At 42.3% G+C, this 71,892-nt stretch overlaps 2 protein-coding genes and 1 pseudogene across 16 annotated transcripts in view; all 3 read left to right on the plus strand.

The window, feature by feature from the left end:
* Nxpe4 (neurexophilin and PC-esterase domain family member 4) overlaps positions 1-6,172 on the plus strand; it is a 244,425-nt gene extending 238,253 nt beyond the window's left edge. For all 8 annotated transcript variants that reach the window (XM_048416825.3, XM_085688700.2, XM_048416826.3 and 5 more), the window contains 4 exons: positions 1-149; positions 574-635; positions 2,394-2,600; positions 4,545-6,172. The exon at positions 1-149 is cut by the window's left edge and continues 585 nt beyond it. In XM_048416825.3, the coding sequence (XP_048272782.3) occupies positions 1-149; positions 574-635; positions 2,394-2,600; positions 4,545-5,080 (954 nt within the window). In that variant the 3' untranslated portion in view covers positions 5,081-6,172. The remainder of the gene's footprint in view (positions 150-573; positions 636-2,393; positions 2,601-4,544) is intronic.
* Positions 6,173-14,106: 7,934 nt separating this feature from the next.
* On the plus strand, positions 14,107-51,977 carry LOC125389154 (NXPE family member 1-like). Of its 8 annotated transcripts, XM_048417604.3 has the most exons (9): positions 14,107-14,257; positions 14,559-14,657; positions 14,814-15,052; positions 40,059-40,157; positions 40,577-40,685; positions 41,832-42,622; positions 44,702-44,763; positions 50,538-50,753; positions 50,980-51,977. In XM_048417604.3, exons 5-9 carry the CDS (start codon positions 40,587-40,589, stop codon positions 51,513-51,515), a joined length of 1,704 nt encoding a protein of 567 aa, XP_048273561.3. In that variant the 5' UTR covers positions 14,107-14,257; positions 14,559-14,657; positions 14,814-15,052; positions 40,059-40,157; positions 40,577-40,586; the 3' UTR covers positions 51,516-51,977. The 8 variants fall into 8 exon arrangements, with proteins under 8 accessions (XP_048273561.3, XP_048273562.3, XP_085544828.2 ...); XM_048417605.3 differs by lacking the exon at positions 14,814-15,052; XM_085688702.2 differs by lacking the exons at positions 14,107-14,257; positions 14,559-14,657 and having other exon boundaries at positions 14,669-15,052.
* Positions 51,978-70,348: 18,371 nt separating this feature from the next.
* Positions 70,349-71,892, plus strand: part of LOC146894480 (uncharacterized) — a 1,605-nt pseudogene continuing 61 nt past the window's right edge.

Genomic DNA, 71,892 nt, shown 5'->3' on the forward strand with positions numbered 1-71,892 from the left:
GAGTTGTGCCAATATCTGGACGCCCAGGACCAAGAAGCTTTCTACTGTGTGAAGCCTCCGAATGTTCCCTGTGCTGCCCTCACCCACATGCAATCAAAGAACAAGAAAGTTTCCTATCTTAGGCAGCAAGAGAGGAGCCTCTTTGAACGGTAAATAATTATTGTTTCACATGTCTGGGGGAAGGTTGGTAATCTAGCCTACAGGATGTATTCTAAGCACACTAACTTATGGGCTACAAGAAGAGTCCTTTGAGAAGGGACCTGTGAATTCTTTTGAGGATAGTGTTCATTGTCCAGGAGTCCTCAAACTTCTAAAATAAGTAATCCTTAACAATGAACCCCCCAAATCTGTGTATTTTGTGTATTCTAATACATTTTTTTCCTGGGTCTCAATACACATACCTTCTCAGTTCCTGTCTCCCATGAACTAAGAAACAAATAGATAGAAAATAAATTCTAACCAGGGAAATTAGATTCTCCATGAGAACTAACAGAAGGACTGGTCAATCTGAGTTCTGGGACTTTGCTTAAGTCGAGACCACTGCAGATTAATTTCTGTATCTGTCTCTTTAAGGTCAAATATAGGTGTGGAGATTATGGGAAAACCCAAAGTGATTAGTGTCTCCAAATGCAACAGTAAGTGGTTCTGTGTTTGGTGGGAGGTGCTTAACCCTGAACCCATTGAAAGGTCCTGCTCTGTTTGCTGGACTTGGCTGCTGTCTCGGATTTTTAAGGCGGGCCAAGGCACAAAGTCCATGAGTGAATGAATGGTTGTATTCACTGGGATCTTACACGCGTGCTCTGGCGACCACACATCTCACTAATCTACTTATCAGGTAGAAGATCTCCTGCCCATCTCATACAATAACCTACAAAGGTCAGAACTTTCTCCCGCATCTCTACCTAGCTCTCCTCCCATCCTCACAGCCTCCCTAGAATTCTCACTTATACATCTGCACTGTGCCATCTAGAAGTCAATTTACTACGATTCTTCTCTCTTGGTTTTTGAAACCATTTTTTTTTAACAAAGAACTTCCGCATACACATTCACTAGGGTTTTTTTTCCTGATTTTCTTTTTTTTATTGATTTTATTGAGCTATATATTTTTCTCTGCTCCCCTCCTTTCCTCTCCCTTCCCCTTCAACCTTCTCCCATGGTCCCCATGTTCCCAATTTACTCAGGAGATCTTGTCTTTTTCTACTTCCCACATGGATTAGACTCATGTATGTCTCTCTTAGGGTTCTCATTGTTCTCTAGGTTCTCTGGGATTGGCGTTCACTAATTTTTCTCTCTTTCTTTCTTCCCTTAAAAAAAAAAAAAAAAGCTCTGAACAGCTAGCTCACAAATACCACCTAAAATGGTTTAAGGCAACAGTGTCTTTGCCTCTCTAGAAGCACCATGAAAAGCTTGCTAATTGCTAAGACAGTTTTCATAGAAGGAAAAACACATTTCTGATTGCAGAAGTGATATGTAGTGTTTCTCCAGCAGTCACAGAGCCCTAGGCTTGACCCCCAGCACCACGTAAACACACATCCATGATTTCCAAACACTATGAATAGAGGCAGGAAGATGAGGAGTTGAAGGCCATCCTCAGCTACACAGCCAGTGGAAGGCAAGCCTAGGCTACCTTAGACACTGTCTCAAAGACAGAGACAGACTTAGAGCAGAAGAGGGAGAGAAATGGTATTTCTTTGGCCCCATGTATATCAACCAGCACCCTCATAGTAACTGTTAAAATATTAATTTACCCTTTTGGGGTGGTGAGTAACTGTGACCCCAAACCTGTGGCCTTAGCACCTCAGCTTTCCTCCAGGTCTCCTCATCACCCAGAGACTAAGGTTGAATATCTGGCCCATCTTGGACCTCCAGGCCTCTCTCAATGCAAACTGGCCAGTTTCTAAGCCAAGTTCACCCTGCCTTTATCTCAAATAGTTCATACTTTAATGGTGACATTGAAGACACCGTGAGAGCATGTGACAAGTGGCTTAAACAGTCAGATGAAAGAGCTCTTGCCCTTTCTAAGAACTGATGAGATTGGTCTCATGGCAAGGCTAGCAAATAGTCACATTGTACTTGAAGGCCTTTTTTATTTTTAAAAATAAAAATATTATTTTAAAAATATTTTATATATTTAAAAATATTATTTTTTAAAAAAATCTGAGTGGAAAAACCCGACGTATTTTCATAATAACCACTAGTAGGTATCACTTAGGAAACTCACAGCAGAGTAAAGTTTTACTGAAAACAAGTGTCCCATTATAAAGATACTTTAATAAGTGCCTTTTTATTGTCACCCCACCTACACACCTGTCTAGAGGGTTCTTTGGGAACGATGGAAGGCTCTTAAACACGGGTCAGTAGAATGCTGTTGTATCTCGCTGATTTCTTGGCAGAAGAAGCTGTTCCAGCAAAACAGAGGTGCAAGCTCGGGATGGTCCCTGCAATCCCCAGTGGGTATGTCTGGAAAAACTCATGGAATCCAGCTTCCTGTAGTTTGGCTCCAATCAAAATGAAAGACTGCCTGAGAGGAAAACTCATCCATCTGATGGGTGATTCCACACTCCGCCAGTGGATGGAATACTTCAAAAGCAAAATCAACAGTATGTCTCAGTATACGCTAGTCCTGTCTCTTTCAGAAACTATGTTTTCATTTCAAGGAGGAAGAGTACAGGAAATTCCTTCCTCCTCTACCATAGTTCTATAGTTCTTCATTCCAAACCACCAGCGTTATTCACAAAATGTCCCTAGAACTGTGGTTCTCAACCTGTGGGTCATGCATGACCCCTTTGAGATTGGAAGACCTTGCCACGGGGGCCACCTATTTGCATTATGATTCATAACAGTAGCAAAATTACTTTTATGAAGTAGCAATGAAAATAACCTTATGATTGGGGGCCATCACAACATGAGGAACTGTACTAAGGGGTCACAGCATTAGAAAGAAACGTTGAGAACCACATGACTTAGAACAATGTTCATTATCCCTAGCATTTGTTTTGAATGAAATAAAGTGATAACAAGTATTTATCACACTGCAAGGCACACTGACACACAGGAAGTACACAGAAAGCAACGACAATGGGAACTATTATCACCAGCTAGTATCAGAGTTGGGGCTAGAATCTATCTGTAAGAAGCTTAGTTCATCGCTATATTTACTAAGTCAAGAACACATCAGTACTATGTCAGATTCTCGTATTCCATCTGAGATAAACCACATTCTAAACCATCACTTCCTACTCTTCTATGCCCTTGGGCCCTGGCTCTTGTCACTGAAGACAAATTTGAGGCTATGACTCCATACTGGTCTTGATATGAGACCAATCTCACGGTCTCTGATTTTAAAGCAACTGATCCTCTCAATGAAGAGGCTGAAATTGGTAAGGCCTGGGCTCGAAGTTATAACAAAGTCAATAGAGAGGGCACGTTAGATCCTGACTTCTAGTAAACAATCGGTCCCTTGTAATGTTGTCCCTCTCAGCTTCAAAGTCAAGATTCTAGGGACAACTTTAGCATCACATAGTTGGACATTGCAGTTTTCTTAGGTCATGCAGCATCCTAAGGTTTTGAGTGACCCTTCCCCCCTCAGCGTGTAATTATAGTGGGGTGACTATTTTATGCAAGGTTAAATTCCGGAGCCAGAATGTGCTTTGGAAAAGAGAACTGGAGTGAGTTGGAAGCAAGGGAGACCCTCGCCCCCAGAGCATCCCCAGCATCTCTTTCGCAGCCTCACTCGCTGGCTTAAGACTTCTAAATCAGCCCTTCTCTGCCAAGACATCCACAAGGTATCATGTTTTCTCAGAAGCTGTAGCCATAAAACAACTCACCTTGATATTTTGATAAGAATCTCATTGGCTCAGTGAGACACGGTGGACTGAGGTGTCTAGATATAAGAGAATATCTTTCTTAAAAGTTGGAGGGGATTTTAAGTGTTCTTTTGGTCACAAACTGTAATCTTTGGGTATTTGACATCCTGTTTTGACTTTCTTTTCTACAGCATGATAAATGGGGAGGGGTGGCTATCACTGAGGCGACTGGCTGCATCTGTCTTGATGAATGCTCTGTAAAGGGTTCACAAATGAGCAATCATATTACTGTCACTCATGTAGACGAGACACTTGGTGCCATTCCACCCATAGGGAAAGAAGAACATAGAATAAGAATACCGTTTTAGATTCCTGGAGTCATTCCCGAGATATGCTTGGTTTCTTTTTACACGTAAGCCTCCCCTGTCTATTCTCATAGAAGGTCAGGGTATAGTTAACATGTCCTGTGAGAATGACACGTACACACTAATCATATCATCTTCCAGTAAGGCTGAGTTCAAAGCCAAAGCCATGCCCTGCACAACTCAATCTGAATGATTCTAGAAGAAGGTAAAGTTGCTTTACCATAAAGCATTTTCAACTGTTTGAGTAGTTTTCAAAACTCCTATATAACAAGTTTATAGGTCTGAACACCGGGTGTTTTCTCCTATGTGTGTGGCTGGTCGATCTCTGTAACCGTATTCTCCTTTTGTTTTGGGATTGCCTGTTTGCTGTCAGCTCTGAGGTCTGTGGATCTGCACGAGACTGGAAAACTGCAACACCAACTCGCCGTGGACTTGGATGAAAAAATCAACATCCAGTGGCAAAAACATGGTTACCCCCTTATTGGCTCATTGGTCTACTCTGTCAAAGAGATAGAGAACATGGCACGGATAATTGACAGAACTGGAGGAGAGAAAAATACGGTCATTGTCATTTCTCTGGGTCAGCATTTCAGACCTTTCCCTATTGACGTTTTTATCCGCAGGGCCCTCAGCGTCCATAGAGCTCTTCAGCGTCTTCTCCTGAGAAGCCCAGACACTATGGTTGTCCTCAAAACAGAAAACACCAGGGAGATGACCAGCGACGTGGAAAGATTTAGTGACTTCCATGGTTACACCCAGTATCTCGCCTTAAAGGATATTTTCCAGGGTCTCAATGTGGGTGTCATTGATGCCTGGGATATGACAATTGCATATGGCACAAATGACGTCCATCCACCACAGCATGTGGTTGGAAGTCAAATTAACATATTCTTAGACTATATTTGCTAGGAAGCACATAACTCTGAAAGTCACTCATTGAAGCTCGAAGATACGGTGAATCCTGCTGGCATGCCAGCGACCAGGATGTCCCAGTTAGTCCAAGGAGGTAGTCTGGGGCCCATGCAGTCCACTGAGTTTAGCCTAACAAGGCCCTAGACCGGGCTTCTGCTTCAAGCTGAAGCTAAAAAGAATCAATAAAAGGTCCTATCTTTTTTGACAAGAGCCACACATATTTTCATCAGTTGGAAGTTAAGATTCCTGTGGATGAGACTTTCTCCCTGCTCCTACAAGTTCAGAAAAACGAAGCAATTTTGTATAAAATTTTTAAAAAGGTCTTTGATTCCATCTGTATATATTTTTGTGAAGAATTTTTACTTCTATGTTCAACAAGGAAATTGATATGTGCTTTTTTCTGGGTCATGTCTCAGAGTCTGACATCAGGGCGACACACACTTCAAAGAACGACTTCAGTAGCATTCCTTCCGTCTGTGATTTGTGGAAGGTCTAAGAAGTGTTGGTTAGGTTTCGTTAATAGTTTTATAGTATTCAGTAGTGACTATGTCCAGGCCTGGACTTTTCTTTGGAGACTTTTAATTACTGCTTCAATTCCATTGCTTTTTATGGATCTGTTTGAACTGTTTCTATTTTCTAGACTTAAATTTTGATAGGCCATATACATTTAGAAATTTGTCTCTCTTCTAGTCTTTACAGTTTTTTGGAATATAAGATTTTGGATCAACCAAAACAAAATACGCACGGAAACACTACCATGAAACCTAATATTTTATATGCTGATTTTAGAATAAATGAAAAATGAATAAAATTTTAAAATGAAGAACATATTAAAGTAGGAATGAATAATAGAAAATATTTTAGTGATTTTTTATTCTTATATATTAAATACAAAATTATAACTTGCTTTTTCACAAATACATTATAAACTATATATTTTTGTTTGTCTTTTGGTTTCTTTGAGACAGGGTTTCTCTGTGTAGCCTTGACTATCTGGAACTCAATCTATTGGCCCAGGCTGGCCTTGAACTCAGAAATCTGCCTGTCTTTGCCTCATGAGTGTTGGAATTAAAGGAGTATGCCACCACTGCCCAGCTTTATCTTTTCAATTTCTGTATTATTTTTATCTATTTGTAGGGGGCTATATGCCACAGTGCACATATGGGAGTCTGAGAACTGTTTAGGCTTCAATTCTCTCCTTCCACCCTGTGGGTCCCAATGATTGAACTCAGGTTACCAGACTTGGTAGCAAGTGCCTTTACCCATCCAACCACCTCACTGATGCTAAATTATAGCTTTTAAAAAGAATAAAGGTGGTTAAAGAGATGCCTCAGAGGTTCTGAGCACTTACTGCTCTCCCAAGGGACTCAAGTTTGATTCCCAACACACACATGGCAAGTCACATTTCCGGGAGACTTGGCACTCTCTTCTGGCTTCCACAGGCACCAAGCATGCAGGTGGTACACAGACATATATGCAGGCAAAACACCAATACACATTTTTTAAAAAAAAAATATTGTATTTTCTTTTTTATTATTAATTAGATTTATTCGTCTATTTTACATCTCGACTGTAGTTTCCCCTCCCTCTTCTCCTCCCATCCCCTCCTGCCACCTCCCCCACATCCATTCCTCCTCTATTTCTGTTCAGAAAGGGACAGGCCTCCCATGGGTGTCAACAAAGCATGGCATATCAAGTTACAATAGGACTAAGCTCCTCCCCTTGCATTAAGGCTGGGCAAGGCAACCCAGTTTGAGGAATAGGTTCCTGGAAGCCAGACAGAGCTTTAGAGAGAGACCCTGCTCCCACCACTAGAGTCCCACAAGTAGATCAAGCTACCCAACTATCACACAAGCAGAGGGCCTCGGTCAGTCCTGTGTAGATTCCCTAGGTGTTAATCCAGAGCCTCTGAGCTCCTATGAGCCCGGATTAGTTGTATCTGTGGGTTCCCTTGTGATGACCTTGACCTTCCTGGCTTGTAAATCTTTCCTCCCCTCTGTTCAGTAGGATTCCCCAAGCTTGGCCCAGTGCTTGGCTGTGGATCTCTGCATCTGTTTCCATCAGTCACTGCATGAAGGCTCTCTAATGACAATTTGGGGTAGTTACCCATCTGATTGCAGGAGAAGGCCAGTTCAGGCACCCTCTCCACTATTGCTAGGAGTCTTAGCTGGGTCATTCTTGTAGATTCATGGGAGTTTCTCTTGCACCAGGTTTTCACCTGACCCCAAAATACCTTCCCCACCAAGCTATCTCTTTCATTACTCTCTTCCTCCATCCACTCCCGCAATCCAATCCCTCATGTTCCCATCCCTGCATGGCCCCCAATCTACCCTGAAAATCTTTTCTATTTCCCCTTCCTAAGGAAATCCCTAAGTCCCCATCACCGATTTGGGCCCTCCTGGTTACCTAGCCTCTCTGGGTCTGTTGATTGTAGCATGGTTTTTTTTTTTTTTAAAAAAAAATTCAACTATTTTGCTTGCACTCAGCAGTTCCAGCAAGATGTCATACCTTGGTGCGGTACTTGCGAAACAACTCTTCGAATAAAGAGTCTCATTTCCTTTTCTATCACCAACTACCACTCCAGGTGATTTTTACATGATAGGCTCTCCCGACCCCTCCACCCCCACTCCCACCCCGCACAGTCATAGCAGAACACCAAGTAAGGCTCCAAGATCTCAAAAGTCCTTCGACTGTACTCTCCCGTAGGACCCCTCTCTGTGGAACTTCAACTGAACCTATAGCCTCATCATTCAGGAGCAGGAGGTAACAGAGTGTGACACAGTGGGCGGGAGCGCAAAGACTTTGGTCCTGTTACAAGCCATAATTTTAAGACTGCTTAAGTCAGGTCACCTTCTTAGACTGTGGTTTTCCAAATGAAGGGATGAGTCTAAGATTCCCAAGCACAAAACGATGTTCTATGTAGCTGTGGGTGGTCCTGGGGACACTGTTTAGAGACACACGAGAGAGGGGAGGTGTCTGGGAGGCTGAGAACAGGCTCCACCGTGCCCTCCTCAACCAAAGTATCAGCCACTTTTACCTGAGTGTATCAGTCTTCTGGGTGAGCCTTGGTTGGAAAGGGTCGTTCTCTAACTTGATACGTTTTGAGAACTATTTTGATTGCTTGATTAACATCCCCTACATGTATGCATTCACATTTCAACAGTTCATTTGAGTAGCTGAATAAGACCATGAAATTTTCATCAAAAAATTTCTTCAAAAAAAAAACCTAAAAATATTTTCCTTCAGTACAATATTCTTCTTTAACTCTGCACTATTCACTGAACCTCACGAACCGTCGGACCCCAACCTACTGCACCTGGAAGAAAACAAGCGCAGCGGAACACTGTAAATCTGTAGCCTGGGTCCTTAGGTCAGGAGATGATCCATTCTCTGTACATCTGCCAGCAGCTCATTGTTCACAGTCCAACGCCCCAATGTGCATTCAGGGGGTCAGAAACACTTAGTAGGACACTGCCATGTTCCAGACTCTGTTCTGAACTTTAGAGCTAGTGTGAGGGCTGGAGATAGCTCAGCAGTTAACAGTGCCAGCTGCCCCTTGCAGGAGACCTGGTTCAGCTCCCAATGCCCACATTGGGTCCCTCAAAACTGCCTGAAACTCAAGTTCTGGGTGATCTGACACCCTTTTCTAAGGACACCCACATACCCATGGTGCACACAAACTGGTAGACACACACATCTACACATAAATAAAATGTTTTTACTTATTAGGGGGAAAAAAAACCACTTGAAATATCTCCCAACAAGTCTTTACCAGTTAAGGTAGGGTCAGGGTGATTATATATATATATATATATATATATATATATATATATATATATGTGTGTGTGTGTGTGTGTGTGTGTGTGTGTGTGTGTGTGTGTGTATACATATATATATAAAACATTATGTAATGATTAAAAACAAAGATCTATGTCATGCTCCAGTGTTTGACGCTACACTGTTGATATCTGACTAGCATAAATTGGACTCAGTGAGTTTAAAAAAAAAAGCATGAAGCTGAGGAGAGATCAGTGGATTGGTGAGGAGCTGGGGCTGAATATGATCAGAACACATGTATTCATGTATGAATTAATAAAAATAGTACCTTGTCAAAGTATATTGTGGACTAGTGTGATAGAGTGTTTTGTGGCATTGACTAATGAATTAGAGCAATATCTCAGAAAAGATTTCAAGTAGTCTGGAGAAGAGGCAGCCATTAGAGAAATGGTAAAGAGAGACCCGAGGGAAGGAAGCCCCCACGAAACCTAACTTTTGTAGAAACTGCACAGGCTCCTGGGGGAAATTTGTCACCAGTAGTTCTACTTGACTGAAGACTCTCTCTGCCACACTCTCAGCCTGCCAGATAAGAACTGTCCTCTGGGGCAATCGTGGCATGACTCTTATGGGCACCACAAACAACTCACCCAGACCTGCTCCCCAGGAGGGACTTCTGATGCAGGGAGCCAGGGCAAAGACCTGTGGCTAGGGCGAGCGGAACAAAGAGGCTCTGTGGCGTCTTCTCAATTTACTTCATCTTCAGGGTCCTAACTGGAGGTTTAAGTTTAGACAGAGGGCAGAAATCGAAGCAGTCCCAGTCAAGGTAAGGTCCCACCCATCATTATATGGCTTCAGTGTCTTTTACAAGTGGCCTGATCAGTTGTCAGAACTGAGTGATATATTTTTCTAGAAGAGTCCGTCTTCCTCTGGATGGTACCACCTTTCCTTATCCCAGCATGAGGTTTCTGGAAAACTCCAATTTCATGGGAACTTCTGTTCCAATAGTCTGAGAGCTAAAAGGAGAGGCACAAGAATCTCTTTAAGATGCCTGCATTCCTGCCAGGATCCTATCAAAGTCAACTTCTAAAGTGCTGTTCATGCCTGTAGATTGCTAGTGCCATTAGCCTGCAGCAGCAGCAGAGAGAAACCTCACCTCTGGAGAGGGTGCTGGTTACTGCAGACACCCAATCACACCGGTTATGACTGGTGACTGTTAGTGTGGCCCACCACTCAGTCGTAAATAGAAGAAAATAGTCAGAAATCTATGTTACCACCTCCAAGACTTCAGAAACATTGCAGGAGAGGAATGGACTAGAGTCACTGGAGCCGGAGGTCCTTCTGCCAACCACTTGTAGCAGAACAAACGGGAAGACAGAGGTCGATGGGGGCGGGGGGGGGAGGGTGGTTTCATTCAAGTTCAACTGAGCCAACAAGGTAGAAAATATTTACCTTCCAGAACAGATTTAAGACTGCTGCCTGAGATGATCAAGCCTCACAGGATACTCCAGTCACGACTTAATCATAATTTAAATTTTCTTTAGGTCCCCATAAGGTTATTAGTGCCCCAAATCATTAGGAAGTAGCCTGGAAAACTACACCCATATTCCAAAAAAATGAATTATGGATATTTGCCTTTGTTTAGACTGTTGACTACAAGTTGTTATGGACAATGGTCAGGAGAAAAGTTAAACAAAGGAAAGTTGATTCAGAGTTCTTGTTTAAAAATAAAAGGGGAGGAAGTGTTATGAGACAAAGGTCTGTGTCCTGTCAATTATATTTTAATAAAATGCTGATTGACCAGTAGCCAGGCAGGGCAACAAGAATTCTGGGAAGAGGGACGTTTGAGTCTGCAGTCATGACCCAGTCGCAGAGGAATCAAGTTGTGACTCCCTCTCCGAAAAAGGTACCAAGCCACATGGCTAACACGGACAAGAATTATGGGCTAATATAAGTTATAATTAGTTAATAAGAAGCCTGCACTAATGGGCCAGTTTATAATTAATGTTAAAAAAAGAAGTTATTTGCCTTGCAGAAAAGTGTTTCCTGTTTTCAAAAAGGGACATCATCTCAGGAGGATTAAAAGGATGGTGGGAGGGAGAGTCCTGCACTCGGAGAAGTTGAGTCCTTGCTTTGAGAAGTTCTTTTTTTCTTTAATTTTTAAGATTATACTTGCATTGTTTCTCCCTTCCTTTCCTCCCTTTTTCAAATCCAAGGCTTTACTTTCCATTAAGTGCTATTATATTCCTAAACACAACCTGCTTAGTTTGTACAGTATTACATATTGTATATTTCAAAACAGTCTATACAATGTTGCATGGGTGCTGCAGAAGTATCTTCCACTGCTTCAGCCAATAGTCACTGAAGCACGAGCCCACAGTGCTGTGGGAGTGCCTTCCTCTCCGTCAGCACCTTCCTCTCCGTCAGCACCTTCCGCTTGGTCAGCGCCTTCCGCTCCGTCAGCGCCTTCCGCTCCGTCAGCACCTTCCGCTCCGTCAGCCAATAGCCGCTGAAATACCAGCCCACTGGGGCGTGGTATATTTCTCTTTAAAAGAAGAGCGGCAAGCCTCGGCTCTGGGCTCTTGGTTCCGGTGCTTGGTTCCGGCTCCTGGTTCCGTCTCCTGCTCCAGCGACTAGGCTCCCTTCCTGACGATTTATGGTGTATGTAAGTTTTACACCCCCAAATAAATACCCCTTTAAAACATAACTGATATGGGATTGATTCGCCATTAGTGGTGCGGGAGAATTGTCCATATTCTGTCAATCATGTTTTAAATAAACACTGATTGGCCAGGCAGGAAGTGTAGGTGGGAAAACCAGACAGGAAGTGAAAATGACATAAGGAGAGCAGGCGAATTCTGGGGAGGAGGAAGTCGATTCCTCCCACTCCTGCCCAGGCCACCGAAGCAGCAGGATGTGAGCTGCCCCACTGAAAAAGGTACTGAGCCACATGGCTAAAATAGATCAGAAAAATGGGTTAATCAAGATATGAGAGTTAGCTAGTAAGAAACCTGACCTAATGGGCCAATCAGCATTATAACTTACAGAGATTTCAGTGTGATTTTTCTCTGGGACTAAACAGCTGGGGGGCCGGGCAGGACAGAAAAACACAAACAAGCAGGCCCGGCCCCCTCATGGTACATATGTGCATGTTTTCAGGACTGACCATTTGGTTTTGGATAAACAATTGTTTGATCTTCCCTGAGGACAACCATTTTTTCCACTCCCAGCATTTTTTAGTGGCTTAGGTTTTTTCTGTAGGGTTGAGGCCTCATGGACTCAACATGCCATCCACTGTCAGGTCCATTGGTGTCCTTCCTTGCTCAGGTCATATTTGGACAGCTATGTTGATAAGATTTTACGAGTGTAACTTTTGACATTACTAGGAGACACGATCTCAGAGTGGACTCCCTGATCCTCTGGCTGTTACGATCTTTCTAAATATTTCCCCTCTTCTAGAATGTTCACTGAGCCTTCGTTAGGGGGAGCTGTGTTGTAGATGTATCCCCTGGGACTGGGCTCCACAACTCTGTGTTTTGATTGGTTGTGGTTTTCTGTAATGGTCTCCACCTGTTGCACAGAGAAGTTTCCTTGATGAGAAGTGAAGACTACTCTTAGCCTGCATAGGTAAGGACAAGCATTTACAGATTGTTGTTAGGGATGATGCTGGTTAGTAATGTAGTGGCTGTAGGTTCTCCTCCGAGAGCCGTGACTTCACCAGCACTGAGTAATTGGCTAGGTTTCCAGGACCAGCAATGGCTTCCTTCTTGGTGAGTGGGGTCTTCCATCCAGTTAGAGTTGTTGGTTGCTGCCAAGGTATGTGAGCCACTACTGTACCCATAGGGCTAGACTGGTTGCTGTGGTGGTTCATGGACATCAATGGGGCAGGACCATAGGTTGTTTCCATCCTTTGGAAGCTGGCGAAACTTCTTCTGGGACTAGAAAAGCTAGTCCTCTAGGAGGTCAGGCCCAGCTCAGGGGCCTCTGGGCCTGTTTCTGAAATGCATGGTGTCTTCAGCAGTGGGGATTTATCTTTTTCCTCTGGGGAGTAACCAAGCGCAACAGCAGTAGAGTGTGTGTTTTGGGAGTCTCTTCAACAGTCCTGGCCAACAACTCCAAAGAGAGCTCCTCATGTCTGGTGTTGGGGTTTTAGTTAGGTGGTCTTTGGCTCCTGGAGGGAGCATTGTCAGTCGAAATGAGAAAAATTAATTTCAACTATGTATGTATATTTATATACAAAATTACATGTATTATAGGATTTTTTTAAGATAGACAGTTAATAGTGTGGTTTGTTATGACTTGCTCAGATCTCTTTATTGTTACTTCACTTCCCCCTCCTTCTTTTGTACTTACTTGTTGGAGTCCAGATGTTTACTGTGCAAGCAGTTCATTACTCAAGCACAAATTCTGACCTAGCTATGGCACGGTGACTGAAAAAAAAAGCAAACAAAAAACAAAGGACAGAGGTAAAGTTCAGAGGAATGCCCTTGGGACGAAACCAAGATACAAAGCCAGCAAAGTGCAGAAGGGAGAACTCAAGAAAGGGAGTTAAAAGTACAGCTCGCTCAAGCTCTGCTGGTAGTGCCCTCCTAGTAGCTGCCAGAGCGATAGATCAGCAGCAATGGAAAAATCAAAAGCTGTTCAGCCTTCAAGCGAACTCGGGATCTTGTGTCTCTGTCTACTATCGCCTTCCTTTCTAGGTGCCTGTGGTGCTCAAGGCTGCACTGGCCAGGAAATTTTCCCCTCCACCCCTTCCCTAAAGTCCTCCCCACCCCATTTTCCATTTCCTGGTTCAGATTCTTCCAGAAGTCCTTTGAATGATATATAGGACAGGAATTTTTGTTGAAATTCTCCTTCAAGCCAGACCTTCTTTGTGCCCCTGTGGGGACAGGGAGTAGGTTAGACCCTCACCAGGCTGTCAAGATGGAGACAGAGAACTCTACAGGCTTCACTGCTAAGGTGACAGCTTGCTGCTTGGTGACAAGGGCTGCCGCTTAGCATGTGACTTCTTTTTGTCCATAGACTGAAGAACTAAAAAGTTCACAGCAAGCAAAAGTTAACTTCATTACAAGCATTACAGACACCACCCCAACCCCAAGGGAGAGGAAGGACCGCAGAGCTAGAAGATTCTCCGGAGGCGGGGCTGAGTTTTTATGTATATTTAGAACCCCCCCCCCCAGTTTGGTAGCCCTTCCTACTGCCATTCATACTGAACTTAAAGGCATTCAAGGTTCCCTTTTGGTGTAGCTATTAGGTTTCTTGCTTCTGTCCACAAACATTGCTAGCATCTGTCACTAAATCAAGGTGGATCTCTAGCTTCCTCTCCCATTTTGAGTATTGTAATGACTTGAAAAAAAGAACCTTAAAGAAAAACGAACTTAATACAGAGAAAGGGAAATGGTGAGTCATCTCCTTCCTGTTCTTCTTTCCCTCTGCTCTTATGTGCCTGGTCTTGCTCTGCTTGCTCCCTTGTCTGTGCTCTCGTACTCTCTCCCCTTCCCTCTCCCACTCCCTCTTTCCCTCTCTCTCTCCCCCTTCTCTCTCTCTCTCTCTCTCTCTCTCTCTCTCTCTCTCTCTCTCTCTCCCCCTCTCCCCTCCTTTTTCTTCCCCCTCCCTTGCTCTTCTTTCCCCTTTGTTTAGTAAGCTTTTGCCACATTGCATAAATACAAAGCTCTCATTGCCAACTACATTAATTTTGAAGTTCAAATAGGACAAAGAAGAGGGGAGTACCACACATCTCCGCCACCAATCACTAAGTGGGAAAGGAAACAGCTGTTACAGATAGGTGCAAAGAAGGAAGGTGAGTTGGACAGAGCTTCGTTCCTACTGCGTATCCAAAGAATGGCTGCTTCCTCCACATGCTTTATTTTCACTTTTTTTTCCCTACAATATTTGGGTTGTTCTGCTACAAAGTGCCGTGCAGCTACTTCCTTCACATTAAAACCTTCCTTCGTAGAAGGGAGTTCCTTGGACTCGGGACCAGAATCTTAAAATGTTCTAGAAACTCAGAAAAGCTGCAAGACTGCAAGGCTCCTCCCAAAAGTTATAAAAAGCAATAAACAACTGATGGCCCAGTGGAACGGCCTGCAGGTTGGGCCAGAGAGCTCCTGGGACACATTTTAAGTGAGTCATCACGCATGCTGCGGTGGGCTTCCCGGTGATGCGGCTGTCTTTGAGCCACCCATGCTCTTTCCTGTAAGTAACCCACTTAGGATACGGGTTCACTTAGAGTTGGGAGGGGCTGTGTCTTTGACTGCTCTCTGTGCAGTATCTGGCATGAGCAGATGTTTATCACATCTACCCAGGGAAAAGTCCCACGTTAAATATCAGTACTATTTCTCTGCATTTGGTCATACGGCTTAGTTCGGTTTTTTTCGAGTAGTATCGTCCTAATGGGGTATATGTGAGTACGCCTTGGGACCTTGGGATGTGAGAAAGCTCAGTGCGGTCTCGGATCATTCTGAAAAACTTTCTAAATGGAGGGAGTCGTCCTGCTGGACCAGAAGGTTGTCTTCTTGAGTCAGAAAAGCAGTGGAGTATCTTTTTAAAGGTTGTCTTTGGATGTTTTGCTTTGTGAGTGTGTTTAATGCACACGAAGAATTGTGGGGAAGATTTACCATGCTGCTACTTCCTCCACTAGAGCCTCCTGCCTTGGTCGAGAGCCTGCTGTGGAGGGAGTGATCTGATTGCTAGATAAATTATTTTTTAACTAGTAATACATATTAATGTCCATGTTATTCAGATACAGAATTACATTGTCAACTGAAACAAAATTTTGTCCGGGATTTTGTTTTTATGGAATTAAGTGAGAGATTTTTTGTTATCTACACACGATGAATTACCTGGACCTAGGGTTCAAGCAGATACAGTTTAAAACAGAGCAGACAACAAGACAGAGAGACATGTGCTTCCAAAAATGACTGCATTAAAATATATTCTCACTAACAATAGGGTGGGTCATCCTGAAATTGTGACTTCTGCTATGGCTTGGTTGAATGTCAGACAGCAGTGGTAATATGATTTGACTTTAGAAAATAAATTAGTGTAATCCATCACACCTGAAAATGCATTTTAAAAGATTATATAAATACCCCTATGAATCAGAAAGGACTTTTCAAGGTAGCTCAACTTCTAGCAGCGTTAAAAACAGAAAACTGTTTCTTTTAGAGCACCTCCTTCATCAAATAAAACATATGGAAAGAGCAAATATTAGACACCAGGTGTTCATGCACATCTAATGAAGGTGAGGCAGATATGATATTCAATAAGTCACACATATTATATCTGCTCTCTGAAGGCTGCCGCTGGGAAATCCTACAAAAATAAACCACAGGGTTTCTATATATCAGCCACAAGGATTTATTTTAAAATTGTGTGTGTGTGTGTGTGTGTGTGTGTGTGTGTGTGTGTGTGTGTGGAGAGAGAGAGAGAGAGAGAGAGAGAGAGAGAGAGAGAGAGAGAGAGCCAATCATTATCAATTGGCAACAGGGAGGTGCCACTAGCCCACACTACTAGCTGGCGAGCTGCTGGGAGAAGGAGATATTGTTTACTCCAAGGGTGTGATTCTGCGTAGGTCTAAGAATCTCTGAGATAGTCCCACACCCATGAGTTTGTGGGTGGTATTGCACTCAGAGGGTCACAAAAAAAATTAAAATTGAAAACAGGACGTGAAGTTGGAAGAGGAATCAGGGTGGATCTGAAAGGAGTGTGGTGTCGTAATGTGAGAGTGACTAAGATGTTATATGCACAATGAAATTCTCAGCAAATTAAGAGATGCATAGATTTTTAATTAGTTGAGAATTATATATTATTATATTATATGTAAATATAATGTATAATCTATATTTTGTATATATATTATCAGAGAAGTGGCTCACTGATTAAGAACACTTGTCCCAGGGTTCAATTCCCAGCATCCACATGGTGGCTCACCAACATCTGCAATTCCAGTTCTAAGCAATCTGATATCTCTTTAGGCACCATGCATACAAGTGGTATACAAACATACATGCAGGAAAAACTTATACACATAAAACTAAAAATTAAATATATATACTGAATGAACATATATACACAAATAAACATACATACACATGTGTATATAGTATATACTTACACATGTAGGATTTGTGTTTCCAAAACTCTTAAAACTTTCTCATAAAAACAAAAAAAAAACTGAATAAATTTCTTTTCAATCGGATTGAAGCATCAGAGAACAACCAAGATAGTGGGGACCAGAGACATCTAGATTCTATAAAAAAAAAAAAAAAGAACAAGAACATAGTAATTAGGGATTTAAAAGGGAAATGAAGTAATACCTTTAAAGAATCAATACACTTTAAATATGTCAAACACTTGACAATACAGAATCACAATCAGGAAAAATAACACTCAATATAAAAATAAAATGGTAAGACTATGTCACCAAAAGTTTTAAAATTAAATTTAAATTTTAAAATGTTGTAGGTAGATGTTAAGTAGGAGAAAAAATATCCCTAAATGATGAAACAGAATTGTAAGAAAGAGTGAAAAATGAGAAGCTGAATGAGTAAGTATTGTGGTGATATTTGTGTGTGTGTGTGTGTGTGTGTGTGTGTGTGTGTGTGTGTGTGTGTGATCTAATAAATAAAGCTCACCTGAAGATCAGAGTGCAGAGCTAAGGCACTTGTTAGCCAAAAAGGCCAGCCAGTGGTGGCACACACCTTTAATCCCAGGACTCAGGAGACAGAGGCAGATGGACATCTGTGAGTTCAAGGCCACCCTGGGCTACATTCTAAAAAAGAAACAGAGCTCACACCTTTGATCCCAGCACTTGGAATCACATACCTTTAATCCCAGCACTACAGGGGCAGAGAAAGGAGTGATACGGCTGGGCAGAGAGAGGAATATAAGGCAGGAGGACACAGGAGCTCAGATGCAGTCTGAAGATTCAGTCTGAGACGCAGTCTGAGGTTTCATGGAGACAGCAGCAGTCTGAGGATTTCAGAGCCAGGATCGCCCATTCAGTCGGAGCACTGGCAAAAGAAAGAACTCTCTAGTGGCTGGCTGCTCTGCTTTTCTGATCTTCATCATTAACCCTTATATCTGACTCTAGGTTTTTATCACTAAGGCCAATTAGAATTCATCCCACAAAGCATTCTACAAAACTAACAATGTATAGTATATAAATAATAACAACTTTAAGATTCAAATACCTGGCAATGCTAACAACAACAAACGTGGGAGATAATTCAATGCCAATGGAGTATATTTTTATAGGCTCCTTCACTTCCTGGGAAGTATTTAAGTGTGAATTTATTTTTGAAACTAAGTACTAGAGAGATAGCTCAGGAGGTAAAGGCATTTGCTTCTGAGCCCGATGCCCTGAGTTCTGTTCCTGGAACCAACATTAAAGGGAAAGAACTGACTCTCCTGCAAATTGTCTTCTGGGAGGCTAAGAGGTGGCTCAGTGGTTAAGATCACTGGTTGTTCTTCCAGGAGTCTGGGTTCAATCTCCAGCACCCACATGACAGCTCACAGCTGTCTGTAGCTCCAGTTCCAGGGGTTCTGACTCCCTCACACAGACATTCATGCAGGCAAAACACCCAAGCACATAAAGTAACAGTAAATTATTTCTTAAAAAAAACAAAAATATCTTCTGTCCTCTACATGCACAGTGACATGAGAGCTCCCATATGTGCACACATGAAACCATACACAGAGATGTGGAGAGGAGAGAGAGAGAGAGAGAGAGAGAGAGAGAGAGAGAGAGAGAAACTAAAAAAGTGAAGTCTAAGGAGCATGTTGTAATCTCTCAAATAAACTAGAAATTACTTAAGCATTCTGGCAATCCAAATCATTTGGGAAAATAGAATAATTTTAAACCCTGAGTAACAGAGAAAAGTCAAAAAGGGAGAAAGAGGAATATAGACAGAGAGGACAAATAAATCCAGATAGGAAGACAAAGGGTGCAGGTGGGTTGATAAAACGAGTGAAACTCAGATGAGAAAGTTCCTGGTGGGAAAAACAACAAGTTGTTTGTGTGGGACTAATGTGTCCCGTAGAAAACTTTTGAAAACATAGATAAAATTTTTAAGTTGCTTTGAATACATTTAAAGATGGTAAAAAAAAATAAATTAAAATTAAAAATTGGCAGACCCTGGAGGAAGCTGGGTCCCTGAAGAAGAAATTCATGCTGGTGGGAGCTACATGATTTTTCCCCCTACCAACTAACCTGTGTCCATCAGTCATGGTCCCTTGAATTCATTCACAACTGTAGAAACGTGTGACCATGAAGGTAACACATGGTAAGAATTAAAGGCAGTTGGAGGGGTAGGAAAGTAGGTTTGGGGGTTATCTCAGAAAAAAAAAATGAAGAAGGAAGAGCCAGGAGATCTGCAGAGAAGGTGATTGGACTTATCTCCTGACTGGGGGCTCAGTTGTTTGTGCTCAGGGACACCCCAGGGCCTCACAGGGGAATTAGTCTACGTGACAGGCCAGGGATGTCATCTGTGGACTACTGCAAGGACCCATTTTGCAGTTTATAGTCAAAGAAAACTGAGACTCGGATAGCCAGACTGGCACCAGTGTCACCCACTGCTCTCATTTCATCCCCTTCAAGTAAGTACCTGTGGCCAAGGAAGATTCGTGTTCAAAAAAAGAACACCCATACTAAACCGTCAGGTGCATAGACTCAAGTCTACCCAGGTTCAGACAAGGCAGAGGACTTCATGTTTGCTACTAGAGACATTGTTACAGATGAACAGCAATAAAGTCTAGCAGGCTTTTTGCAGGTGTCTCAAAAGTAAAATATCCAACCACTCCAGTATTTATGAAAACCTTTGTCTGTGTAGAGAACTGTGTCTGCATATCCATAGAAGCTTCCCCATACTTGAAATAATTCATATGTTCACAAAATGATGACAGGTTGAAATGGAGAGTGTGGGGCTGCAGAAATGGCTCAGTTGTTAAAGTGCTCACTATACAAGTAGCAGGAGATGAATATGCATCCCATGTAAAAATCCCAGCGTGGTAGAAACACCTTAAAGCCAAGTCCTGGGAAGGATGAGACAAGAGGATCCCTGATTCTTCCTGGCCAGTCAGTCTAGCCAAGGAGGCAAGCTCCAGGGTCAATGAGAGACCTTGTCCAAAATCTGAAACAGAGTTCGGAGAAAGACACCAAATATTGACCTCTGGTGTCCACATGCACAAACAGATGCACATGAACACACACAGAGAGAGAATGAGAGAGAGACATTATTTGTAGGATATATTCAGAAAACGAAGTCCTGTTCAATAATGAAAAGGAACAAAGAACTGGCAAATGTCGCAATGATGACGGGTCCTCAAAAGCAGTTCACTAAAGAGTATTTTACAGGCTGAGTGTTTGGGCACACTCTTAATTTTATTCCTTGGATGGCAAAGGCAGATGGATCTCTGTGGGTCTGAGGTCAGCCTGGTCTACATAGCAAGTTCGATGCTAACCAGTACTATATAGTGAGACCGTTTGTCTCAAATCACAAACAAAAGGGGACTGGAGAGATGGCTCAGTAGTTAAGAGCACTGACTGATCTACCAGAGAACCCAGGTTTGTATCTCAGAACCCAGGAAGTATCTATCTGTAACTCCAGTTCCAGAGGATCCAACACATTGCTCTGGGCTCTATGAGTACTGCGTACACATGGTACCCAGACTACCAGGAACACACACACACACAAGTGTATCATGTGCATCGTATGTATACATCTAATTCAATTATATGAAACCCAAGAAAAGTCAATCCATTTAAGAATCAAAACTCAGATCTGTGTTTTTCAGGGACCAGACACACCGCAGGCAGAAGGGAGGGCCATAGCTGAGTGGGAAATAGCAAAAGGGAAGTTTGGGGATAATAACATGCTAGTGTTGAGTGCAGTAGCTACACAGATGAAAACGTTTCTCAGCATTCTTAGAACTGTGTATTTGATATGTGTATGTTTATTATATGTCAATTACACCCTACTAAAATGTTACAGCTTTTTCAACCAGGGCGGTGTGTAAGCAGTAGGTTGGAAATACCGCTTTACACAAGGGCAGTGTGTAAGCAGTAAGCTGGAAATACCGCTTTACACAAGGGCAGTGTGTAAGCAGTAAGCTGGAAATACCGCTTTACACAAGGGCAGTGGGTAAGCAGTAAGCTGGAAATACCACTTTACACAAGGGCAGTGGGTAAGCAGTGAGCTGGAAATACCGCTTTACCAGGCAGCAATAGTAACGGCAGGAAAGATAACATGAATAAAAAAAGACACTGACCTCCAGATACAGACAAACAGCCTTCACCACTAGGTGTAGCACCAGGAAGTGGGTAGCCAAACAGCAACAATTGCAACAAGAAAATGCAAAGGTACTCTCATTTCTCCTCTTGTAACTATCCACTTAGATTCTCCCCCTTGAGAGCATGTGGACCCTCCCCTGAAATGAGCCAACAGAGTGAATCTCTCTTTTCACTAAGCCTCTTAAGTGAGGTCCAGCTATGTCTCCAATTATGAATTACCTACAAAAATCAGAGAAGACAACTAGAACATTCGTTTAAGACAATAAAACATCTTTATTAACTAGTTGGCTACTACACTGGGTGTTTGGGATCCCAGTGCAACCCCAAGACTTTCTCAGGGTGAGCTTTTAACACAAAAGCATATCCAGGATTGACATAATCGATCAATCAGAACAGCTATTTAAATACCCATGTAATATCAAAGTATAGTTAGAGACTTTCCTACAACTATAGACTTCGATAAATTAAGTCTTTGTTTAGTTTTGTCGGGTGATGCTGTCTACTTGCTGAGTTTGGTGGCCAGAAAGGTACTTCTGTTGTGGGGTATTCACCAGAGAAGACTGTTCAGACACGGGTTTCAACCAATAGAAAGTGTTTACTAACTGGCTGGCAACTACATTGGGTGTTCAGGATCCCAGTGTAGCACTGAGCCTTTCTCAGGGTGAGGTTTTAAACACACACACACAAATGTCCTGGGTTGACATTGTTCAGTTAACAAGAACAGTTAGCCAGAAGCAGAGCTACAGAAGCTAAAAAGCAAGGTTAGAACATTTTGGCATTTTTCCAAACTATATAGATTTTGATGGATTAGGTCTTTGTTTTCATTTTGGCTGGTAGTACTTTCTACATGCTGAGTTTTATAGCCTGAATGGCACTTCCATCATGGAGTCAGTTGGGCTAAGGTCTGGGGCCCTGTTACATTCCTTCCCCACTGGTCTTTGCGAATGAGTCAAACCATGAATTCATTCTCTTGTAGTTTAATATGCAGGGCTTGCTGTTAATCAAATTAGAATGAGAATTAGAGCCCTGGTCAGTGCTGACAGCAGAGCAGTTAGCCAGGGCAACCAAGAGAACAGGTTGGTTCTAATTTGATGACTTACGTCTTTGTCTCTTTCTCTTCTTGAGTGTCTTTTGCTAACCATGGCAGGTAGTGATATCTCATTTGTATTTAAATAAATAAAGCTTGCCTGAAGATCAGAGAGTAAAACAGCCACCCTGGTCAGCATTACAGACCAGGCAGTGGTAGCACACACTTTTAACCCCAGTAGCCACACTAGTTTGCCATAGGAACAGGGTAGTAGTGGTGTTCACCTTTAATCCCAGCACTAGAGAGAAATAAAAGATAGGAGGAGACAGTTCTCACTTACAATCTCATACTGAGGCCCGATAAAACCTAATTTCAATGGGCTTAGTTGTCGTTCCCCCACCTCCTCCTCTTGTGCTGGTATATGGAGGCCTTTGCTAGTTCCACAAACTCTGGCTTTCTGAGACAATGCTATCCAGCTGCACTTAGAAACTGAACCTGTCTCTTAGCCTTTGGAGTTGAGATCTGAGGGATGGCAGCAATCCTACTCTGGGGCAACCTCTTTTTTGCCTCCTGCAGCTGGGTGCCAAGATAGGCAGCCTCTGATGTACAAAGCTGGGCTTTCTTAGTTGACATTCAGTAGCCCAAGGTCTCCAGCTCTGGCAGCACTCCCTCAGTGGTCTTTTTATAATCTCTTTTCCCAGAAAATCTCCGACAGAAGGGCCAGAAGTCTTCATTTAGTGTATTTAAATCCTGAGGCAACCTGATCCAGGAATATCGCTCACTGTAACCTCCCTCTGGGTCTGTCTATTTAAAAGCAAAGATGGGTTGACTCACTTCTGTCAATGGGAGACTGGAGAGAGCATTTGTCAGGTCCAAGACAGTGTACACCCGTTTCTCTGGAAGAATCAGACTTACAGGAATCAGAGGTCCCAAGTTTCTTCACAGGCCAGAGGGGTAAATTCCAGGGTGACTGGAATTCTCCAAGTCAGGGAATATGGACTGCAATTTCCCTTTTTATTTCCAGGGTCATTGGGTATTGTTTAATCTGGATGGGGGTAATTGAACTGGTTAGTTGAACAATCATAGGTGCTTGGTATTGGGCCAGTCCTAGAAGGTTGTTTTCTACCCAAACCCCCTGCTAATCTTTGCTGTCAATCTGAGAGATAGTCCAAGTGTATCTTTTGGTTGGAGGCAGAGCTTTCAGCTAGGAGATATCCTCTGACAGAGTGCAAGACCCCAGAATTCATCTGTAAGTCTGACTTTGTCTCATCATCAGAGAAGGTGATGGTAGCTTTCCATTTATGCAAAAGGTCTTGTCCCAACACCCTTTGAGCTACTTCCAGCAACTGGAATTTAAATTTTTTAATTTTTAAAACTTTTTCTAATATCTGGGACTGATTGGGTGACAAAAGAAATCTTTTTAGCAGCTGTCTTTACTCTTTCTTTAAAAGTAAATAGTTTAAAGTCTCCTTGGTCAGTGTGGCACAGAAGGGAAAATCCATTCTGTCCAGGTTGTGTTGCCTGGAAGCAATCCCCCTTTTTTTCCATCATCTTTTGCCCATCATCTTCTCTGAAGCAGATTGGTGCTGCCAGAAGTAGGCATATCTCATTGTTATTTTTTAAAAAAAAGAACCTATGTTATGAAAACATCTTAAATGCCATATTCTGTATATCTCTAAAGAATTTGAAGGTGACCTGTCTATCTAAACTATATCTGTGGTTTTACGTTGAAAACATACTTAATATAGTTATAAGTTCGATTGTAATAGGTGACTAATTACTAATCTGCATTATCTTACTATCCTAAATAGTTGAAATAATAACTTTCAAGGACTAGAAGTTTGTCTAATGGCATTGTTAACTGTTCAATGAACTGTATAGGTGCAATACCTTGAACAAAATTAGAAATGTATGTACAGTATGTTCTAACAAACCTTAAATTTGTATCAATATACAAAATCCATATCAATATAAAATATTTAAAACTAATAGTTGCTTTTGGGGGTTAAAAGTAGATTCAATAATCTACCTTTTATCAGTAGGCAAATTTATTCTTTTTCTTGGGGTATTTTTTCTGGATGATTTGTCCTTTTTCTTAAGATGTCTCATTTGTCCAGTGGTCTTCAGACTCCCTAGCTGGATGCCTTTATTCTCTTGAAAACACAGAAACAAAACCCTTCCCCAACCCTAATTTTGGGGAGATTCCCTTTTTGGTAAGCTATCTGATCAAATGAAAAACATTTGTTAGTTGTGTAGGCTAATTTAGATTGAACAACCATGCTCATTTCTTCTAATTAAGAGGTCTCTATTGTTCAAATCAATTCTTTATCAGTTTTGATTTATAGTTTTTCTGAAATTTTTGCTTTCTTTTCTAAAACTGCTTTATCATCTGGAACAGTGTGGCTTTTTTGTTTTGCTTTGTTTACAATAGTCATTAAGTTCTTTAATTGCTCTGGGAAGGAGTTTTCTCTGTGACAGGAAACAACTGAACTGAATTTGTCAAGGTGTTTCCCAACGGCAAAGGGTTACCTTGACTGACCCTTGTTGATCTACACTCATTAGTCCATTGCCTGCTCTTGTCACACCTTGTGCATAATCCAGAAGGGAGGGGCATTCTGTTTGGATTATGCCTAGAACAAACATTGTTACTTGGAATGCCCTGTTTACAATTCCTTTTTAGGTGACCTTGTTTACCAAAATTGAAACATTAGATATTGTGATTTTTCTTCAAACCTCTGGAAATCACCTCTCCTATCCAAGCATTAGCATGATCATTAGATTTAATATTGATTGTGTCTTGTATCCATTCCTCCAAGGGTGCTAATCTTGCATTTAACAGCCTAATTACTCTTTTTCATTGTTCATTAGCATTTCCAAAAGCCCGAGATTCCGTTATTATTTGTCTAGTTTCTGAATTTGGCATCATCATTCTATTCATTGCTGAAGTCAGTCTTTGTAAGACACCAGTGAAGGTTCTTTTTGTCTCTGTATCATTTTAGAAAATGACTCAATTTTCTTTCCTACTTCTTCAACCCTGTCTCAAGCATCCAAAGCTATTGCATGACATAAAGCCAGGGTGTGGTTCATCAGATAGAGATTGCCTTTCTACATTAGCACAATTTCTGTCTCCAAGAAGTTGGTCTCAGGAGATTTTCATACCTTTAGCCCTACTTTATTGTTCAATGGTCATAAACTCATCTTTCCAACAGGTCCTCCATGTAATTGAGGGCCAGGCTCTAAGACTGCTGTAACCAAGTCTCTTCTGCCTCTAGGAATAATTCTATTACAAATTGATCACAAGTTAACCATCTACCTCACGAAAGGTGAATGCATGTCCTATGAGACTATCACTTCCTTGAATCTCCTTAAATCTACTATTTCCACATGATTTCAGTGACTACTTAAACAGCCTTGGGGATCTCTGTCATTTGGCAGTTCTTGTAAAGTAACTGTAAAAATTAAGGATGGTTGTTTAGAAACCTTAGGCTGTTCCTCTCTAACTTGTAAAGCAATGTTGAAGTTGGTTCTTCTTTAAATTCTTCTGTCTAGATCTGAATACCTTTATGATCTGTTTGAATAAGTTTTTCTAAGGCCTATATCTTGGCACTCATATCAGCCAATATTTTTAGAGATAAGCCAAGAATTATAAAACCAACGATAAAAGTTATCAAAATGATAATTAACATATATCAATCCTGATTAAGTTGATTACCCCTTTGTTTAGTTGTTCCGTTTTTAAATCATGCATTGAGTAATCATACAGAGGCCTCTCTCCATCATAATAATGTTTCCCACTTTTTAAAATGGGAAAAAGGCTCTCTGTTTTAACTAATTCCTCCCTTTAAGAATTCCCAGTTGTCTCACTAAATCTGCTGCTGATGGCAATGAAGGCATGAGGCTGATTGCTGCTGCATAGAACAGTAGAAGCCTGAGCAGATTTCAAGGCACCTACCTAATTTGGCAGCAGCCCAAAAGGGGGTTCAGGGAGAGCCCATAACCCACTGGGAGAGAAGAAAGGAAAACCTAGTCCCAGGGCAATAACTCCAACTATGTGTAGCTCTAGCCTATGTCATTGGCTGCAAACTCACAGGCAAGTGGCTTTTTCGTGAATTTGTGTCCCAAAAGTTGGACACCAGATGAAGCATGAATTGTAATTGGTCTTAATAATAAAAACCCAGAGTCAGATGCTAGTGGATTAAAGCTAAAAGATCAGAGGAGCAGAGCAGCCAATCACTAGAGTTCTTACCTCTACGAAATCCTCAGACCAAAAAGGTCTATAGAGTACTTTTTTAGACCATTGCCATTGCCAATTGCATTGTTAGAGGTGTAAACATTTGCTTTGTTGTTGTTGTTGTATTTAAGTGGGGTTTTTTTCTATGAAATCTTGGTTCTGGGAATTGTAAGGAATCCTTGTGTGGTGGGTAATCTTTTATTGTGAGTAGAAGGGCTTGAATTGGGAACTGATATAGGTGAAGCCATTATTATGTTTTTTAAATTTTTATTTATTTATGTATTAAAAATTTCCACCTCCTCCCATTTTCCGTCCACCCCTCCCTCTCTCCCTCCCTCTCCAGTGCTAAGAGAAGTCAGGGTGCACTACCCTGTGGGAAGTTCAAGGCCCACCCCCCTCCATCCAGAACTAGTAAGATGTACATACAGACAGACTAGGCTCCCAAAAAGCCAGTACATGAAGTAGAATCAAAACCCAGTGCCATTAACATTGGTTTCTCAGTCAGCCCTCATTGCCAGCCACATTCAGAGAGTCCAGTCTGATCACATGCTCGTTCAGTCCCAGTCCAGCTGGCCTTGGTGAGCTCCCATTAGATCAGTCCCACCATCTCCGTGGGTGGACACACCCCTCGCAGTCCTGACTTCCTTGCTCATGTTCTCCCTCCTTCTGCTCTTCATCTGAACCTTGGGAGCTCAGTCCAGTGCTCCAATGTGGGTCTCTGTCTCTCCATTGCTGGATGAAGGTTTCGTCTGGATGGATCTCTTTTAAGTTTAGGACAGGCTATATGAACCATACCCTGTCAGGTAAGGGCTGAGACATAGTGGGAGAACCTGGCAGTCAGGTCCAACTTTTATATGTTAAAGAGGCACCTCAGCCTCTTGTCTTAGGTTTGAAACAGATATATATTAAGGACAGCAGGTAAAGTTAAAAATTAGCTTTTATTAAAATTTTAAATATAGAATCTTGTCAGAGCCATCATCTGGAAACTTTTTAGTTGTGTGCTTCGATACTTGTGTTGTTGGGGCTTATATGGACAAAACCCATATACCACTGAACATTTTCATATGGCTGTGTTGTTATACGTTAAGAAGTTCAACTCCCAGAGTGCTAGGAAGTTACCTGGTCCCAGGGCAGGCACTATCTTTTAAGAACTATTTTAATTAATGAATCTACCTATTGATAAATTTGAGTCCATTTTTGTATGTCAATTGGCATTATAGGTAGCTACTTTGTTCCTTCTGTTAGCAAGTTTTCTTTTGACTTAGCCTGTCTGTCAACATCTAGTGTGTTGGGGTCCCTGGGTAAGGGTCTCACACAAATCAGGACACGGGATACAGAGTATGAACAACTACATAACAAACTTTATTTTGTATGGCTTTTTATACAGACTAAAAAGCATTACTTCAACTCTGGAAACCCTCCTTTACGCACGTACGTGATCATGAGAAGCTTTTACCTCACCTTGCAAGAAACAATATCTCAATAAATAGCAGTAATAAAAATAAAAAGAAGTGTAAAGAAACAAGGCAAAAAGTATACAGAAGCAGAGCACTTCCTTAGTCTATATGTGGTAGAGCATGAAGAACTGAGCTCAAAGGCCACTTCATTATCCAGGTACAAATTCTGACAGAACATTTGAGAAATGGGCAAGGAAAGTGTGCTTTCATTTATGCTTGGTTTGCCAAGAAACCGTTCCCTAACTTTGTCACATCTCAGTTCTGTGTTTCCACACATGTCTAGCAAGTGTTATGGGGACAGAGGACAATGCCTTTCTTAGCTGCTTCCTGCTGAACTGAGGAATGGGTTGTCAGGGCCCAGGAAGGCTGAAAGGCTTAGACAAAGGCTTGTGTATCAGAAGTATCTGATTAGCTGCTCCAGGTGAAGGGACAGGGAGCCTTTATATCAGCGAGACTGTTTTATGTTAGTTTTTAATAAGACCAGAACCAGTAGTTTGTTATTTGTATGTGTTTCCTGGGTGGCAATTGTCAGTCAGTTGAATCTGTTAAGATATAGGCTGGGCATAAGTTAAAGTGCAGGAGCTTTAGAAAATTCAGAAAATCTTACATTTGGAATCTTTTTGTTTGATTTGTTGACAGGTAGCTCCAAGCCTTATGACTTTGATTCCTTGAAATTTGTATGAATTTTAGTTTACCAGAGGAAATAAAAGTTTTATAATATATTAGCACTATCAATCTATTGAAATCCACATTGTAAAAAAAGGCAGAGGCGAGGGTGCCTGAACTGTCCTTGCCCCACTATCACACTGATGATTATCTCGAATATCACCATAGAATCTTCATCCAGCGATGGATGGAGATAGAGACAGAGACCCTCATCAGAGTAATGGACTGAGCTCCCAAGGCCCAGTCGAAAGGCAGAAGGAGGGAGAAGATGAGCAAGGAAGTCAGGACCGTGAGGGGTTGGTCCGCCAACTGAGGCAGTGTGCCAGTTCTAATGGGAGCTCACCAAATCCAGCTGGACTGGGTCTGAATAAGCATGTGATCAAACCGAACTCTGATTGTGGCTGACAATGGGGGCTGACTGAGAAGCCATTGATAAAGGCACCAGGACTTGTTTTTACGGCATGTTCTGGCTTTTTGGGACCCTAGTCTATATGGATGCACAGCTCCCTAGACCTGGATGGAGGGGGGAGGGCCTTGGACTTCTCACAGGGCAGGGTTCCCTGCCTTCTCTCAAGCAGGGTGGGAGAGGGAGGAGGGATATGGGGGAGCAGAAGGGGATTGGGAGAAGGGAAGGAAGTGTAAATAACTGAGTGGAAAAATAAAATAAAAAGAAAGAAAGAAAGAAAGAAAGAAAGAAAGAAAGAAAGAAAGAAAGAAAGAAGAAAGAAAGAAAAGGACAGTTAATTGGTGTCTGTAAAACAGCTGAAACAGATTTACATCTTGGGGTCATAGCAAAGGCTTTGACTTCAGATTAAAAAGCATGCACATTTTATGTCTAGAGAGTCAGATATGGATTAGACAGTTCAATGAGAATTTTGATGTTATAGTTAGAGAACAATCAAAGGAAACTTAAAAATCTTGAGCTTGTGACTAAACAATAAGTAATCAGTGTTTTTAGAGCTAGATTAATAACTTGCCAGAACTCCATTTCTTAATGCTAAAACTTTGAGCTTTTAAAGTCTTAGTATAATGTTGGCATAATGGAAGAAATAAATCTGAAACGTTTTTATTATAATAAAGCCATTGTGATACCTTTACAAACTATATTCATCCAAATATCTCCAAAACATCTTTTTTAGGTCCTCCAGGTCTTGATTTTTTCAGACCTCTATAATTTGTATCTATATACCTTAATATCTTGCAATTAATAACTTTCATTTAAACACGTGAGTTATGTTCTTGTCACGGTTTAAGCCTTCATATCATCAGACCTTTACAGCTTGCATTTATACATCTTAATATACCTTATATAGAACCTAAAATGTTTGCTTAGATCTTTATAACCTAAGGCTTAAACTTTAAACCCCTTTAAAGACTTAATAGCTTTTTAACTGAATCCAATAAAACGAACTTGTAAATTTGAAGGTGTGAAACGTTTATATAAACCAAGTTTAACTTTTTGACTGTCCCGTTATCAGTCTGATACAGGACAAAGAAGTTTTTTAAACTTTCTTGAATCTAGGGAAGGGGAGAGCCAGACCCCAACTCTAGAGACAGCTTTTTAATAAAAGCAGAACAGAAAAAAAAAACCTTTAATGTTATCTACAGCAAAAGGATATATAAACTTTTGTTAACCTGAATCTAGTGGCCACATTACTCATAGGCATATTCTGAGGTCCAGCCATCAGGTGAAGCCACATTGGTGACTGTAAATACAATAAACGTGACAGAAAAAAAAAGATATCTAACCCATTTTTGTCTCTGTGTCATGTTTAAACGACATTTATGAACACAGCAGGATGCACAAACAGACAAATAGATAAACTGAGATAAACTGTTTAACAACACAGCTTTCTTGAGAAATAGACAAATAAAAACTTCCAATGGGAGAGACATTTCATCACAAATTATATAAATTTTAAGATTGCCTTAATGGGCATCCTTTTGAGATAAGAGTTAATAGAATGATTTTTAAGATACAGGAAAAAAAGACATTTAGTGTGTTTTTAAGGTTTTGTAGTTCAGATTGTAGTTTCTGGAAGAAGAATGTTGGTAAACGCCGCTGCGGAAGTGCTCTGTCTAGTGGCAGCCTGTTGCCTGTTTGGGGAGGGAGGGTGTTAGGGAAGAAAAAGGGATCCCCTGGGGAACAAAAGCAAAGCCAGCTGTGCCCGCCAGTTTGAACTTCCTGGAGGATTTTGGGAGAACACGATGGTCCCCGGTATCCAGCAAGCAGTGCTGCTTGGAGAGTTGTAACAACTGAGTTGCTGCTGGCCTCTTTTACATGTCTGTACCATCCCGTGCCCGCCTGTGCCGGAGCTCCTGCCACAGGGCAGCAGCCGTGGGATGTGAGGAGGGGACTGACATTAACGGGAGCAGGAACCATCTGCAGCTGGCTGGGTAGACTCCTCCGGGTAGACTGCACAGGTCCCACCCCCAGGCCCTACTCAACGTGAGATGAGCACATTTAGCCACGCATGACCGCCTGCAGCTGTGTGCGGTGGAGACAAAAAGCTCCTGCCCCTCGTGGAGGCTGTCTACAAGGGGTGGGAGGACTCAGTGTGGCTAAAGGCTCCTGCACCCACTCGCCCTGCAGGGTGGCCGGGAGACAGGCTCTGTCCCTGCACTCACATGGCCGCCAAGACAGGCTGTGTTCCGTGCCCCATGCATGCTCCTGTGAAGAGCAGCTGGTGAGAAGCAGAATTCCCCATTACAGAAAAGAGAGGAAACGCAGTCGGAGGTCTTCAATATTCCCGAGGCAATTTAGCCACCGGGGAATTGCAAGTCCTAACAAGCATAAACCTGTCCATAGATTTAAGAGATTGGCAACCACCCTAGTGGCTTTAATTGGCCATTGCATTACCAGATTTTATTTTTTTTTATTTGAGAGAGAGAGAGAGAGATAAAGGTTTTTTTGCCCATGCCTGTTGGGCTGTCATGGTTCAAAAACGGGGTGAAAAAATGTTTAATCAATTCCAGAGAATTGCCCTGGCCAAGACGCCTCAATTGTCCTCAAATCGTATTTGGTCCCATGCAAAGGTGAAAACCAGAGGTAGAGCAAAGAAGACTGCTGATCCTCAAGTTGGGACAGCCAGGCTAAAAAGGCTACTTCTCTCAGGCAGGGGTTGCTCAGCAACTCTTACAAACACCATCTGTGGGCGTGTTCTTTCCCTCTCAGCCTGTGGGTGACCAGGGCAAGAGGGCAAGAGGCGGTAGTAGTGACAGAAAGCTTTGTAGCAGAGACAGCTCTCCAGGAGACAGACTTCAGTGAATCATCTCAACTTTATTCCAGCATATATAGCCCTAGGGAGCCTGGGGACAAACCCTTGTTTGCATTAAGTGGTGGGCTCCTATCCTAAGGCTTTGTATGTGATAGTAGCAGATCACCATGTGGGTCAACAGGGGAAGAACATTTGTAGGTATCTGTGTCAAGGGTCACTCTTGAGGTAAGTCAAGCATCCTGGGCCTAGAGACCTCCTCCAGGTAAGGCTGGGTAGAGAGCAGGAAGCTTTCACTGAGGAGAAGAAGCCCTCCATGTTGCTGAGCTTACAGAAAGCTGCCAGGCTATGCAGACTGATCAGCAGGGGCTTCCAACGCTGGTGTCTCCAGATCTGGTGTCTGGGATCTGAGTGGGATCTCCAGAACTGTTGTGGAGTATTCACCAGAGAAGACTGCTCAGACATGGGTTTAAGCCAATAGAAGAAAGCCTTTACTAGCCGGCCAGCAACTACACTGGGTGTTCAGGATCCCAGTGTAACACGGAACTATTCTCAGGTGAGTTTTTAAGCATAAAAAGTGTGTCCTGGGTTAGCATACTTCGATTAACAAGAACAGTTATCTAGAAGCAGAACCACAAAAGCTCAAATGCAAGGTCAGTACATTTTGTGACTTTCCTAGAACTATGGACCTTGATGGATTAGGTCTTTGTTTTTGTTTTGGCTGGTGGTGCTGTCTACATGCTGAGTTTTATAGCCTGGATGGCACTTCCATCATGGAATCGGTTGTGCTAAGGTCTGGGGCCCTGTTACATTCCCACTGGCCTTAGTGAATGAGTCGAACCGTGGATTCAGATAATTGATCCTAAGGGCCATGTCTTAATTACGGTTTCTATTACTGTGAAGAGACACGATGACCACGGCAACTCTTCTAAGGAAAACATTTAATTGTGGTAGCTTGCTTGCCACCAGAGGTTTAGAGGTTTCAGTCCATTATCATGGCGGAAAGCATGGCAGCGTGCAGGTAGACGTGGTGCTGGAATAGTGGCCGAGAGTCCTACATCTTTTAGGCAAAAGTTGACTGATGTCATACTGAACAAAGCTGGAGCAAAGAGGACCTGAAAGCCCGCCCCCAAACTGATACACTTCCTCCAACAAGACCACACCAATCCCAACAAGGTCAGTTCTTTTAATAGTACCACTCCCTGTGAGATTATGGGGGCCAGTTATGTTCAAATTCCACAGGCCATTAATTTTACTGAATTGATATATAATTTGTAAGCTGCAGGAGCTCAATCAGAATGAGAATTAAAGTCCCAACCAGGATTGATACCAGAGTAGTTAGTTAGGAGGACAAGAGGATTAGAGACTAATACCAATGATCTGATTTATGTCTTTGTCTCTCTTTCTTTTTGAGTTTTTTTCCAACCATGGCAATGTTTTTCTAATTACTCCTGATCAGTTAGCATGGAAACAATGGGTTTCTCCCAAAGCCATACATCATACCACACATCTCCCGAGAAATAAGTCCAAGCCTCTCCAATTTGGTGGGACCACTCTTTTGTGGGACCCACTTCTGTGAGGGAATCTAGCTGTTGTTCTAATTCAGAAACAGAAACTTTTGCTCCCTCTAGGTCCTGATCAACCTTTCTACTTAGTTTTTTAAGTTTTTATCGCTCATGATAAAGGCTGATGTATGTATGGCTGACACTGGCTCCAACTAGGCCTGAAATGAGAACAGGCCAAGTTCTTTTATAATAATCCAGAATCCATATTAAAATGTACTTTTCTCCCCCTTCTCCTTTATATAGGTATACCTAGGGCAGAATGTGTGCTAAGATGCATGAAAAGGGTTTCTCGGTTGGAAAGCATCAGAAGAGGCACATTTAGTCCACCCATTAGTACACACCCACCAAGTAATCTCAGAGGCCCAGTAATATTGCTGTTGCCCAGATGGGTTAACCCATAAGGCAGAATAGCAGGCATCAGAATAAGGCTAAGTGCCTAGGGTAAAAGTTTTGGATGTTAGACAAGTTTCAGCCCCTCCTAAGTCCGCTAACGTTAATTTGAACTGTCCTCACTCACAGTGAGTTTCATCAGCCAATGGGCTGACAGTCTGGTTCGTTTCTACCCCTATGTAGTACAGGGGCTGAGGGGTTAAGCATAACCAGCAATCCTGGCCAACTTCTGGCTGGGAATGATTAACTAAGTGGTGAACCTTGTCAAGAGTAAAAAAACAGGAGTCTGGATCCCTCAGCTTCTAGGATATCAAGAGGTAGTTAAGTAGTTACTGGATGTGTTAAGTACTTTGGAGGGAAAATTGGTTGAGACCTTAGCATGGGTTGGACCTTGAGGGCTGGTTTAAATCTACCTCTAGGCTCCCTTTCTGTGATACAGAGTCTGATTCTTCAGGTTTTTCCTATTTCCTTTGGCCAGATTTTTTTTTTAATTTTCCAGGAAGCTTCTGTTTCACAACCCCAGTTTTGGCAATGGAAATTCCCTTGTTCTTGGCAACCAGGAGGGCCTGCTGCAAGGCATGCAGAAAATTGCAAACTTTGTATTTTTATCTCAAAAAAAAATCAATTCTCGTATCTTTCCTTTTTCTAGTACAACCGGACATTTAAAGTGGGCATCAGTGAGCAAAGATCAAGATGGAATATAGATTGTTGGTCTGTAGTTATGCTAACTATAATTTCCCTGTCTTCCTCAGTTTCCAGGTCTGGACTTGAGAGTGGTGGGGATTGAACCATGATCCTATTATACTTATATCCACAGGGCAAAGCATAAGGCTCAGCAGGAGGCACAAGGGCATGAAGTGGAAGGGTCCACGGCCTGATGGAACATTAATTTTAATGTTTAGAGACAGCCCATTTGGCAGTGGTAGCTATAGCTCCTGCCTTATTGACTTGGGTGTGATGACTCCGTGGTGTGATGCCAGTTACCTTCATGGCTCTAGGAGCGAAGAGAATCACTATGTGGGGTCCTTTCCAAGTTGGTTCCAGCACCACTTTGGCCACCTGCTTGACCCAGACAGTATTACCAAACTCAAACAAGAGCAAACCGGTTGTAGATTCAAAGGTCAGCTGTTTCTCTCAGTTAGTCTGATCGATACCTTTATGGTGGGCTAAAGGGTCTGTAGTGACTTGAGAAAGGAATGGTTAGAGAGTTCTACCAACTTCTGGGTTCTGAGCTTGAGAAGCGGGGGGGGGGGGATGATGTAGGTGGGTCTTCTATCTATCTGTTGCTTTCATTGGTTAATTAATAAAGAAACTGCTTGGCCCGATAGGTCAGAACATAGGTAGGCAGAGTAGACAGAACAGAATGCTGGGAAGAAGGGAAGTGAGGCAGACGCCATGCTTCTCCTGCCCAAGATGGACATGGGTTATTTCAGATAAAGCTAGCTGTGAGCCGGGCAGCGGCAACACAGCCCGCCACTCCTTTTGCAACAGGGGGAGATCTTCCAGAATAGCCTCATAGGGGGTAAATCCCTGTCTACACAGGGTGCAGGGGGCAGCAGGCCCAAAGTGAAACAAGGGGTAGGAGGTCTATCTCACCGTTCATCAAACTCTAATGAGTTTTAGTAAAGTTCGTCCTAACCCATCCTTTCTACCTACCCAGTGCACAATAAAGTTTTCAATCTATGTCTAAGTTTTAGGTATTAATTAAGAGATCTTGGCTATGAACGCCAGGCCATTGTTGGACCCCATTGCTAAGGGAAGGGGCACAATTCAGGGGGCCAGTTTCTGGTAAAGCTTTTAAGCTAATATATAAGCAGTTTCGGTCTGGGTGGAGAACTGCCCACTGGTGGAGAATTGGGTGGAGGCTGCCCGTGTGTACAGTGGTGGACTTTCCTTTTCCCCGGCTGAGAGCCTGGGTCAGGGCGATCAGTTCTGCTTTCTGGATGGAGATACGTATGACCTGGTCCCCAGTCCTTTCAGCTGAAGTAACTACTGCAGCTCCTGCATTCCTGGTTTTATCTTTCCTCTTGTGACAGTCATGAATAAGCCCCTGCCAGTTGTCATCAGGCCAGAAGGCAGCAGAGGTGACAGTGGTGGGTTTCTCAAACTGGACTTGAGAATGGTCCAAAAGTAGAGTCTGATTCTGGGTCACATACAGCCAGCATTCTGGTGTTCCTCAGAGGAGTATCTCTGGCCGGGGGCTCTAAGTATAAGATCATGAGGTCTAAGTACAATAGCATGAAGTGCTGGAAGTATAAGATCCTGACCCAGAGTTAACTGCTTGTTTGTTTCGCTAAACTAGTAGCAGCCACCAAAGCTCTTAGGCAGGTGGGCTCTCCAATGGGAGTCTAATCATTTGAACAGGAATGCCACAATGTGTGTCCATGGCCCCAAAGTTTGAGTTAAAAAATCCCTATTGCCTTTTGTTTTGTGGATGAAAAGTTTTGAGACATCTGAAAGAGGTGGGAAGCAAAACTGCTTTTAAAGCCTCAAATAACCTTTGTTTAGTCTCAGTCTAGATTAGGGACTCAGTACCCACACCCCACACCCATATACACCATGTGCTGTGTATATAGGCAGGCCTTGCTGTTTCTACAAACTCTGTTATCCAGAGCCAGCAATACCTCATCACACCTAGGAACTCTTGAACCTGTCTCTTGGTCTTCGGAGTTGGGACCTTAAGGATAGCTACCCTACAGTGAGACAGGTTTGGCAGCCTCTGATGTCCAACGCTGGACTGTCTTAGCCGATATCCTCCAGGAAATTCCTGTAACAGTCGCTCATTGGCCTTCTTACCAGCTATTTTAGTTTTGAGGATTAGGAGAAGGTCATCTCCATAAGGTAAGAGTGTGGTCCCAGGAAACTTCTGATGGAAGAGCAAGAAGTCAACATTTAGTGTCTCATCACACATGATTGGAGAATTCTTAGATCATGGAGGCAACCTGGTTCTGGAATGTTGCCTGCTGAAACCTCCCTCTGGGTCTGTTCATTTCAAAGCAAAGATGGGTTGACTCACCTATGCCAATGGGAGGCTGAAGAATACATCTTTCATGTCCAAGACGGTGTACACCTGTTTCTCTGGAAGAATCAGACTCATGAGAATCAGAGGTCCCAAGTTTCTTCATAGGCAGGAGATGTGTCTTCCAGGGTGACTGGCCTGGCACCAGTTTATCTGTCTCTCCAAGCCAGGGAATATGGATTGCAATTTCCCTTTTTGTTTCCAGGGTCATGGGTATTGTTTGATCGGAATGGGGGAACTGGCTAGTTGAACAGTTACAGAAACTTGGTGTTGGACGAGTCCCGCACACATGTGGTACACTGACATACACGCAGGCAAAACCCCCGAGTCCATACAGATTAAAAAAATAAAAAAAGAAAGACTTGAAATGCCACCCCATGCTTGTAAATGCTTCGATATTATTATGAGCATCATACCTGCCTGCTTGTTGTTTGCTGTGCTGACGGGAAACTGATGTGTGACTAAATAAGAAGCTCAGTTGTTTGGAGTATTAATTGCTGTGCTTCGGTATCGTTGAGTTTGGCTGTAATTATCTATATTTTACTTTATATGTTTGAAAATGTCATTTATAAAAGAGGTCCCTAGGCTCCATTAGACAACCAAAGAGGGCCCTGTTTCGGAACAAATAAGACTAAGGACCTTTATGCTCCAAGATATTCCCATCATATGGTACAATCAAAACAAGGCTGCTGCTGAAGCTGTGTGCCGTAGTTTAGCACAAAGAAAGGCTGGAAGAGACAAGTCATGTTGCTCTAGTTATAGTCACTTAGGAGAACGAATATTTTGGCTGTGCACAAGCACACTAGAGACCAGGAATTGTAGTGTGACTGGGATGCCATATGCCAGACCTAAGTTTGCATCACTAGTGATAGGAGAGACGACCTCTCCAGGCTGCACATGGGTGCTATAGTGACTGAGGAGGACCAGACTCTAGGAGCAGAGTCAAGAAGAAAGACCGTGTTTCTGATAGCTGACATCATTCACATGGACGGGGAGAGGAATTGGCAGGCAGTGACAACAGAGAACTGGCTAACAGGACAGGCTGACCTTGGCAATTCCTATGAGCAGGGCAAACTCAGATCTATTCATTTCTGGGATGTAAATGTATCCACAGTGGAAGGGTCTCAGCTAAGAAGCAATGTATACAGTGTTGCTTATAGGCTAGCATACCGCAGGTTAAGCACACCTCTGCCCTTGAGCATTCCCAATGGAGACAGCCTGGGGACATTTGGATAGGCAGAGCTCAAGGTAAGGTAAGCTAGTGAGATATCTCCTAGGAATACATGCGGTCACCCAGCTCTAAGCCTCTAAAGAACTGTGGTCTGTAGTTACTTCTATTATGTGAGGAATCTGCTCTAGAATGTCCATTGACATCATCGAGGAACGTCACAAAGGGGCATCCTGCAGCGTACACTGGCAAAGTATGCTTGTAAGACGAAAGGGATCTCAGAGGGAAGAAAACCCAGTATTTAAGCTCAAGATTGAACAAAGTTTTCTGGATTTAGCGTAGAGCATGGTGGGTACTGGAAGGTGTCCATCCAGGTGGGATGAAGGCAAGAGGCCATGGACAATGATGGGGACACACGGAAGAAGAAGGCATATTCTAAGGCTGACAGGGATGTGGCATTTCTACTTCTGGCATCTAACGTTCATAAACAGTTTTTTCATTGGCCTTGTTGACATACTTCATCTTCTGAACACATATAGGATAAATATTTGATATTTATTTTTACATTCACAAATAAGCAAAATAAGCATAAATTTAATGAAACACTGGTTGGAAATCTGGAAGTCGTAAAATTGTAATGATTTTTTTTCAGGACTGGTAAAATTCTGTCTGTGTATACTACTTTCTAGGTAGAAGAGCGCAAGTCAGAACAAATGTAAGTCAAGCGTTAAGAAATTTGTCCAATCGGGCATGGTGGCACATGCCTTTAATCCCAGCACTTGGAAGGCAGAGGCAGATGAGTCTGTGAGTTCCAGGACAGCCAGGGCTATTACACAGAGAACCCCTGTCTTGAAAAACAAAAAACAAACAAAACAAAACAAAACCAAAAAATTCACCTAAAAGTTAGAAAACCTAGGTGAGTCTTAGGGTGGGGAGGCCTTTGACTGACATGTTGCCTTACCAGACATGCTCTTATACTTTCTTAAAAAGCACAAATTTAAGTGGGAAAAAATTTTGGGAGTCGCTTTTTTTTTTTTTTTTTTTGGACTCATTCCACAAGCATTATGCTTGTCCGTACACAATGGGTACAAGTCTTACAATGAGGAGGCAGAGCTGACTCCAAGGCTTTATTAATTGGCAGGTTTTGGTTTTCAGGAAGTAGTTTAATATCAACTGGACAGTACAATGAACGACACAGATGAAATCAGCTGTGTTCTCTTCTCTTCCGAATTCATTCATTTCCTCTCCACACCATCCAGACACAGAATTCAATCCTTCTAGAAGTTCCTTCAAGCACCGTGTTTCCATAATTGGCAAGTCACAGCTTGATCACTAGACCGTGATTTAGGATGAGCTGCAACCGACCATCGCATCTTGCTTAAAACATCTAGCTCTAACGTGACTTTTTTCTCTAGACTCTGTTACTGAAGTCACCGTCTATACCCCAAGCAGCCAAGTTCAGCCACCCATCCTTGAGACGTCAGTGCAAACAGTCAAAAGAATAGCAATAAGCTTCAGAGGGAGATGCAGAGATATTGAAAAGAGGGGCAGAGACATCCAGTGGCCACACAGATATCAATCGTCAAGGTCGTAAAGTAAAACAGAGTGTTATGGGCATGCATACTACAGTCAAGTCAAGGTGTGGCCCTGCCCACCATTGACACGTCATTGTTGTCGCTGTAAGACTGTGTCTTTTTTAGGGAGAAGAGCCCTACTGCTCCTACTGTCCCAGGCTTTTCTTCTCATGGCATAAGAATTTCCAACTTCTTAAGGTCTGTTGCTTTCCTAGTCTGATAGCTTAAGTGTCTCTTTAGAATATAATCATTTCTTCAAAGTCTATTATCTTTGGATTTCTGCTTTTGCTCTGTACCAATAAGATGCAAATGGAATCTTTTTAGAACCTATCGGGTTAATTCACCCATCCAAAAGCTTTTCAGACAGCCCAAAAAAATATTAATAAGAAACAGAGAGGAGAGGAATATGCACATTGCATCTGGTGAGTATTGTTTTCGTTCTCCAAGAAATGGGCGTGATCAGAAGGAGTGGGTAGCCGTTACTATTGGTTAGTTCCCTCTGCTTCCGTCCTTTACCCCCTCAACACCCCCTTCTCCCTCTTCTCTTTCCCTTTCCTCAAGCATTACATAACCTTGCTGAATTTGTCTTTTATACAGAGTAATTTAGACTCCTTCCCCCAAAAGAATTCCCACTTCAAGATTCATACTTGGTGCTCAGCAAAACAAGAATCACGACGGGATCAAGTTTATTTAAAGGTATCTTGTAGATTACTTTTGTAACATACGCATAATCTTAGGGTCCCATCAGTTAGCTTCGGTTTCACCCCTCCCCCCACCATGCTGCAAAGAACCTGCTGGCTGATTAAGTTTTCTGCTTCTCATTGAGACTGTGGTGAGGGAAAGTAGGGTGTTTCTGTAGGAGACGAACAGGGAGAGTGCATACAGTGAGCCTCTGGCTTCCATTCCAGGAGCCAGGAGAAGCAGGACCCTTCAAACCAAAGTCTGAGTAGGAAACAGTTGGCAGGGTAGGAAAGGAGCTGTTTATTAAGACAGAAGAACAAGCAAGACGGCTCGTGGCAGACGGTCAAGCCTCAAAAACACAAGTCACAGGGCGACAGTAGAGTGCAGACGGACCCCCTCCTCACCTCGAGGCCTTCTCTTGTGCTCTTTCCTAGGGAACGGACCATGTTCTCAAACATACTGTGTAAGAAAATGCTGCTAATGTTCATGTCCGTTTTAGTAATTACCTGGATAATCCATGAAATTTCTCAAAATCCCACAAAGGTAGGAACGCAATCTCCCACTTTGACCAGAAGCTGCTACCTGTGTGAGCTATCTCCTGCTACCTGTGTGAGCTATCTCCTCAGCTCCTTTCACAAGTCTCCCGTTCCCACTCAGCTCCCTTCTCCTCTCATCTATTTACGGGGTGTCAGAGGGTGACGACACTGACTGTCACTACTTCTTCATTTTTCGTTCATCCTTACGGCCTTTTAACCTGTCTTGTCCCTCTCTCGGGCACCCGAAATGGCTCTTGGTCAGGCCACCAACTGCCATATCACTAAATAACGACTTGTCACTGAATCTGGGTGTGTATGCTTAGTTTTCTAAGCCCAGTCTGCTACTACCTTTACCCATGCGGCGGCTATTTTTAGTAACCAATATGCCTTATAGTTTTTCAATATTAAGTGATAATTAGGAAAGGCTTACCACTAGAAATTTATTTAGGAATTCAGCCATGTTTTGTCATGTTTTTCCTCATAGCATTCCTGTATTTAAATATCAGGTACATGTAATCCCATCACACAGAAGACAGAAATAGGAAGATTGTGAGTCTGAGGCCAGCCTGAACTGTATAACAAAATCCTTGTCGCAAAAATAAAAAACATTGACAACTGCAATTTCAATCATTTAAGTTAAAGCATAATGAGGATTTTGTCTTTAATTCACTAAATCATAAATTATATTGATATATTTTCCCTTCTGGATCCATGTTTAGACATATTTATATAAATATTATATAAAAATGTATATATATATGAATATATATAAATGCAAATAGCATTTTGGAGAGAAAGAATTTAAAAGCCATGTTCACGGGTTGGAGAAGTCTTTACCTTCCCTATATTATACTAATCAAGTTTTAGTATCATAAATGTATCATAAAACCAACTGGACAGTTTTCCTCATTATGTATGTTAGCAATAACTGAACCAGTGGAGAAGCGTTCAGCCATCTGTCCAGTGGGAGAGCAGCAAAGAGTAGCTACTGACTACAAGGTGCGTAGGCTAGGGAAGAGCGAACTCACCTCCGCCAACCTCTTACTCCCCGAGCTCTTGTTTTCAAATTAACGTTTCTGTAAAACTCCTTGTGAGTGAAAATGGCTGGGAGCAGGTCGGTTTTTACAGAGCCTTACCCGCCTTGTCGTTTCAGCTTTGGTCTGTTCTGAACACAAGCATCCCCCTCCGTTCCTGGAACACCTCCATGAAGTCCTTGTGTCCTGAAATGCGGGTGAATCAGTCAAGGTTACCAACAGAGACTAACCTGAGACAGGAGACCCCTAAAATGACAGCACCGGTCAAGTCACCAACAGAGAAAGAGCTGAGAATCAGGGCGATCCTGGAGAAGCTAGATCAGCAGATCCCTCCCAGACCTTTCACCCACCTCAACACCACCACCAGCGCCACACACAGCACAACCACCATCCTCAACCCTCGAGACACATACTGCACGGGGGACAAACTGGATGTGCTGCTGGAAGCTAGGGACTACCTGGGACACAGGAAGGAGTATGGTGGGGACTTCCTGAGGGCCAGGATATCCTCCCCAGCCCTGAAGGCTGGAGCTTCCGGAAAGGTGACAGACTTCAACAATGGCACCTACCTGGTCAGCTTCACTCTGTTCTGGGAGGGCCCGGTGGCCCTGTCTATTCTTCTCATGCATCCCAGTGAAGGAGTGTCGGCCCTCTGGAGGGCCCGGAACCAAGGCTATGACAGAATTGCCTTCAAGGGTAAATTTGTTAATGGCACCTCCCAGGTCTTAGTTGAATGTGGCCTGACCCTAAACTCAAGCACTAAACTCTGCAAATACCTGTACAGTGGCGGTGAAGAAGTCTTCTACTGTATGAAGCCTCAACACATGCCCTGTGAGGCCCTGACCCATGTGTGCACCAAGCAGCAAGGTGTTTCTTTTCTTACTGTCAAAGAGAAAGCTCTTTTCCAGAAGTGAGTATATTCTCAGTACAATGAGATGTTCCCCCAGGCAGAGCTATCCTGCCCACCTCAATACTGAGCAAGACCTCAGATGCTTCCACCATTCAGGATTCTGGTAAGACCTATGTTGTCTTTACTGGGCCCCCTATTCATGCCACAGTTTCCCTTCCTATTGATATGCTCAGTAAAAGGAGCTGCCCAATAAAAGGGAACCAAATGAAGTATATACCTCTGCTTCTCTGCGACAACCAGCACTGACCTGTATCGATCGTGTTATTTTATTATAGAGCTGGGTTTAACAAAATATCTGCCATGTGAAACTGTTCTACTGTGGCTCATAGTTGTCCCAGCTCCCCCCAAATGATGCCTTGATAGCATCATGATCCTCCACCTCCTTCATCTCATCTCGTACAGTTTGCTTCTTTAAATCTTTTGTTCATCCACTTATCTCCTTGTCTTGCGTTACCGTGCCAGTTCAGACAGCTCTGTAGATAACTCACCTCACCTTCCCTAGAGTGACAGTTAGCGGGTGGGACTCTCTTGCCTTTCTCAGCCTCTCTCTCTCTCTCCCTTCCTTCCTTCCTTTCCCTCCCTTCCTCCCTCCCTCCTACTTCTCCTCCTTTGCGTACCTTAGCAGACTTTTTCATTTATTCGGCCAATGTAATCTCCCGTTGTTCACAAACAGACACTTAACTTCCTGACCTCCTTGCTCTCCATGGAGATGGAACACACCTCATTGCCAAAAATAAACCATCATGGTTTCTTCTTGAAGACTTGCAAAGGTGACTGTCGCCACACACCTCAGAACAGTGACACCAAGCCCTGAGACACCATTTCATCTGGAATCCTTTTCTGTTTACAATTAGGCAAAATCTACAGCCTCCCCACACAGCCCCCTTCCCCTACTGCAGCCTACTTTGCAGCAGACACACACACACACACACACACACACACACACACGTGCACGCGCACATTTCTTTTTCCTTTGCTTTGCAATAAAGTAAAATGCTTACTCTCAGCTACTCCTTTCCTAGTTTTCAAAGTCAAGTTTAGAATCTTTTTCTCCTTAAGCTTTCAAACACAAATGATTGGTGGAAGTAAGAGTAAACACCAAACATGGAAAAATAACACACTGCAGAATCTTGCCTAGGCATCCAAACTTGAGCTCTTGGTGTGCAGTCCCCTGCACCCCTTCTGAGTGAGTGAGAACACAGCTGGGTTTCTATTCCTTCCCTTTTATTCCTGAGTATACAACTCACCCATCTTTTCCTAACCACTAACTACCCTTTGTCTACAGCAGGCAACTAATCCACGCACCAAACTGAACTCTACTTTCTACCAATTGCTGAGATAGGAATTAAGGACGCAGAGAGGTCGAAAAGATGCCCTACCTTCCTTCAGATGACTTTCACCCGTCATAAAACAAGTCTTTGGGGTTAAAAAATAAATTCAAAGTGAACTAGCAGAAAACATGGCTAAAAATAGAAGCAGGGGCTGTGGTAAGAGGTCTATGTGGTACCATAGGAGGTACCATAGGTACCTCCTATGACCATAGGAGGTCTATGTGGTACCATAGGAGGTACCATAGGAGGTACCATAGGAGTCTGAACTCCTTTACTGAGGAGTTCAGACTCCTCAGTAAAGGATGGGAGAGTGACTTTAAATGATAGCACGTGAGCATCTGCAGGGAGAAGATGCTGAGTCCGTTGTATTGAAAAATCTAGGTGGTCTTAAGCTGACACGGGGAGGCTCATTGTGATTGAAGGGCAAGATTATATGAGCTTGAGTAGATGATGCGGAAGCAAATCTTTAAAAATGCAGATTTTATGGTTATTTTTTTAAAATCTAAAGCTTCTAGACATACACTGATGGCGTGTGACAAATAGCTCCAGTGCTCACCAGAACTCTCAGCAGGGTGGAAAGTCTTCCCACCTGCTTCATTAATAATACCTCAGAGACCTTTGAAATAATAGTTTCAGCCATATTATCAGAAGTTCAAAATGGATGCTTGCTTCGCTAACAAGCAGGTGATCCATGTTGCCTGTGTGCAACGACAGACAACAGGCTAATTTGTCATTTTGTTTTTTGAAGGTCCAACATAGGAGTAGAAATGATGAAGAGCCCTAACTTTATTAGAGTCTCCCGATGCAACAGTAAGTATCTTCTACCCTGTGCTCACTGCTTCTGTTTCTTTTCTAGTCTGTCGTTTTTTGAGATAGGATCTAACTGTACAGACCAGGCTAACCTCAAACTCACAGAGGTCTGCCTGCCTCTGCCTCCTGAGTGCTAAGGCTAGAGGTGTGCTCCACCATACCCAGCGCTAGGGACTTCTTGATGTTTGTCTCTTGCAGGGGAAAGGTTTTTCAGTATTAATTGTAATTTTCTAAATTACAATTCCTAATAAGTATCCATGATACCTGACAGGCTGGATGTTACAGATCAAAACCAATTCAAAGAAATTATTTAATATTCTTTTGATAGCTTACATTGTCTATGCCTAGATTCATCCCAGTATTTCAGATATCAACACTAGCCATTCATACTTTCACCTAGGAAGTCATATCCTAGTGCCCTAGCTACTGTGCAGATGTCTGGATGGATAATGGTAGCTTCAGCCTCCGAGATTTAGTTTCTTATATTTTCAATTGTGAGTCTAGCCATTAATGACTGAACCATCTCTCCAGCCAATGTAGATTTAGTTCCTAAATCTCCATTAGCATTTTCTCTAACATTTAGCTGTACCACTTACCAAATTTATATGGTATTTTGATGTTATTAAATGTTCAATGGCAAAACAAAGCAACATTACATAGGAAAGAATATCTACACTGCCTAATCTCCAGAGCATCTTCCCCCAAAGCCCACTTTAGCTTATCAATAACACCCATATACTTGGCAACATGTCAGGATTTATTGCCAATATTCATTCATTTGTTCAATAAATACTTATTGAGGGTCTTGTAGATAATGAGGCACTGTGGGAAAATGGAGAAAAATAAAGGCTTAGAAAGCTGGTGTTATAAAAACCGTTCAGCCTATTGACTCTATGAAGAAGCCATACGCAGAACTTCCTTTCCAGTGAGTATTTGGCTAACCCCAGAAAGATACCTGCAGTCTGGAAATGAGGGGAAAATAGAAAAATAAATCTCATCAAGACCATAGGGGAGTTGACAGATGTCAGTAATAAACATGCATGGAATCGGTTAAATTTGAGTAACTCAAATTGCCTCTGTAGCTGTTAGTTGAGATGGAGGAGGAGGACCACCCTGTGATGCACTCTTTAATGAAGTGCCCTTCGTCAGAGTGGTTGAGTTCAGTGTGTCATCCTGCACTTTTCCACCAATAGCTTTCGATCAGATAAACTCCAGTAATGAGCAAAATTGTCATGAGCAAGTTTAATAGGCCAGTCTGGTAGACATATTGTAGAATATAACCAAGGATTAGGCTAGAAACAGCAAGAGTCTAAATTGCTGTCAACCTTAGACATCATGTTAGAGAGTTCAGTGGCATTTTTCTGGTAGAGTTTTAAAGTCACAGTCCAAAAGGGGAAGGAAGTGCTTCAAAGAGTGATGCTCATTCACAACAGAAGAACTGAGCGTGACCTAGAGGAGGATGCTTATAGATGTCACCAAGGGACATGATGTATGTAAATAAAAGAAAATGTGCTGCTTCCAGGCTGTCTTTGGATTTCTATTGCTGGGAAGAGACATCATGACCATGGCAACTCTTATCAAGGAAAACATTGAATTGGGTGGCTTACAGTTCAGAGGTTTGGTCCATTATTGTCATGATGGGGCGTGGTGTCATGCAGGCAGACATGGTGCCAGAGAAGGAGCTGCGAGTTCTACATCTTGATCTGTAGGCAGCAGAAGGAGATTGTCACACTGAGCATGGCTTGAGCACATATGAGACCTCAAAGCCTGACCCCACAATGGCACACTTCTTCCAACAAAGCCACACCTCCTAATAGTGCCACGCCCCATGGACCAAGCATTCAAACACATGAGTCTATGGGGGCTATTCTATTCAAACCATCACTTAACTGCCTTCAGTCAAGGCACATCTGACTACATGTCTTCCTGGCTCACAGGAAGAGTGTTGTTGCACATTCTGCAGTTTCTAGAGGCTACCCACACTCCTTGTAGCCTACCCTCAGTCTCCAGAGCTACAACCATGTCAAATATCCGTGCTATGTCTCTCTTGTCCATCCTGTTGCCTCCATCTTCAACTTCTCACCCAGATAACAAAACAATCTTTATCACAAGCCCAAATACTCAGTTATATCTAGAAAATTTCTTCTGCCATAGAAAGCAACATAGTCACAAGTTTGAAGAATTTTTTTTGATGGTAGCAAACACCTTTATTTTTTTTATTTCATTGATTTTTATTGAGCTCTACATTTTTCTCTGCTCCCTTCCCTGCCTCTCCCCTCCCCTTCAACCCTCTCCCAAGGTCGTCATGCTTCCGATTTACTCAGGAGATCTTGTCCTTTTCTACTTTCTACTTCCCATGTAGATTAGATCCATGTATGTCTCTCTTAGGGTCCTCATTGTTGTCTAGGTTCTCTAGGATTGTGATTTGTAGGCTGGTTTTCTTTGCTTTATGTTTAAAAACCACTCATGAGTGAGTACGTGTGATAATTGTCTTTCTGGGTCTGGGTTACCTCACTCAAAATGATGTTTTCTAATTCTACCCATTTGCCTGCAAAATTCAAGATGTTGTTATTTTTTTCTGCTGTGTAGATTTAAGGTCTGGAAAATTTCAGGAACAATGCATTGCAGTCATTACTACACCTTCTACAATCTCTAAAGTAATTAGAAAGATGATAGTATTGCATATTATTGGCCACGTAATGCCCAAAATATCAGAATTAATAGTGAAATAAATGTGGAGGAGTTAATGTAAGAAAACAGTGCCCCAAGGGGTGGCACATACCTTTAATCCCAGCACTCGAGGCAGAGGCAGGAGGATTTCTGTAAGCTCTAGGCCAGCCTGGTCTACAGGGTGAGTTCCAGGACAGCCAGGGCTACACAGAGAAACCCCATCTTGAAAACCAAAGTCAGACAGTGGTGGAGCACGGCTTTAATTCCAGCACTTGGGAGGCAGAGACAAGCAGATCTCAGTGAGTTCGAGGCCAGCCTGATCTACAAAGCAAGTTCCAGAGCAACCAGGATTGTTACACAGAGAAACCCTGTTTTGAAAAAAAAGCAAACAAACAAATAAATAAAAACCAAAACATAAAAAGAAAACAGTGCCCTGGCATACAAGTTTATACATGACATGTTTTATAGAAAACTTGTAGGATTTGTCTGTTTATAGTGGGTTATCATCCAAATAAATTTATAGATTATCTTATCAGTGCATTCTCAAAGCAGAAAATATTTAGTGATGATGGGCCTGAAGGTTCCATACTCAGTGTTCGACTGTTCACTGTGCCATACTGCCAAGTCTTCTAGAAGTCCAACTGTGCCACAGCAAAATGGGAACATAATTAATGGAATTAAAAGAAATTCCATTTGGCAACTAAATTACTAGAATTTGAGGGTTTATTTTAAGTGTATTTTCTAATTCTGCCACCAGCACCATGTTGTTACTTTGTCCATAGGTTACAAATAATAGCTGCCCCTGGGGCACTGGTTTCAGGACCCACTTTGGATACCTAAATATGTAGATGTTCAAATTCCTTACATGAAATGGCCTATCATTTGCATATAACCTTATAACCTATGCACAACTTCTTACGGACTTTAGAGTACTCTAGAATATTCCTAACACCTGCTGCAGTGCAAATGCTGAGTAAGTAACCATAATCCAGTGCTGTGGAGGGAGCACTGATGAGGAAGGAAAAGTATTTACGTGTTCAGTACAGATGAATGTTTTTCCTGAATACCTTTCATGCATGATTGTTTCAGCCCATGGATACAGCGCCTATGGATACGGCAGGCCAAGCAGGGACCAGCAAGATGGCTTAGCAGAGAAAGACATTTGTCACCAACCCTAGCCACAGGAGTTTGATGCCTAGGATCAATACAGTAGAAGGAAAGAATTGACCCTTGCTTGTTGTCCACTGACCTCCAGAGGCATAGCACATTGTGGCACACATGCACGCACGCACACACGCACACACACACACACACACAAACACAACTAAATAAATGGAAATTTTTCAATGCCGCAGAGGGCTAACCATACAGTCCAACCATTTGATAATGCTCTGTTTTGAGGACACAGTCAATCAAAAACTACAAGGACCTTGAAGGAAGTAGTCCATGAGCACAGCAATGCAGAGAGATGACAAGTCCCTAAAATCTACTGCTTTCACCTTGTTTGGTAACTTATTCCAGTCCAGCCCATGGGCAACTTTCTAATGGACACCGAGCTCCACGGCTAAACTTTTTCTAAGAGTGTGAATAGAAGTGATACGTGAAAACTCTAGGCCCTGTGTTTAAAAGCAAAGCCAGTTTCCTTCCTCTGCTAGTTCTGTCCTTCTTCCTGACTGAACAGACACTAAAATAAAGCCCCTCTGGCCTGGGATGGTGCTGTATCAGAAAGAACAGAACAGCGAGATAAAAGGAACTGTGGTCCCCAACACTATACATCATTATCCCAGACCTGCTCACTTGGACCTGGTCCATGAAGAGGAAAGCATGTAAATCATGCTTGCTGACCTTTCTTATAGCATTCCTATCTGACACAAGAAGGGGTATTAGTGCAGGGGTGCTGAAGGGACAAAACCTAGGCTATGAGAGAAGTATGTACCTGGTACCTGGGTGCTACGATGCTTGACTGCCACACATGATGCCCTAGGATCCATGCCTAGCACTAGAACACACACACACACACACACACACACACACACACACACACGATATGTATGTAATATATAATATATATATATATATATTATATATATATATTGTGTGTGTGTGTGTGTGTGTGTGTGTGTGTGTGTAGTATACCAGCATGGAGAGAATGGCAAAGGAAGCATGATGTAAACAGCCAAGCTCTGTTATGATAAAACTCCAAGTGCCCTGCCTCTAGGATGCCCAGGAAGGCAGACCATGACAGAGCTGTCATGGAAGAGGGACTGGAGAAAGCAGCTCAGATTATTGTTAGTTCATGTGAGGTGCAACTCACCACTTTTAGCAAAGCCCTACTAAGACACCGCTGAGCTGGGCATTTCGTCCTAAAGGGCTTAAAGGGAATCCTGCTACTCAGTTTGAGTAGCAAGCCTTTGTTAATTAACCTTGTTCTTTCCCTGAAGAAACAGAGGTAAGGGTAAGATCTGCTGGTGAGGATGCCAGCTGGCGGGCTACTGCAACACTACTCAGGTGAGAGACACTGTCACCCAAGAGCCAATGGGAAAGGCAAAGAAAGGGAAAAATATCTCTCTGAGCTCATGAGCAGATTTAGAAGAAAACAAACAGAGAGGCGTTGAGATGACCCAAAACCATTCAAAAGACTGAGCAAGAGGAGCAAAGGAATTTTCAGAGCATAGTATTTTTTTACTGCTTGTTTGTAAGAATAAATAATTTTTGCTATTTTTTTTATTATTACAAAAAAATAAGAGGATCCTGGTATGGTGGCACACATCTTTAATCCCAGCACTCAGGAGCAAAGGCAGGCAGGCAGGTCTCTGTGTTCAAAGCTAGGCTGGTCTACAGAGTGAGCTCCAGGCCAGTAAAGGCTATGTAGTGAGACCCCTGCCTGAACAAGAGAGAGAGAGAGAGAGAGAGAGAGAGAGAGAGAGAGAGAATGAGTTGGGATGCCTAAAACATAACTAATAATCAAAAATAAAGTAACAGTGAAAAAAAGTTTAAGTAGTTAGAAAAAGAAAAAGACAAAGAAAGAGGGAGGGGAACCAAGGGGGGAGACTGGCTGCTTGAGTCATGCCATCAAAACCGCTGTCCCCAATATCTGTTACCAGAGAGTGAAGAAAACAGGGGCAAGAAATGCCAGATCGGAACGGAGATCCCCACACCTAGCGGTTACACTTTCCAAGGAAGATGGGTAACAGCCCAGTGCAAGCAGAGTCTGCTGAACTCCAGTCAGATAAATGACTGCTTGAGAAGGAAACTCATTTACTTCCTGGGAGACTCGACGCTACGCCAATGGATCGAATACTTTCCCAAAGTTGCGAAAAGTATGTAATTGTTTTTATATTCTTTCAGGAATCAAAGCACCTTACAGAGTTTTGAGTGTGGTCTCCTTCCTCTCTGACAAGCTTTTTTTTTTTTTTTTAAATCTTATTTTACCTTCTAGGTTTGAATCTTTAAATATATATTTTACTCTCCCACTCAAAAATGTTGCCCTTTTGGCACTTATTCGTCATTATCTTCTAGTGAAAGCTCCTTTCTGTTTTCTGGCAGAGCTGAAGCCTTTTGATCTTCATGGGACTGGACAATATAAGAAGCATGTGCTCCTGGATGCCGAAGGGCACACTCTGGTTGAATGGAAGAAGCACAGCCATCCTTTCATCACGGTCAATCTCTACTCTGTGATAGATGACGGTTATATTCCTCAGGAAATTGACCGCTTGCCAGGTGACAAAGATACTGCCATCGCCATCACCGTGGGCCAGCACTTCAGACCCTTTCCCATGGAACTTTTCATCCGGAGAGCCATCAATATCCGAAACGCTATTGAACGACTCTTCCTCAGAGCCCCCGACACTAAAGTCATCATTAAGACAGAGAATATCAGGGAGATGTACATAGATACGGAGAAATTCGGAGACTTCCATGGTTATATCCAGTATCTAACTATGAAGGACATTTTCAAAGACCTTCATGTGGGTATCATTGATGCCTGGGACATGACCATAGCATGTCACAGTAATATTCTCCACCCACCTGAGCAAGTGATTGGGAATCAGATTGCCATGTTTTTAAACTATATTTGCTAAAGCTCCGTCCCTTGGAGCCAGTATCCACTGACCGTGCCGTGTGATTCATCGGTAAAGATTTATTCAATTTAGGATCTAAGAAAACTCAAATTTAAAAGAATCTGTCTTGGAATAGTGATGCAGCTCAGCTGAAAGAGTGCTTGCTTAGCATGCATGAAGCCCTGGGTTCTGCTGTTGGCACCACACAAGCAGGGGCACTGTGGCACATGCTTGTAATTTCAGCACTCAGGAGGACAGAAGTTCAAGGTTGTCCTTAATTACCTAGTCAGATCAAGGGGGTGGGGGCTGAGCTACGGGGAAAGTTTCCTTGATTAAAAACAGGAGTCATGGTCTCGAAAGAATACAAACTTAAGAACAATGACTCCAAAGAAGGGATATTAAGCCAAGAAAACTAGGCGTGAAGGACAATCCCAGAATACACTACGTTTATCTCCTTGTTAATAAATACCTTTATTCTTTTTTTTTCTTTTTAGATTTATTTATTAAGTATACAGTGGTCTGCCTGCACGTATGCCTGCAGGCCATAAGAGGGCACCAGATCTCATTTCAGGTGGTTGTGAACCACCATGTGATTGCTGGGAATTGAACTCAGGACCTTTGGAAGAGCAGGCAATGCTCTTAACCACTGAGCCATCTCTCCAGTCCAATACCTTTATTCTTTAAATATAGTTTGAGTCATGATTTCTGTTACTCTTGGCTGAACCAAGTGATAGGGCGGTTAAAGGGAGCAGACATGTCCCTTTATGTCCTGAGATTTTTTTTTTTAAATCACCTTCTTTTTCTGCAAAAGAACAGAGAGTAAGTATTTTAGGTTTGGGGGACTATGGCATCTCTGTTACCACTGTGTGCTTCTGCCACCAAAGCACAAAACAAGACAAACATGTAAGCAAATACAAATGTTTGTGTTAAAAAAAAAATAACCTAGTAATGAACACTAAAAATTGGTTTGGGGGGGTGAGGTTTCGAGGCAGGGTTTCTCTGTGTAACAGTGCTGGTTGTTCTGAAACTCCGTTCATAGGCCAGATTGGCCTCGAACTCACAGAGATCTGCCTGCCTCTGCCTTTCCCCAACTATTTTTTAAAAATCAGAAACCATTTTTAGACCACAAGAACTAAAATAAATAAATAAACAAAATTGAACACAGGGAGCCATGTTCAGCCTGTAGGTTCACGCTTTAAAGACACCTTATTTGAAACAAACAACAACAATATGGGTAGAATTGAATAGAACAAATCCTCAAAGGCTAAAGGGGAAACCAGTGCCAAACTGAAAATAGGAGAAATCTTCAGGCACTGAAAAAAAAATCACTCAGAAAACCCTAAGAAGTGTTACTGAATGAAACACAGCAAACATTTCTTAGGATGTTGGTGCCGTTTTTCCCGGAGAGACACGAAGAAAGATATGATTCCACACAAATCTACTGACTATACACCTAAGTTTGGGGGTTTATTTAAGGGATCATAGATGGTTTTTCTATCCAGTGCTGGAAAGCCCGAGACCTTGAACATCCTGGACACTGTCTTCTACCACCAAGCAGCAGCCCTAGTCCATTCTTTAGGCTGGAAATAGGAGACTGGCTTTGAGGTGTGCTCCTCAATAAGGAATCAAGCTATGGAATCCAGCTGAGAAAAACATGTCTGCTGGTATTCCTCCCGTATTACAACAAGTTCAAGGCCAGCCCCGTCTATAAAGTGGGTTCCAGGATAGCGTGGGCAGAGGAGGACAAACAGAAGTCTTAGTCCTAAATTAGTTGGTCATTTTCTCAGAAAAATAAGAGTCAAAAGAGAAAATTTCAGGTGGTAACCTAACAAGAGTTCAACACACAAAATTTCATATTTTATCCCTGTAGAAACAGATGATCAGATGATTTGACTTAAATTGTATGGTATCTGCATAGAAATTATGCATACCTTCTAGTATATTAAGTCATAGGCATTTAGTACTTTTTGACCTGTGGTAAATTATCTTTTAAATATTTATTGTGGTGAAACATATTGTGCAAATATGTGCAAAACTTAGAAATTAAGGCAAATTTTTAAAAACCATTTGCCTGAGTAATTCAGTGGTTAGGAATAAATGCAAAGTGAGATGCAGATGATTTGGGTACACATTATTCCTGTATAGAAGGATTAGACAAACCTATATTTCAAATGCAGTTCCAGTCAAAGTCTGAATAGACTCTGTGTGTGTGAAATCATTCTAAATTTTCTTAGGGAATTCAGGGACACCCCCCCCTAAAAAAATTAGGTATTGTTGAAAAAAATAATAGGGTTAAAAAAGTTCCTTTCCAAACATCAAGATTTGTTTTAAAGCTATCAAATTCTGCCAATATGACAGAATAGAAGGGCGGGGACAGCCCTGACATAGAGTCACTTATGCATGATAAACAGGGTACTGGTGAGCAATGAGGAAGACTGTTTTCTGATTTAGAAGTCCAGGTAAGATGCTGGGGAGAGATCTGTCAGTAAACAGCCTGCTATGCAAGCATGAGAACCTGAATTCGAATCTTCAGACCCCACATCAAAATCCAGATGCAGCAGTGCACATCTGTAATCCCAGTACTAAAGAAGAGGAGACGGAGATCCCTGGAGTTCACTGGCCAACCTAACAAAATCAGTGATCTACAGAGAGACTCCTACCTCAGAAAATAAGATGGAGAGAGAATGAATAAATAAAAGTTCTGGGAAAGCAGGACATAAGAAAGTTTCCTACATTATACTATTCTCCAGAAATAAAATAAATTTCAGGGGGGATAAAGCTGTAATTATGAAAAACAAAGCAGAGAAGCTTACTCAGTTCTGTCTCGTCCCATGTGTGGCAAAGAGCTGCCTTTTTAAAAATACATAATTGTTCAAGAATCTAAGTTTCACCCCACTGCACATGGCAGCTATACAACTCCAGTCACTGTGACTCCCCACATGACCCTGACAGCATCCAAACCATCTGTCTCACCCTGCCATGCCACAGCAATGCACATGTTGGTCCCGAAATCTTCAAGGACTGGCAAACATCAGTCGACAAAGTCACACAGGTCCTTGAACAACAAGAAACAATTCTCAGATGGTTAAAGACAAAATAGTCCAGTATCTCAGTGACCTTAAAGCACTTAGATTTGGTCCCCAAAAGGGAAAATACTGATTGGTTTGAGTATATTAAATTTGGAACTGCTTATTAAAAAGAACAAAACATAGCTGGAAGTGGTGGTGCACGCCTGTAATCCCAGCACTCAGGAGTTAGAGGCAGGTGGATCTCTGTGAGCTCAAGGTCAGCCTGGGCTACAGAGTGAGCTCCAGGACAGCCAGGGCTACATGGAGAGACCCTGTCTCAAGAAAGCAAAAAAAAGGAGCAGGAGAAGGACACTAAACTGGAAAGGATGAGGAGAGATTTGTAGATCACAAAATAGAGGACTTGCTTTCTATTTCCAGACTTTCAACACGAAATTCAGATTGTTAAATTGGTGTGCATAGCTTTAATAAAGTATGTGGCCTCCAGAAAAACTACAAGCAACCAGAAGATAAATGACAAGTGGGGCGGGAGGCCCTTGTAACTTACATCCTTAAAAATAAGCAAATATACCTGCCATTTATTAATCTCTTAAGAAGTAAAAAGAAATAGATCCAGAGAGAAAAATTAGCCATACAGTAAATGTGTGTTTTTGCCCTGTATGTGTGTAATTCAGAAATTAAAATGGCCTTTTTGCACAGAAAAAGAAATACATTTAAAAAAAAAGAAATGCACATTAAAGTTGAGCTGAGAGATTTCTCATCTATCAGACTGGCAGAAATCCAGGTCTGAATATACACTGTGCTGATGGGCCTGTGGAGAAGCTGGCGCTTTCAAGCATTGCTGATGGAAACACAGAACGGCGTGGTGCCTGTGGAGGGAATTTGGGGAACATGAAGAAAAATTACATATGTATTTGTTTACCTATTGTCCCAGCATTTGGAAAGCTACTAGAAAAAAAAACACAAAATGACTATGTGCAAGATTATCCATCGGAGCGTGATTAGTGATCGCAAAAAATGGGAAAACGAATCAAACGTGCATCTGATAGAGGACCAGTGAAATGAATTATGATGCATCTTTCAGAACAATACAGTGCAGCATAAAAAGAGAATAGGAAACTCTATAAACTAACAATGAAACCTCCAGGATAAGCAAGGGAAAGAATGTTGCAATGTGAACTGTGCAACCTCGTGGGTAATAAAAATGGAAGGACACGATTAAATATATTTGTTTATACTAAGAACAAGAAACCAGTGGAAAATAAGCAAGAGATGGATAAAATGTAGTTTGCAAACACTTGGAGAATTTGTGACTAGAAATAAGACTCCTTTAGTGCACACTGGTACACAGTTTTCATTGTGAATCACATGACATATAGTCAATAAATTCAATCAAGAAAATTTTAAAGAAAATTCATTCTGAATCACATAATTTACATAGTCAATAAGTTCAATCAAGAAAATTTTTTTTAAAAAAAGAAGACTGGTTTGATATCTGACTCACATGATAGAGAATGAGAACCAACTTCCTTGAGTTCTGCTCTGATCTCCACCCATGCACCATGGTGCCCCCCCGAACACACACACAATATGTAAAAATGCAATGCATTATTATTTTTAAAAGGAAAAACATAAATTTTGAAATATAAATGCAACCACTATTTAACCACACGCTTACACTCTAAAACATGTTTTCAGGGGCACTTGTGTTACACAAACATCAAAGCGTGCTTGGAGAAACCAAGGTTGCTATAGGTCAGTCCTTCAGCATGGCCTTTGTGCAAGGTGTTTCATAAGGCCAGTGTCAGTACAACACATGTTTTGCTTTATAAGAAACTGTATTTTTCATAACTGCAAGGAAACACTATCAAACAACAGCATATTAACTACACAAGCAAGAACATACTAAGTACTATCATCACGAGTTATATCTGTGCTTAACTGCTAGACTTTTGTAGAGCCCGCAACAGAGTATGTTCATAAAGGGCATCCATCACCACAGATACAAAGAGTATCTGTGCGCAACAGTGCCAATATCAGCAGCAATAGGAAATTTTCGGCCCCTTTAGGAGCTTGTGGGACCACATTATGTGCCGTGTAATTATAAATCCAACACAGATTACTGTGGCGACACGGAGCACTTTGTCTGTTTTGTCTTTGAGATTAACACATTTAAGAATGACATTTTGACAATACTTCCTCCAGGGAAATATATTTTCAGAATAAATAGAACTTGGAGCTAGAGAGATCCTACGAGCACTTCTTGGTCTTTCAGAGGACTAGAATTCAGTTCCCAGCACCCATGTTAGGCACCTCACAACCACCTGTAACTACATATTTAGGTGATCTGGCACCCTTTTCTGGCTTCCACTGTTACTTACATACATACACACACACACACACACACACACACACACACACACACACACACATTTTAAAAAATAGAACAGAAAATACCAACATTTCATAGTAATCTTTTTATTAGAAGTAATATTGCTAGTTCTACTGAATTGTATTTTGACAGTTCTCATTACATTGCACTATCATAGACACCTTTGAATATTACTGAGCACAGAAAAGCTTTATTTCAGCTTTTTACAAGATTCTTCAAATGGGGGGGAGTGGACTGAGGAAGGTTCAAAATCTCTGACAATGTTGACTGTTAAATTAGTTGGTTTTGATTTTTTCTTTTTTAAGGTCTTTGTACTTAAGAGGTCACATTCTGAGTATTGTGGCATATTGAACAGGTCAACGGACTTTTTACTAAATATGATTAGTCTCTACTTCCAACAATTATGAGCTGAAATTAATTTTGTTAATGTTTTATAAGATCTCAGTATCTACACATTTTTGCCATCCAATAATCAAATATATACACTACATGTAAAAAAGAAGTAATAGTGCTATTATTTTGCAACTGTTTTTATATTTTGTTGGATAACATAAAATATCTTCATGGCATTAAGGAAACTAGATTTTTAGTGTAAAAAGATGCAAGCTAAAAGGTTTTTAATTTATTTTTGAAATTAAAATATAATTGTGTTGTTCCCCCCACCCCTTTCCTCCCTCCTTTTTATACACCCTCTCCCTTGTTCTCTCTCAAATTCATGGTCTCTTTTTCTCTATTGTTGTTGTTGTTTTATGATGTGCATGCTCCTCATCGTACAAACACAACCCGCTCAGTAACTTGCATGTATAGGATTTCAGAGCAAGCACGGGTGGGTTTATTGTCGGCTCCGCTCAAGTTCCCCGGGAGGATGACAGCCCTGAGTTCTCAGGACAGATCGAGCCTGGAGGGTGCAGGTGACCCACATCCTAGCTAGGGAACGATGCACAGCTCCAACGAGGTTTAAATCCCATGAGGAAGCAAGGAAGGAAGAACAGAGTTGTGGACCTATAGACATACTTTTCCACAAGGCACACACTGCGGGACATGGAGAGTCACTCCCCACTCAGTGTCACTGACTGCACTCTCGCAAACGGCTGGGCCATGTGAGTACACAAAGTCAGCCAGGAAACTCCTTACAGATCTCTATTGTAGATCAAGTCGACATAGCGAATATGTACAGAATACTCCACCCAACAACAGAATAATGCTTCTCGCCATCATGGGGATTTTTTTTCAAAACAAACCATGTTTTAAAGCCATATGATAAGTCTTAACAAATACAGGAAAAACTTAGCAATAATTTCTTTCTTATCTACTTACGATAGAATGAAATGAGAAATCAAGAGGGAAGAAAAATTTACAGAACTATTAAAACACAGAGAGATGGAACACTACATCATTGAACAGTGGGTCATTGCAGAAATCAAGAAAAAATTTCTTGCATTATATATATGTATGGGGATGGGGCAAGAGGAGCCTGTGTGTACCATGGTGCATGTGCAGCATTCAAAACTCAATGTGCTGGTGACGGTTCTCTCCTTCCACTATGTAGATCTCTGGGATCGAACCTAGATCGTCGAGCTTGGTGCTATGACATGCATCCCCACATACTTATCAGACATACACACAACAATAATAAACAAAAAATAATAAATAGTGCAGGGACACAGCACATTTTACAAAGAACTAAAAACAGAGTAACAGTATACATACCTATGAACTGGGAATAAGGTTCTGTGTTTATAATGAGAATGATCATTTGAACCACTTCTTAAATTTTTATGTATTAACATAAGTGGGGGGGATGGAGAGAGAGAGAGATTGAGATTGGACATGGTCACATGTAGCTCATCTGTGGAGGTCAGCCGACAGGTATGTGGAGTTTGCTCTTTCCTTCCACTTCTGCATGGGTTGGGGTTGTGGGGCTCAAACTCAGGTCATTGGGCTTGCAGAGCAGGCACTGAAGTATGTCGCCAGTCCAGGACGTTCTTGAATGCTCTGATTTCCGAGTAAGATAGAGGGACAGAGGTTGACTTTACAGTGTAATGAATGAGACATTAGCTAAGGACCAGGAAGCTTGAGACTTCCACACAATTTCCGATCACCCTGATTATGCCATAGGATCCATGCTGAGAGGCAGAGATGCCTTAGCAGAGGAGACACTGAAGTAGCTATGAAGAAGGTGAGGTTCTGTTCTGAGATGCATTCATTCACTGAACTTATTTAATCAACAGCTATTACTTGGGAGGCCATGAGATGCACAGAGCTCAACAAGACAGACATGGTCCCTACCCTCATTTACTGCGTATCAAGTAAATACAGGGAAGTATACAGAGAAGTAGTGAGCCACTGCAATATTGTGTAACACCTGTCACAGAAGGATGCCAGGGGACCTAGAAGTCACCTGCCATGCAGTCGGGGATACAGAGACTCTTCCTAGAGGAAGTGATACCTAAAGAGTTCGGGGAAGCAAATACAGAGGCTGAAGAACAGCCCAGGGAGAAGGAATGTTCCAGAATGAATTACATGGTCCAAAGGAGTCCTGTGTCCTTGTGACCTGGCATGCATACCCTTCCTTGTGTGCTATCTCATAATCAAATGGCTCATGCAGTGACTCGTAGAATATTACTGGCACTTCTACTAGAGTTAACTGTATGTCTCACTTTTACAATTACCAGGAGCCAAAAATGTTATAAGAAAAAGGTCTACTTCCTTCATTTGCTCAATGGAAGCCACCACAGTTTAATCTACTCCAGGTCAGACTTACACTGCCTGGGGATATATTGTGTGTGGAAACATTTTTCTTTAAAGTTAGGAAAGATGCAATATTCTGACAGTTTAGCCACAGCTTTATAACTTGAGACGTGAATCTGGGTGAAATGTACAGAGTTCAGATGACTATGTCTGTGTTTCCTAATGAATTATAAAAAGAAACAACATTTATTGTGTGTGTGTGCGCGCGCAATAAGGGGCTTGTGTGGGGCTTTGCTCTTTCCACCATGTAGGACTTAGGGATCAAATCTGGATCGTCATGCTTGGCAGCAAGCTCCTCTACCTGGGGAGCCATCATCTCACCAGCCCTCCTACTAAACTTTAAATGACTTTGAGTTTTGACCTTGAATGCCTTATTAGGGAGACTCTAGAATGTTTGTAAACCAATGGGTAAAGTGTTCCCGGACTTGAAGAGCTGGCTCCGTGATTAAGAGCACTTGTTGCTCTTACAGAAGATCTGACTTCCATTCTCAGCAGAACTGGGTGAGCCACACTAGGTGACTCACAACCGCCTGCCATGCCAGATCCAAAAGATCCAATGCACTCTTCTGGCTTCCTTGGGTGCTGGCACACAGGAGCCAAACACACACACACACACACACACACACACACACACACACACACACACACAATTTTTAAAAACCACTTCTTATGAGATAACACGTATTCAGGAAGTAGTGATCAACCAAAATTATCAAGTACCCAGATTTCACACTACAATGTCACATTATGGATGTGGCAGTGGATGTACACATTAATAATTAAGACGCCCTACACCATCTTTCAAAGCCAGGATGATTAAAGAATCATCGCTTGCCGCTTTTCAAGGAGACAGGAAGAGAGGTTGGCTGTTTGCAAATGTTCCAAATATAACGGATGCAAACACAAACAAGTTCTCTATCCCAAACGGGTAAGTGTGTTGTAGATGCCTCTGCTTAAGGGATGAGCTTCTTAGACTTGTTTTCAAAATAGTGGGAAGGCTTAGCAGGTAAAGAAACTTGTGATCTGAGTTTGATCTTCAGGACCCACATGGTGGAGGGAAAGAACTAGATCCCACAGGTGGGTCCTCTGACTTCCAGGAGCACATGGGGCACACCCCTATTGCCCTTCTCCACATCCCTAAATGAATAAAGGCCATTAAAAGTTAACGTCTTGAGGGTTGAGTAACACCTAGACTTCAAAGACAGCTGCAGGGACCTGACCCAGCCTTGAAAATATAATCGTGCCAATGCCGATGTCTTGAGTGTGGGGCCTAACATCCGCCAACCGCCATGGTTTGGAGAGACAGCTGCATTCATCCCTGCCTCCACAGTGAGGAGAACACATGTGCACACCAGTGTCAATCTGAGTGTCTGCGGCGGGTATGCATAGAGGACCACACGGACCCGGAAGACAGGTTTACTCATATCCACTTCCACGCAGCTTTGCACGGCTACCGATCCAGTACAAGTGCCCAGTAAGTGAGCACCTGACAACCACTAGTCATTAAGGGACACAAAAGGGGCACCATCTGCCAGCTTCCTCCTCTGTATGCCAAGGAAGGAGAAGAATATAGTTGATGCTTTTGAAAATTGCTGCAGACAGTAAGGGCAATGTTATAATACTACACTGCTGAGCATGGCTTATGTGGAGGTTTTTGGTTGTTTGGCTTTTTGTGGGTTTTTTGTTTGGTTTTTTTTTTTTTTTTTGGTTTGTTTTAGTTGGGTAGGGAGTGTGTGTGAGTTGTTTGTTGTTTGGTTGGTTGGTTGGTTAATTGGTTGAGGAGGGTAGCGTTAAAGAGAAGAAGTGACTAAAAATGCAATATTGAGATAAAGTCCTTAGCCCCCAGCAATTATTCTTTGGAAAAGACACAGATTTCTAAAATTTGCAAACAGACTGAATTAAATACCATCAATGATTCTATGAAAGGAACTTTCACTTCCTTACCTTGAGGGAGATTTCTTCTCTCAGGGTGGATTTACTGCCTCCCGAAGCTGTTAAAAGTACATTTCTCCTATTTTCATTTTAAATTTTAAGTTCAGTTCTCTGCAAGTCATTAAATGGGATCTTTCTATGTTGTCGGTGTTATCCATCTTTTAGATTTGTGTTTCATTATTATAAAATATTCACGTCGTCTGTCACCAAAACATATTAAAAATATAAATCCTCCTCACGTGCCCTTCTGGAAACTCCGCCATTACGCTCTTACTCCCTGGAAGCTGGTGGTCACTGCAGCAATGCTCTAAATGTAATTGTCTTGCATCTCTATATCTTCAAATTATTTTCCCTTAATTTATTTTGGGGTGGAGTGAGTGTGGGCACACGTGTGACGGTCAGAGGACAATTTGGGGACATCAGTTCCCTTCCAGATTCCAGGTTGGAACTCAGCTCACCAGGCTTGGCAGCAAACTCCTTCCCTCACCAAAGCATCTCAACAGCGTGTTATCACATGCTTCAAAACTTCAACACTTTTTAAATCTCTGCCAGGCTTTCTTCCGGAGCCTTTAAACAAAATGGTGGGAATCTTCAAGCACCAAAATTCAGAGATCAGTCCTCTACTATATCTCCTTCCAAGAAATACTAGAGTAATAGTAGAGACAATCATTGGAATGTTCAGTCTTCTGTAGCCAAGTGTGAGATCTTCATCCTATTATGTACATGGCTTGGAGTCTAGGGAGCATTCACCGGGATTTGGGGGTTCTTGGAGCCTGAAACAAAGACTTGGACCAGGATAATGGATAACAGCAGAAATAGAGGCAGCTTATCAAGGAAGAAAAGCACTTCTGAGATTGGACATGGGCCAGAAAGCTAGGAAGACAATCAATGGTCTTAGGTGAAGGAGTTAGGATGCTTCGTAGGCCATTTACATAGTGCCTGCCTTGCTCACGTGTGTGTATCAGGGACTTTGCTGCAGCTTGTTGTTCTTTACATGTAGCGGTAAGAGAGTTAGTATTCCTTTCTTTCTGTTACTATGGTTTTTTTCTCCAAAGTAGATCTCTATGTGCAGGGGTGTGTGGGTACCTGTGTGTCCCTGTGTGTGTGTGTGTGTGTGTGTGTGTGCGCGTGTGTGCGTGCGCGCGCACGCGCGCGCGCACATGCGCACATGTGCATGAATAACCATGCACAATGCCCAGAAGCCAGTGTTGAGTGTCTTTTTAAATCTCTCTCCCTGTTATTTTGTTATTTTTTTTTCAGTCTCTCACTGAGCTTGGAGCTAGCTTGCCAGTTCAGCCACACTGCTGTCTAGCAAGCCAGAGGGATTTGCTTGTCTCTGCCTCCAGTACTGAGGTTGCAGTCATGTACAGCCAGTGCTGGAATGTTCTGAGTTCTGAACATCTGTACTCTGATCCTCAGTGCTTGCCCAGCAAGTGCTTTCCCCACCCAGCCATCTTCCCAGTCCTCAGACTTTAATCTCAGTGCTCTCTCTTCCTTTCCTGCCACATCCTCACTGCTGTACCCAGCCTGGAGCTCACTTGCCCTGAGCCATGGACCCCGAATTCTGAGGACACACACAGCACAGGGGATCTGATTCCTTTTCCTCATGTTCATCCCCAGTGACAGAAATAAATTGGTCTTGGTGAATCTAATCATAATTTTAGTTACTAATCTTGTTTGAGGCAGGTCCCTCTCTGTCTCCTAATTGAAACATTAAAACAGGGAGCAGCCGTCATTGCCAGAGAGATATTTCCCAGCAGACACCCACAAATCTTGCTTATTCTTTCCCCGTGTTGTAACAAACATAATTAGTTTTCTTTACAGAGGATATCGTTCATAAGGAACTGAAATTTTAAGAATCATAATTGGTAATTTATTTTGGTCATAGCGAGTCTAGAGGCTAAAGAGTAGATTTCAGAGTCATTAAGGGTGTCTAATAAAGGTCCTCAACCACAATAAAGTGACTACTTAGGCCACTGGATCACTGTGTTGATGAGGATTCTATCAGCGGCAGACGACAAATGTTTACGTAAGCCAGTAGGCCTACATCAGAATGGGTATGACCACCTGGACGCAGATGACAGTTATGCAAGCTGGGGATGTGGCCCAGTGGTAGAGGGCTTGTCTCATGCATGAAAGGTTCCTGATGCCACAAAGACTTTATCTGGTCATTTATATCTACAAAAACAGCATTAGGGAGTCAGACACAGGGTGAACACAAGTTCTAGTCTATCCTTGGCTACATCCCAAGATCAACTTAAAGTCAAAATGTCAGCTAGACTCACCCCTTGCCTGGCATCATCCGAGGTCCCCGGTTTATAGTTGTGGGCCTGCTTTGTTCTGCTTCCCTCTTTCGAAAAGCCATCCTCACACACCTGGAAAGTGAATGTGTGCATCAGTCTAGATGGGTGTTAGCCAAGGTTCTCTAGAGCAATAGAACTTACAGAACACATACATATATACATACATACATATATACATAATCATGAAAAATTATTAGATGACTTACAGGCTGTGGTCCAGCTAATCTAATAACGGCTACCTATGTAAGGAAAGCCCAAGAATCCAACAGTTGTTCAGTCCGTGAGGCTGGATATCTTAACTGGTCTTCAATATATGCTGAAATCTCGAAGCAGTAGACTCTAATGCCATTAAAGGAATGGACTTGCATGTAAGGGTGGGAGAAAACAGGCAAAAAGAGAGAGCTTCCCTCTTCCGTGTCCTTGATATAGGCTTCCAGAAGAATCAGTAACCCTGATTAGAGGTGGATCTTCCCAGCTCCAAGATCTGGATTAGAAGTGGATCTTCCCACTTCAAATGATCTAATTGAGAGAAAAAGAAACCAGGTGGTGGTGGTGCATACCTTTAATCCCAGCACTTGGGAAGCAGAGACAGGTGAATCTCTGTGAGTTCTAGGTCAGCCCGGTCTACAAAGAAAGTTTTACAACAGGGTCCAAAGCTACAGAGAAACCTTGTCTTGAAAAATAAAATTTAAAAAGAAATGATGAATTTGGGCTGAAGCTCAGCCATTACAGCCTAGGCTCACAACCAAAAACATAAGAGAAAAGAGAAAATCCTGCCCAGCCATTTTTGGGTCTTTAGTTAATGTCAGATGTAGTCAAGTTAAAAAGCAAGAATAGCCATCACAATACGGATCCTAGTCTAGCGACATGAAGCAGAGAGCTCTTCATCATCTGTTAGAATGTAGGCCTGTCTCTTTAAGAGAGTGGTCACTCTGAGACCATACCTCCCCCATGCAGAGAATTAAAAGGCTGTGGTGTGGTGTGGCTCTGCCCCCTGCTCCTGATGTATATGGTCCTACCTGGCGCCTGGCTCCTCCATGCTCTTTAGCCATGTGTGCCATCTCAAACTAAATCACGTAGTGTAAAGCTTACTTCCTATTCCTGAAAACTAAAACAAACAAACAAAGCCAGGCATTTCCTTTAGGGAATTTCTCTGAAGGCTTGTTCCCCACACCCAGCCCTATGCTCCATCCGGTTCATGAAGGCTCCCTCTTAACTTTAAGCAATCCCTCTTAATGAAGTTCCTGTCAAGGTTTTAAAGGGAAACCTCACTTTTAATAATTGTACTGGTCTTGTGTAAAGCTCTCACGCCTCAATCCCCTGTCTCCTAATAACGATAACTCCTGAAGGGCGCTTCTATGTCAACTCCCTGTCAGTGACAACTGCCACCACTCCATTCTTAAATTCCACCCCGCTCTGTCACCCATTCTCCATCGTAGGGGTCTGTCTGAGTTGTGTGCCCACCTCTGAGCTAGTCGTCACTTGTCCTCAACCCCTGTGGTGGCTCACGGGCCATCATATCTGACAAGATGACAGCTAAACAGAAGGAATGAGAAGGACTGGGCCCTAAGGTTGGGAAGCTGCTCAGGCAGTTTGGCGATTCACTTTACTCTTTAAATATTTGATTCAATTTTAATTATGTTCGTATTGAGCGCCTGTGTGTCTGCATATGTATCGCACGTGTGCCGGGTGCTAACACGAGCCAAAGGAGAGAGTTAGATTCCCTACAACTGGAATTTAGAATGGTTCTATGTCTGGGACACTTTCCTTTAAAGAAAAAAAGTCTTAGATACTTAGTTTTCCATCATCACCTTTAAAAAGGTTATTATGTGTAGTCGTTTGAAAGAAATCTGCCGCCCAAGGGGAGTTGCACTATTAGGAGGTATGGTCTTGTTAGAGTAGGTGTGGTCTTGTCAGTGGAAGTGTGTCAGTGTGGAGGTGGCCTTTGAGGTCTTGCATATACTCAAGCCATGCTCGGTAAGTCAGTCTACTTCCTGTTGCCTGCATATCAACATGTAGCAGCTACCTCTCCAGCACCATATCGGCCTGCATGTCACCATGTACTGCAATAATGAAAATGGACTGAGTCTTTGAACTGTAAGTGAGCCATCACAATTAAATATTTTCGCAGAAAGAACTGCCATGGTCTGCCGGGTATAGAAGCACATATCTTTAATCCCAGCACTCAGGAAGCAGAGGCACTCAGAACTCTCTCTCTCTCTCTCTCTCTCTCTCTCTCTCTCTCTCTCTCTCAAAAAGAAAAAAACAACTGTTACTGTGGTCCTGGTGTCACAGCAATAGAAATCCTAACTAAGACAGAAGTTGGTACCAGGAACTGGGGTATTGCTGTGATAGCCCTGACCATGTTTTTGTTTGAAAGAATATGGACCTTGCTGGGCGGTGGTGGCACATGCCTTTAATCCCAGCACTTGAGAGGCAGAGGCAGGTGGATCTCCGTGAGTTTGAGACCAGCCTGGTCTACAAGAGCTAGTTCCAGGACAGACTCCAAAGCTACAGAGAAACCCTGTCTTGAGAAACCAAAACTGAAGAAAGAGAGAGAGAGAGAGAGAGAGAGAGAGAGAGAAGAAAAAGAAAGAATATGGACCTTGGGACGGTGAATTAGAAAAGCAGTTGAACACTTAATGGGCCATACTATTAGGAAGGAGCATGGAAGACAGTGGTACAAAGAGCTATTTGAATTGTGAGGGGCTTGCTCAAGAGGTTTCAGAGGAGAATTTTAGTATGTTGCCTAGAAATTGTTCTTGTGATATTTTGATGAAGATTGTGGCTGCCTGTTGCCCTTGTCCAAAAAACCTGCCTGAGCCTAAGGTGAAGAGTTTTGGATTCGTTCTTTTGGCAGAGTAAATCAGCCTAGTATAGACTCTGTTGTGTGGACATTAGTGTTAACTCTGATGAATATTTATAATGAAAAGGAACAAGCTCAGCAAACAGAAATACAGACTGTACAGACTGAGAGAAGGGCAGCAGGAAGTGGAACAGAGATAAATCCTGTATTCAAGGAGATAAACAGATTAAGAAACTGGAGAAAGGGAGTGGTGACCTCAAGGCAAGACCGTACCCAGCTAAGTTTCCAACAAGTGAGAAGGAATTAAAGAAAAGCTTAGAGCTAGGCGTGAGGTGCACACCTTTAATCCCAGCACTCAGAAGACAGAGGCTGGTGGATCTGAGTTTGAGGTCAGTCTGGTCTAAAGAGTAAGTTGTCAAGCTTAGGTAGCAAAGGTAACAACAAAAAACAGAAAGTTGGTGAAGATGTAATTGAATGAGGCAGCCATGTTACAGCTTCAGCAAGCAGTAGAATTTGGCAGCTTTGGCCACATGGTTCTGGCTGTAGAGTTAAAGATAGAAGAAACAGGCTATAGAATTTGCCTCTGCACCAAAAGAAAGCTACCGAGGCCAGGCATATGTCATGGGTGTCCCTGCATGGAGGCCTAGAGAGGCCATTTGGTGAAGCTGTCAAGTTGAAGCCTGGATTGCCATGGAGAACCTGAAAATGGTACAGATGCTGAAGCTGCTGAGGAGAGCTGCTAACAGGGAGTGGAGCCAGCCCAAGAGAAAAATGTGTTGCAGTCAACAAAGCTGAACGGAGTTGGGGATCTGAAGAGTGCTTTGACATCAGACATGAAGATGCAGAGTCTGGAGTTTGCCCAGCTGGTTTTTGGTCTTGCTTCCATTTAGTATTTCCTCACTGTGTTCTCTAGTCTATATTTTGGAACAGTAATCTATATCCTGACAACTACAGGTTGGAAGTATGTGATCTGCTTTTTTATTTTTATTTTATCAGCGATTACAGTTAGGAGATGCATGAATCTCAGAAGACACATTGAACTTTATACTTTTAAATAAGTTTGAAACTGTTATAGACTATGGAGACTTTTAAAATTGAACTGAATGATATGGCTCCAAACCCTCGTGGGTCAGGGATTGGAATGTGATGGTTTGATTAAAAAAAAAAAAAAGACCCCCAAAGGGAGCCTCTATTAGGAGGTGTGGCCTTGTTGGAGTAGGTGTGGTCTTATTGGAGGAAAGGTGTCACTATGGGGGCAGGCTTTGAGGTCTCATATATACTCAAGCCAGACCCAAGTGAGTCAGTCTACTTCCTGTTGCCTGCATATCAACATGTAGCAGCTACCTCTCCAGTACTATGTCACCTGCATGCTGCCTGCCTTCCTGCCATGATGATAGTGGACTGAAGCTCTGAATAGTAAGCTGCCACCTCAATTATATGCTTTCTTTGTAAGAGTTGCCATGGCCATGCTGTCTCTTCAGAGCAACAGAAACCCTAAGGCATCATGTTACTGAATTACCTTTAGAACTGTGTCCTCAAGGTGTGGGGGAAGGGGATCCCGTCAGCTGAGAAGATAGCGACTCCCACTCACCATTCTGAAGCATTTGTCAATGAAAAAATGGACAAAACCCCCTAAGAAATAGACCCAGTAAACACAAAGCAGCCCGGTCACTTCTGTCACTCTTTTCTACTGAGGTTTAGGAGCACTGAATGAAAAAGATATTAATTGCCCCTCCCAAAGAGAGTAAAAATCATCATCAGATTCCTTGGTCAAATTATGGAATCTTCATTTTCTGTCAGACAAGAGATACGTCCCTCAAGCAGATTTTTAAGAAAATAGTATTGAACACAGGAGACAGTGGGGCTTATAGAATCAAAAAAAACTGCAAGGCTATGGGTTTTCCAGGGGATTTTGGTTATAAGGGAACTTGGTAGAACATTTCAAAATTATTTACAGAACATCTTATCAGGGTACAGTCAACGTGTGAGTCAAATTCAATAGGGTAGGGAGCATGTCAAATTCCAGAAACAGGTTAAAACACGGTCAAGCTTGAATTTTGCAGCAAACAGAAATGAACTCACTCTGACTTTGTAATCAAATGGCTTCCATCCTTAAGATGGAGTCAGGGCATTAAGGCCACTGCACATGTACTTCTAGAAAGTCCAGATACCACTGTGGGATGACAGACACGAGAGGTGTGTAGTTGCCAGCACAGTTCTGGTGACTTTCGTAACTACACCCAAAGGACATTTCTAAACATCTCAGCGATAAGTCACTAAGAACAGCCAGTCACCAGAACACATGATTGAAAATGAGAAGTAAATATCTTGAACCTACTTTTGCTAAATTGTTCATACAGAAAATCCCCAGGTCTCTACAGACATCCACAAATATAACACACTGTCTTGAATTTATCACTTTCTTCCCTCCTCCTGCCCTGTATACCAGGCTGATAGCCAAGGACGACTGATGTGAGATGGCCTTCTGTATGCTGCGAATATATGTTGCCTTTATTGGCTGATGAGTAAAGCTGCTTTGGCCTATGGCAGGGCAGAATATAGCTAGGCAAGAAGTCAAACTGTATACAAGGAAAAAGAAGGCAGAGTCAATAAAGATGCCAGCAGCCACAGGAGCAGCAAGATGTACTAAGAACAGGTAATGCCATGAAGTCACAATGGATTCATTTAAATGTAAGAGCTAGCCAGTAATAAACATGAACCATTAACTGAACAATTATAATTAATAACAAGCCTCTGAGTGATTATTTTGGAAGTGGCTGTAGGATCAGGCAGGATACAGAAAAGCTTCTAGATACCTTTGGTGTCCAACATGAGGCACTTGAGTCTCCACATAAGACCTGAAAAAACTTTTTAAAAGGGGGAATACATAGGCAGAGCCAAGGACAGCTTCCCAGTTGTGTCTTTCATGCAGGACATGGTGCAGAGATGCGGCAGCATTTGGACTTGAGCCCAGCATGGCAGATTCCTGTCATGGTACAGAGAGGTGTCTCCAAGCAGCACAGCATGGCAGATTTAGCTTTTACCCATACAGACAAAAAAAGTTTATGGGCAGCATGCTACAAGCTGCTTGGTGGTGGTAGAGATCCATTGCTTCCCAGAGTTGGGGCACGGTGAGCTTGGCTCCCAGCGCTGGAGATGAATGTCCCTCTACCATGTTGAAATGTTGAACTGGGCAGAGCAACCGTCAAAGTTTTTGCTTTGGTGGTCCTAGTCCAATTTAAAACAAGGATCAAAAAACGGTTCCAGATAGTCAATAAAGACAGATTCAGATAAAAAGAAACCTCTAACAGGCCACAGTGTTTAAAAAAAAAATATGCACAGGCTTAAAAAAGAAAGAAAAAGAGTACAGGCAGTTATAAAAATGGTTTTAAAAAATAAAACACACTCTTTAAAAAGACAGTAAATATATTGTTTTTTAAAGCTACATAAAGATGAAAATACCCAGAGTCTGAATTACGCATGTTATTATATTTTCTTTACATTTTTTGATTGTTAATGAGCTAACTTCTAAGAGACATTTGATTATGGGGGCTACTAAGTTAAGCCAACACATATAAAGGTATCTTGACTTCAAAATTTAAGTCTAAGAATATGTTGCTTGGGGGGGGGGGGAGAAAAGGTTCTGTTTTTGTTCCCACAGAAGATGAGAAGCTATAGATTCCTTCCAGGTTAATATGGTTTGATCAAGTAAGACCTCGAGAGGTCTCCGATGGGAGCAATGCCCAGGTGATCCAACATCCAGAACAGCTTCAAGACAACTGACTGAGATGATGCAGCCTCAGAGACTACTACAGCCAAGATTCAACCATGTTTCTAACTTTCTCAGGATCCCCTTAAGATGACCAGTACCCTAGTCAGCGGGAAGTAGTACAGAAAACTACTCCCAAATTCCCAAAATATTGTTTATAAATGTTTGTTTTCATTTAAAGGGGGTTGGTTATAAATGATCAGTGATAATAGTCAATGTCTATGTAAAGAAAAAAGGGAGATGTGATATAGAAATGACGAAGTTTATGCTGTGCTCATGCTATGCAAGCATTTGACCATTTGGTTCTTCTTCCTCTGCCTATCAGACTATGTTCTGACATTGCTCCAATGTGCTGGGCCTTCTTGCCTCCACCATCTATACCACCTTCTTTGTGTGACATCAAATAAAATACGCATCTGTTCTAAAGTTACATTTCAGCTTACTCGCTTTAAAGCATTTTGCTACAACAAGACTCAACAGATAAAACACACCTCCAAGCAAACTTCAAAGTGTCCAAGAGCCTTCCCACGGCCACGGGACAATATGGCACCAAGAGACAAAAAGCCTAAGAAGTCAACCTGGAAGTTTCATTTGGACCTCACTCATCCCGTAGAAGATAAAATTTTTGATTCTGGAAACTTTGAACAGTTTCTCCAGGAGAAGGTTAAAGTCAATGGGAAAACTGGAAATCTTGGAAATGCTGTTCACATTGAACGCTTTAAGAATAAAAATCACAGTTGTTTCTGAGAAACAGTTCTCTAAAAGGTATTTGAAATATCTTACCAAGAAATACCTTAAGAAGAATAATCTCTGTGATTGGCTTCGTGTGGTTGCATCTGACAAGGAGACCTACGAACTCCGCTATTTCCAGATTGGTCGGGATGAAGATGGGTCAGAGTCTGAAGACCAGTTGGCCTTTGTGTGCTTTAAAGGAAAACTAAAATTGGACTTTTTGACAAATAAAAACCATTGTACTCATTTAAAAAAAAAGTGTCCAAGAAAGACGGAATGTACACTGCAGGGGGCTCATTTGCTCTTGGGTTTTGCTTTCGTAATACTCACTTCCTAGGGAACATGAACTTTCTTCAAAGTCATCACAGCGATTCAGAAAACACGTTTTATAGACTAATCATGTAAGTGTTTACTGAGCCTGGCACTGTTTACTCTTTGGAGCCAAGCTGGTGAGATGGCTCAGCCAATAAATGTGTCTGCACGAGAGGTTGACAACCTGAGCCCCATACCTGAAATCATGTAAAAAGGCTGGATTAATCACAGACTCCTAGAGGGGAGGCAGAAACAGGAGACCTGTGCAGAATCTTTCTGCCGGCTACTCTGCTGGGCAGAAATAAGAGCGATCCAACTTGAACAGGAGTGACAAGACAACCAAGTTGTCCTCTGACCCTCACACACGCACCATGG

The sequence above is a fragment of the Myodes glareolus genome, chromosome 4 (genome assembly GCF_982192425.1).
Source record: "Myodes glareolus chromosome 4, mMyoGla1.1, whole genome shotgun sequence".
NCBI lineage: Eukaryota > Metazoa > Chordata > Mammalia > Rodentia > Cricetidae > Myodes > Myodes glareolus.

What these genes read in the sequence shown, in the direction of transcription:
- LOC125389154 (XM_048417604.3), top strand. Translation starts at nt 40,587, where the DNA reads ATGTTCTCAAACATACTGTGTAAGAAAATGCTGCTAATGTTCATGTCC. An exon ending in TTTCTCAAAATCCCACAAAG is followed by an intron (nt 40,686 to 41,831) that starts GTAGGAACGCAA and finishes TTGTCGTTTCAG; the next exon opens with CTTTGGTCTGTTCTGAACAC. An exon ending in GAGAAAGCTCTTTTCCAGAA is followed by an intron (nt 42,623 to 44,701) that starts GTGAGTATATTC and finishes TGTTTTTTGAAG; the next exon opens with GTCCAACATAGGAGTAGAAA.